Raw genomic sequence first — 72,089 nt, 5'->3', positions numbered from 1 at the left:
GAGACAGAATAACTTAATTGTTGGGGAGAAAATGTTAAGCTTTCAACTTTAAATCATTAGAGCAAAGGAAACATATATCAGAAGAAGGAATAATATTGAAAAATAAAAATTAGGTAGAAAAATGAGCAGAAATACATATACAACTATAGTTTTACATATATATGCACATAATAATATGTGTACATATTTGTATAACTAAAGGTACACATTTATGTATATAGGAACATATGATAGTTGACTATAATATAAAAATATGAAATTTGAAAGATTATGAACCCTAGTATTAACAGTAATTATCTTTGTAGAAGAGCACATTGGGCAAAGTGAATTTAAATTTTTCCTTTCTCTTTACATATAACTCCATGCTGTTTAAACTTTTTACTGTCATCTGGAAATTAGAGAAATAAATAAAACAAGCTACTACTATTTCACCAATTACATTAACAAAAATTAAACAAAAAAAAATGACAGCATAAAACATTGGCAAGGATTGCGGAAAATACCTTCAAGAAATCTGAGTCAACCTCATTTCTGAGTATGAAGTACAGGATGTAGGAATGGTAGGGTCAGAGATAGAGTGAGACTAGGAGATTGGGTAGAGATGTGTTTAACAAACCTTGAACATTCGTAATATTTTTAAAACTCAAAGGTTATGGTTTGTGTTGCAGGCCAAAAGTTGGTGGCTCGTTTCATAGGTCAAATCTAAATATCTTTGCATCACAACTTGAAACAAGTGTCCAATTTATAGCAGTAGGCATTTTAGATTGAAAATGTGTATTTGAAAATGGGCAGAAGGAGAGAATCAGTAAAGACGAATCAGTAAAAACAAGATTTGATAGAAGAAGATCTATTCATAAAAGCAAATTTTAGAATTCATCCCACTTTCTTATGTTTTCCATATTCAAATTTATGTTAAAGTATGAATAACTCATGCCTAGGGAAATATTTCAATAGAGTGTTTTATAAATATGTATGTTAGTGTTAGCTGGAAAATATGGCAATTCATTTTTAAACTCATTATATGTTTTCTTATAAAACTTAAAACAAGATCATTGAAATTATATATTAACCAGGGTTACCTCAATAAATTTTAAATAAATAAATAAAATAAAATAAAATAAAAACCAAATTAAACAGGAAGTGACCCAGAAAGCACTGCTCTTATACAAACTTTATGACTCATATAGTCACAGCATTTTTGCATGTGTTTAATATTTTTAAAAAATATATGAATACATGTTTATATACTTGTTATAACTTTTGTATATATATTGTTTAATTTCATAGTCTACATCAGTGATTTTCATCCAGTGTGTTGCAAGAATTTTTAAAACATGCAATACCAGGGGCACTGACCTCTTTTCCCTTAAGTTGTCAAATAAAGACAACAGCCAACACAACAATAGTCATCTGGTGTGATTGAATCAAAATTATACATATATTTTTGTCAGATAGGCAAAAATTATATTTTTTGTTGTACTGCAGAATTGTAGTAATTAGTTTATGTGTTCCATGAGGTGAAAAAGGTTGAAAATCACTCGTCTATATTATAACCATGTTCCATATGATTACATAATTATTTTTCCATTTAACAAATACTAGTATTAGTTGGCTCCTTCTATATGCTGGATGTATAATTGATAAACAAAATAAAATCTTTGAGGAACTCTCAATTTTATAAGAAAAAATAGCTTAAGAGATCATTACAATTCATTGTTGTCACTTGTATAGCGGAATAAGCACATATAGGAACTCACAGAAGAGACACTTCCCCACTTTGTGGGGTAAGGTAGAAACCTCAGAGAAGGATCTGGATTGAAACTAAGAGGAAAGGTCAGGAGAGAGGCAGTGTCCTGGAAGGTGAAGAATGTTACAGGAAGAAGGAATGCAATGTACAAAGAGACTAGGGCTACAGCAAAAGGCAGAGAATATGGTACATTCAGTAAACTGGACATGAGTCTTGTGATGCCACTAGAGTTAAGAAGGTTACGGAGAATGTTGAGTAATATCTGAAAATATAATTCCCACCAACTGGGGTAACTTTTAAATTTGTTCCTTCTCCTGTGTTCCTCATTTTGGAGCCTAGATGGGTAATCTAGTAATCTAATTAGTTATCCCACCAGGCTAGAAACCAAGAACATTTCTTAATCCTTCCCTCTCTTTCTCCTTTATTGCCCCTGTACTCCATCCTTGCACATCTGATCAGTCACTAAAACCTATCAGTAGTACTTCTTAAATATCTTTCAGATGTGTGATCCCACCCAGACAACCTCACCTTCCACATCCAACTATTTTGTTAGTTGCTATCTTAGTTCAGGTTCTTATTTTTCCTGGTCTGCCCTCATAACTGATGTCCCTTTACTCTTTCTTGTACATTTTCCAGATTAATTTTCCATTTCCCATATGCAATAGCACTCAAACCAGTAGGAACAATCAATTGTTACAATGCCACCACCTACACATCTTCACTGTTTCTTTTCTTGATCTGTTGCTTCTCTCTAGGAGTGATCTTTATCCTTCTCCTGTCTGATTTACCCTTTCATTTTATTTACCTTCAGTTCAAAAGACATTTTCTTTCATGAGTCCAGCAATTCTGGGTTATTTATCCTTTCTATGTACACTCAAAATCCCCACTCAGATCATCACATGGTAATTAATTCTCATTTAACTCAGCTATTCTTGGAAGTTAATAAAAATAGAGAACTTTTGTTAAGTGCTTCCTATATGCATAGCATTGAGCTAAAGCATTTACATTGATTTATCTCATTTAATGCAACACATTTGTGAGAAAAGCAATATTTTTATATCTATTTGAAGATGAGGAAACTGAGCTACAAGAACCCTGGTTAAACAGCTAACAAGTGGCAGAGCACTGATTCCAACTGCAGTGAGTTTGACAGTAGAGTCATAACACAGATGTGCAGAAACAGCAGTGTTTTTAATTTTTTAAAACTAAGTGGAATCTGCTGCTTTTGAATCAATTCTACTAAGCAACGGGGGCGGGGGGGCAGGGGAGGAGACAATGCACACTAATTAAAATAAATAAAAAGACCAATTAATCCTCCAAACTAAAAGAGCCCCAAACCAGCTTAATTCCTTTTTTTCCCCACCATAGACTTCAGAACCCAAAGTTTTTTCAAGGACATCCAGGGCCTCAATAATTATCTGGAGGACGATAGCTACATGGAACAAAACATCACAAGAGGAAACAATAGATATTGAGAACAGTATCACAAGCTGATATGGCATACTTGAAGCATTCCTCTGCTCGCCACTTGCTGACTTGTATTGTGCCCTGTGTGAATATAATCACAATGTGTCTTGAGAAAGGTGGGAGCCAGCATGCTTAGAATGAAGAAGGCTTTAGGCATGTGCAGTCTGGCTGATGTAGAAGATACCAATGGGAATGGAGCCATGAGGTGACAATAGCATTGCTCTGTTTGAATCTGATGATGAAGAAATGTGATGAAGCAGAGACAGAAGAATGCCTTACACACTATGAAGTCAAAGGAGGCCAAGAAATCTGGACTGGCAGCTAAATCTTCTGGATCTGAAATTCTGCATGGGTAAGTCCGAGCATTCAAGCAGTGGCTTGGTCAGGGCTCTTTCAAACTCGTTCTGATTGGATATACTACCAAGAACCTTCAGAAACAGGGTAGGGCTAGAGATAATACATTTGGGACAGTGTTCTGGAGGAGCAGATAACTCCTTTTGAGGACGTGTATTTAGACAAGGCTGCTTTCAACAGGATCAAAATCCATACTAGTTAATTGACTGAAATGAAAGTTTGAAACAGGGAAAAATCTTAATCTTGTCTACTAGAAGTAATGCTGTTATTAACAGTTTACACAGAGACGTGCAGGTTAATTAGGTCCCTTTTTATTAAATGCTCCAACTTTTAGAGTTCCACCTTGCTGTGCTTCCCCCTCCTCCTGCTCTCTCGGCTTCTTCTGGTTGACAAGAAGCTTCCGTAGTATCCCTGAGGTGGGAATGGGGCTCCTTCTGGGTTCCGCATTGTCTTACATTCCTCATCAAGCTGGGTCTCTGGGTGCTGGCGTCTTCCTCTCTGGGCTCTGTGTAATTCATAGTATCCTCTGCTGAGAGGTCACAATCTGAACTCTTTCTGCTCACTCAGCCTCTTAGTGGCTTTTATTATATCTGAAAATCTCTAAACTCCCTGGTTTATTTTCCTGGAGAAACTTCTCACCTCTTCCTCTGAGATTTCAACTCTGAGAAAAAATAGAGCGAGGTCCTCTTAGAGACCCCCATGAATGTCCTCATCTCTCTCTCTACTCCAGCACTGATGGGGTGTGGTAGAGAAGTAGGGTGGGGGATAGGAATGGAGTGGAAGGAAAGGCAGAAATAATAGTTACTAGTAGGTCCTGATCACTTCATTCAAGCTGCTGAAGGCAGCTCTGGACTTTATAGCCTCAAGAGCATATTAATTTTCTTTATTTTCTAGCTTCTTTGATACCAGGTTTTCTTATGGTTTCAGTATGAAAAGTCCAAACTGAATCAAAGAGGTAACTCAACATTTTCAATAAAATGTGTGCTTTAGAGCATATGACGGAGAAAGAACATGGTGGTAGTCACGAGCTTGGGGATTTGTTAAGGTCTCAGTTCATATCCATTCTGAACATCTACTGCATGTAGTAGATGATTCAAAGTCACCTTTGACATGTATCATCTTTGCCATCTTTGTTTGCACTTTCTCAAAGTTACAGATGATCGAGGATATCATGAGTGGTTTATGACTGAGGTTTAATACATTATGGGGGTACTAGTTTAGAATTTGAAATCTGAAAGCTCTCTTGACATTTTCCTGATGTCTTTATTGTCTTCTTGCTAAGTCTCAAGTTGAATTCTACCTTCATTTGCCCCCTTCCTTTCTCTCTTTTCTCACCACTGAGAAATTAGGGCCAATAATTCAATAAAAGAAACACTTAGCTAACAAGAGACCCTTTCAAGTAGATGTCATCTTCTAATGAAGAATTATTGCACTAAATATATTATCATAGGTAGAGCGGAACCAGTTTAAAGATAAAATGACTAGGAAGATTTCTTTTATACATTTTTTTTCCCTCCAAGAACAGAAAATATTAAGTCAGCCAGGCTCATACCCTGTAGTGAATAGAAAAAATAAGGGGGGTCATAGGTAAAATAGTTAGAAGAGAATTTCTATTGAGCTATTATTGCACATGTCATTACTAAAATATTAGTCTGATTAGGAATCCATAAAAGATATTTGACTAACATTTTAAAATATTTAAACAATTCCATCAAACATTTAAAAATAACTTTGCGAGGGGAGGGGGGTTAAATAGTAATATTTGATTCTTATTTGTGAGTTTTGAAAATTTAGGAAGAACTGTAATCAACACATTAGTCTTGAAGTTGGCACTCTAAGTGTTTAAATGAACAGAATAAAGGACAAATGACCAAATACAGCTAATTAGTAATTATTCTCAATTTTGTAGACAAATGTATTTCAGAACTCATAGATTTGTAGCTCCTTAGTGGCAAATATCCTCCAGCATGTCCAATTTTTTCACATAAACTTCAATGGCTGTACTTTGTAAATCTGTTGAAAGTTGGCCTAGCAGGGAAGCATAAGCTAAGATAGATTTTTCTCATTTTTCCTTCTGTTTCATGAACAATCTGCTTTATGAAGGTAAATTAAATGGTTCAATGTCTCAAAGGACTTGGGGAGCTGACAGAGTTGGGTGCGGAGTAGAAACAAGTGGAGAAAGCTTGGATAAACAGTCCCCTTCAAACTGCTATTCTGAAATACTACTTGGTCCAAGAGTGGGCCCTTGGCTTTCCCAGACTTCTATAAACTTGATTTCCACTGTATATGGTGAACAATATGTGTTCTGGCTGCAGCCTGCCAGCGTTGGATCCTGTTCCACTACTGATTCTGTGACCTTTGAGCAAGTTAGTTACTTATTCTCTCAATTCCTAGTTTCCTTATCTGCAACATGTAAAAAACATAACATCATTTACTCATAGCATGGCTTTGTATGAATTTAATGATAACATCTATGCCATGTGTTTAGTCCACTATGTTATATACAGTTAGTACACTCTAGATGTTAATTAATATTAAGTCTAAATATTTGCACTTTGTCAAATATTTATAAACCTAAGGACTATGCACACACCCTCTATATAACCTGGTGGTTTAAAAACTGATAGAGCCATAATAGATACACACTCAAAGTCAAACCATGGAATGTGAAACAGATTTCTTTCTAAGAACTTAAGTATTTAATTTGTGGGTATTTCCAGAATTTTATCAGGGATTTTGAAGAGCCATAAACACCGAATAAGTCCATCACTTACTCAATGGCATGAACATTCCTTTATCCTCCTTAAAGCTCTGATCTGCATTAGTAAATAAAAATATTCTCTTTTTTCTCTCTTTAATCTCCAGGCAAACTTCTATTTCTAGAGTTCTGCTATTTCAAATTTAACAAATGAAAAGAAGAACTTTCTAATTTTTTTTTTATTCAGTGGACCATAATTTTTCAGTACATTCTGATGTATATTTCATATCATCACATAAAACTCACATTAACTTCAAAGTGAACAACACACAAAGGTGCACAAAGTGGTAAGAAATAATTCCAGGGCATAATGAAGCATTATCTGAAGCAGCGCTGAAGCAGATGTCTTGGGAAAGGAAACAGTAGCAGCATAGCAAGTGATGGAGCTGCTGAAGTCAGGCCTGGGTCACTTAGCCTTAACGAGATCATGCTGAAGGCCAACCAGAAAGGCAGGGCTGGTGAGGCTAGGGTGGGAGAGGGGGGCATGCTACAAAAATCACTGAAGCCACTGTTGTTAACTAAAGGCCAGATTGTACATGTGACTTCTTGGCAGGAAGGCTGGTCATTCATAAATCTTCCCAGTTTTAGGGAGCTGGGAACATTGGGAAATGACCGAGGCCCACATTGTCATATGATGTAAGCAGAACCCATAAAGGAATGTGGAATGCTGGAAGAGAGGCTGGGGCCACCACTCCTGGCTTTCATGGGCTCCAGTTCCTGCTAGAGGTGTGCCTTCCCACACTCTTTTCACCTACATCTCAGCAAAGTAGACTTGTGCTTGGTGAAGAAAAAATTTTACCACTGGGTGGAGTGTCTGGGCAACACTGAAATTCTACTTTAATTCATCCCCATTGTCCGAGGCTCCATAACCTAAGGGTGGGGTGAAGGGAAGCAGAGGGTCTTCATACAGGCTTAGAGTTGATCTGAGGGTCCTGTATCCCAAATATAATTCTATGGAAATCTCTTCAGTTACAAGATTCCTTGGGGTTACTGCTCCTGTGCTTGACCCTTGGATAGGAAATGCAGAAGGCTGTCAGCTGAGTTGAGAAAAGAGCAGTGATTCTGCAGGGAAAGGGGCATGAGAGGATCAATGCCCATTATTTTTAAGTCTCCCTGGACCTCTTTTGTGACTGCAATATTTAACTTTGAGCAAAACAAGATGTAGAAGGAAAATACAGCTTTGGAGAGAAAGCACATTTTATTGCCCACTACACAGTGTTCTTTCGAGTGGTTAACAGAGAAGTAGCACCAGAGAATTACCCACTGCCCACTGCATTTGCTGACGAGTTGTTAAGGGAGCTGATTAATGGAGAAAATATGGTTTTGGCATAACAATCAAGATGGGCTCTTTAGACAAAGCAGGATTTGTCTACTTTACCCAATGCCCATTCAAGATGGACAAGTCGACATTTTAAAAATGGAAAACAGATGTTTCATACAAAGCTTTAAAAGTGTCACGTATAGATGAAGGACCCTGGCTACTCAGATGGATTGGATCCAAGAAGGGAATGTGGAGAAATCTGGCATTTCATCCAGCAGGCATAAGTACATTCTAAAATAATCATAGTTTACTTTTGAATAAAGAGAAATTGTGCAGAATCAGAAATCAGGACAGAATGGCTTCTGAATGACCCAATACTCATCACACTAATTTTCTCCCAATTTTATTGACAAATAATTGACAAATGGAATTGTATATATTTAAGGTGTAGAAAGTGATGATTTGATATACAAATATATTGTGAAATGATTATCACAACATGTTAATTAATACATACATCACTCTCATCATACTAATTAATTGCTTTTCTAAACAATTAGTTTGTCAGATCATTATCACCAAATCCCATTTAATAGAGACAAAACATTGAATAAGTTATAACTGTATATATTGGTACTGAGTATCATTTAAATTCAGTTCACTGCATCATGCTCCACAAACTACTTGTGGAATATTTAATAAATTTACTTTCATTCTCTTATAGCAAAACAAAAGGAGACCATCTGCAAAAACATGTGTATGTTGTTTTTTTAAAAATATATTTTATTGATTTTTTTACAGAGAGGAAGAGAGAGGGATATAGAGTTAGAAACATCGATGAGAGAGAGACATCGATCAGCTGCCTCCTGCACGCCCCCTACTGGGGATGTGCCCGCAACCCAGGTATATGCCCTTGACCGGAATCGAACCTGGGACCCTTCAGTCCACAGGCCAACGCTCTATCCCAGACGTGGACAAACTACGGCCCGCAGGCCGAATTCAGCCCTTTCGGCTGTTCTATCTGGCCCACGGAGCCGAAAGAGCGGAGGCTTCTCTTGCTCTCCCCTCCGCTCCTTCACCAGCAGCAGTGTTAACATGGCAACGTTGGGAAACACGGCCGCAGCTCCTTCTTCTGAGTGGGCGGATTTATATCCGCCCATTCAGTAGAAGGAACAACCTCTCAATCTTCCACAGGCTCCTTGTAATGCCCGCGGACACGTCCCCCAACATCACCCTGGGAATGCGTAGACACGTTATTGTGGTGATGTAGGGAGACACGCCCTGGAGAGCACAGTATCAGAGCATTAGCTAAAAGGGAGACCAACAACACTGTTCCCACTGAAGTTGATGTTTTAAAGACCAAAAACCTTTCAACCCAGTCTACATTGCCATCTACATCTACGTCCCGGGCATAATTTGGAAGTTGCACTAAAGAAAATGTTTAATTTACTGTTTACACATTTTGTTCTTTTCTATTTGTTTTAGTTTTAAATTATTTTATTATATTTAAGTTTAATTTGAAAGGCTTTTGTACCTTTCCTTTGTTAGGCAATTTTATTTTGCCTTTGCCATCTTCAATATAAGGTATGTTATTGTGCTATGATTCCTCCATTTTTTGAAGTTTCAAATTATAATAATTAGTGTTTACATTCTTCTTGTTAAAATGTTTGAAATGAATAAAACTATTGAAATTAAAAAAAAAGACCGTACCCTTTTATGTAATGATGTTTACTTTGAATTTATATTAGTTCACACAAACACTCCATCCATGCTTTTGTTCCGGCCCTCCGGTCCAGTTTAAGAACCCATTGTGGCCCTCGAGTCAAAAAGTTTGCCCACCCCTGCTCTATCCACTGAGCCAAACCGGTTAGGGCAACATGTGTATGTTTTTAAATTTTAAGTAAATACATATCTTTAACTCTCCAATGCAACAGTGTCTCATTACAATTACCTGAGGGACTTTTCAAAAACACTTATGTGGACTTCACTCTTAGATATGATTTCATCTTTCTGTGGTAGAGTTGGGACATTGAAATGTTTTAAAAGGTCCTCAGGTTATTTTAATGTGAAACCAGACTGGAAACTCCTTTTAGGTGTCTAAAATTGTGGCTATATTATAAATCTTGTGTCCTTCTGTTCCGTGGAATGTACTGTACACTATGCCAAGGCCCACTGCCAGTGTTTACAGCTAGTAGCTGCTTATGTGCTCAAGTAGTGTGATGCAGTGAGTGAGGACTTGGATTATAGAGTAGAAATGCTGAGTTTTCAATCCCAGCCCCCCCCCCATACTAGCTATGTGACCTTAGATAAATCACTTATATTCTCTGTTCCCCCATTCCTTTGTGTATTAATAATGGTATTTACTTTCAGAGTTGGTATAAAGATTAAATTAGGCATTACCTATAAATGAGTTAATACATATAAAACCCTTAGAACAATTTTTGGAAAAAAAACATTCATTACTGCTAAAAGATCTTGGCTCTAAATCTTGTCCCAGTGACAAAGCAGTCAATGAATATAAAATAAAAACAAGCATTAACTTTTGAGATTATATTTAAAATTTTGCAAGTTAAGTTCCTGGAGGTGGATGTTATTGCCAATTCACTTGGTTTAGCAACTAGAAGAGTGACTTTTCAGGGGAGCACCTAAAATGTGTTTGTATTTTAAAGACCAGCAGCATTAGACTCAAATTCAACTTTACCTAGGTCCAGATGACAGTTAATGAATGAGGTTCATGAAGAACTGTTAGAGTTCTTTGCAACTTCTGTCCCAAAAGTGTTAACTCAGCACATAGGGACTCACTAAGTATTTGAGTGACTGACTGGTGAAGATGCTGGTGACATTGAAGAAAGAGGGAGAATAGAGCATCTCTAGTAAATATACGGACAGGGAGTCCAGAAAACTATGGGTTATATTCACAGTGGCGATGCTTTCTATGACATTACTCCTCCCTAGAGTAGTTTGGGATGTGGGGATAACAATAGATATTTCAATAATCAAAAACTCAGTTTTATAGAAAGCATGTGCTGTCAAGAAAGATTGGAATCTTAACAAGCTATGCTTTTATTGGACCCATACATGCTCATCACAACAGTGGCACAGATGGCTTGCTGTGCATTTCCCAGTCTCTCTTGCAATTTGGTGTTCTCACTTGACTGAGTTTTAGCTAGTGTGCCAACGATGACTCTTGCAGCCTGGCTCATAAGAACCTACCATCAGTGGACCTGCCCATTCCTTTCCTTTTTAGCTGTTTGGAATGGACATAACTACCAGCATGACCTTGGGAGACATACGTTAAAAATAGCAGAGCTACGAATGAAAGACAGCTGAATATCTGAATTGCCATTTAGAGAAGAGGCTTCCACTGATCAGGAAGACCCTTTCTGGACTTCACATGAATGAGAAATACACTGCCATGGGTTAAACCATGGCAGTTCAGGCTTTATTTGTTTCAGCAGCTAGAATCACTGCAATTAATACAGTTGACAAAGCATTTATTGTCACACTTATATATTAAAGATAGGAGCATATTTAGGAAATATTTAGTTTCCAACTGGGGGCTATGAACAAAGGAGAAGTTGCTACTTTTCAAATAAAACATATTAGGTTTCTATTACATCAGGAATAGGTACCCAGGATTCTTCGTGTGCAGATATCTGATACACTTAATTGAAAACAATCTCACCAAACTTGGAAATACTCTATAATTTAAAGATACCTTTCTCATGGCACTTAACACCTTGTGCTGTACTATAGATATTTGGACACATATTTTATAATATTTCTCATCCTAGATATCACATTCTCTTTTTTTTTTCTTTTTCTTTTTAGAGGACGAGAGGGGGAGAGAGAGATAGAAACATCAATGATGAGAATCACTGGTCAGCTGCCTCCTGCAAGCCCCACACAGGGGGCCGAGCCCACAACTGGGGCATGACCTCCTGGGTCACAGGTCAATGCTCAACCACTGAGCCACACTGGCTGGGTATCACATTTTTAAAGCCTGGGATTATGTGTGATAACGTATTATATACTCTGAAATATCTTGTTCAGTGCTTTGCTAAACATTTTAGAAGCTCAATAATTGTTTATTAAATGAATATATGAAGGATCAGCTAATATGTCTTTACATTAAGTAGGTTAGGGATCATCTAGATGTGCATATACATTTTTTAAATTCTTCCCTGCCTATGGTTACCATGTAATTTCAGACTTAGAGTAAGCACAGAATAGAAATAGGAAACCCTTCAATTCTGCAAACATTTTGGCAATATTCCTTATCCAAGAGTTAAATAAGATGGTTTTTATTTGTCTTAAGCATGTGTTGTTTTTTTTTTTCTGAAGCTTAGTTGCAATTTGACATATTTTTGCAAAAAAACTTTACTGAACTTCTAAATTGTCTTTTTGTTTATTTGTTTGTTTGTTAATCCTTACCAGAGGATATTTTTCCTACTTATTTATTTATTTATTTATTTATTTATTTATTTATTTATTTAAAGGAAATGGAATGGAGGAGGAGCGGTAGAGACAGAAACATCTATGTGAGAGAGACACACAACTGGTTGCCTCCCACCCCCACCCCGACAGGGACCAGGGATCCAGACTGCAACCGAGGTACATGCCCTGGACTGGAATCAAAACCATGACCCTTTAGTCTGCAGGCCAACACTCTAATCATTGAGAAACCAGCTAGGGCTAAATTGTCACTTTTTGCAGAACCTATATATCGAGATTCCTTTTGTTTATTTTTGTGCTACAAGTCACACAGACAAGATTAAAAAATTTGTATGAACTGAGCTCATGCAGATGTAAATATTTATGACTAAGCAGTTAAATACAAATTTTTCATTTAATTCTAACAGTGAGTTACATCCTACTAAAATGCAACTCATAGTTTAATTTCTAGGCATTAGTTTGCATTTCTTTCTTTCATATTTTTTTTTTATAAATTTTATTGATTTTTTACAGAGAGGAAGGGAGAGGGATAGAGAGTTAGAAACATCGATGAGAGAGAAACATCGATCAGCTGCCTCCTGCACACCCGCCACTGGGGATGTGCCCGCAACCAAAGTACATGCCCTTGACCGGAATCGAACCCGGGACCTTTCAGTCCCCAGGCTGACGCTCTATCCACTGAGCCAAACCGGTTTCGGCTCTTTCTTTCATATTTTTGTTAGCAGTTCTGAAATGATGTATTCTTAGATCTTAAAAACATCCTTTTAATTTACTTTTATTTTTTAAAAAGTCCACATTGGCCCTGTCTGGGTGGCTCAGTTGGTTAGAGCATCGTCCCATGCACCAAACTGCCCTCCCTTGCCGGCCTGGTCGCCCAAACTTACACACTGTCATATGTTATATGTTATTTATCTATAATAATAGAAGGGTAATATGCTAATTAGACTGGACATCTTCCAGATGTCATTCCAGATGTTCTTCCTGACAAAGACAGGGCTGGAGGGAAGCCAGCCGGGGTCCTGGGTGCTGGAGGGAAGCTGGTGCCAGCAGCCAGGGGAAGGAAGGCCTACTCTTGCATGAATTTTCATGCATCGGGCCTCTAGTCTATATATATAAAAGCCCAGCTACTATTATGGCAGAACTACCAGAATGACCCGGAACATCCAGTAGCTATGACACACACTGAGGCAGCCAACCAGCTTGATCTGGCCCGATCAATGCCCTCCAACTCCCGCTTTCCCTCCCCCCAGCCGGCCCCACCCCTGATCGGCCCCCCACACACACACCTGCTGGTCTTGGACACAGGAAGCACGACTGAGCTGTCGGCACCCCTTCTGAGGGGAGAAGCCTGGCAGTGAGGAGTCCACTCAGATTGTGTTTGCACCTTCATGCTGTCCCCACCCCCCACCACAATGCCAAAGATAGCCTGATTCAGAACCCCACCCCCACCCCTGGTGCTGACCACCCACATGGAGAAACAGCATGTGATAAACATCATGTCCTGCAGATGCCTGAATCTGCCTCAAGAGGAAGATGCTACAGACCCAGGGTGGGAAGATTGGGACTGAGACATAAGGTCTGGAAAAAGCAGGGCCGGGGATGGCCGTGTTCTGCATTTGCTGCCTGATCCTGCTCCCCAGGCCCCTCTGTGTGCGATGCACCTGCATCGCCACCCTTGGACAGAGGCCTGTGAGTGAGTGAAGTACTGTGGCTGTGCCTGTGGCTGCCCTTGGCCTCCTGCCCTCATGGATAAGCAGGAAACATTTACGTGCCAGAATCTAAAACCCTCTTTATCAGTAATAGCACAAATAATGCAAGACCCACACGTGTTTCTAAACAGGACTCTGTCCGGCTGCACGTGAATCCAGATTGAAGGTGTGCTCTCCGCCGAGGAGGCTGAAAGGCTGCTCCTCTCTCGAATGCATGCAACCTGGAGAAGTTTAAAGGGAAAAGGAGATAAAAATAAAACAAAATAGCAACAAGCTCTGAAGCCACTGCCAATGCCGTCAAGTCCTCCGCATGGTGGTGATGTCAGAGCCTGTCTCCCAGTGCCCGGGGCTCAGACTGCCTGCCGAGCTGCTGACACCTGCTAGGTTGCCTGGCAGCGGCCTCATCTATGTGCTACTTTCAACCTCCTGCCAGCTCCTGGAGGTGGGTGGGCTTGCAGATGGAGGCTTCAGTGTTAAAGCAACCCTGTTGGTGTAGCACAGACACACATGGGCTTTTTGATGAGAGAGAATCGATAACATCCCTTCATGAATGTATTTTTAACTGTTCTGAGATCATGCTCCCAGCCTTGGCGACTCTCAAATAGTCCTCAGCGATTCCATTCGCCTGATGCAAAGACTGACCTGGGTTTCACAGAGACCAAACACTTGGCCCCTAGAGCAGTCGCATCTTTTCAAAAGGAAAGTCACCCTGGCTACAGGGCCTTGCTCTTCACTTCGAATATTTCTTGCCACACCTTTCTCTACCCAGCAAAGCTCATTTAGAATTGAAAGCCAGATAAAGAGCTTCACAGACAAGAAAAAACTAAAGGAGTTCATCACCCCGATTGGGGCCAGGGCCAGCCAACACCCACAGCCCCTCCCCCTGGCCAGCCAACTGCCTGTGGCCCCTCCCTCCATGGCCGGCCCTGCCCCCAATTGGTCCCCCCCACCCCAATCTGGGGTGGGGCCATCCGGCCAACCTCCACATCCCCTCCCCCCCCAGCTGGCCCCACCCGACCCCACAGGGGCCTCTAGTCCTATCTAATAAAAGAGTAATATGCAAAGTAACCATCAATCCATTACACCCACGAGCCACGCCCACCAGCCACACCCACCAGCCAATCAGGAGCGAGTATGCAAATTAACCCAACCAAGATGGCTGTGGCCACGGAGAGAGCAGGAGGGAGGCTAGGGTTGCCCCCCGTGATGGAGGAAGCCAAGCTTTCCACACACCCTGGCCGGCCCAGGCCTCCACTTTAGGCTACAAAGTTTCAATTATAGAAGATAAATAAATCCCAACAAAAATGGCAGCAGCCACGGAGCTGGAGAGAGCAGGAGGCTAGGGTTGCCCCTGGCGATGGAGGAAGCCAAGTTTCTGCAGCCCTGGCCGGCCCAGGCCTCCACCCAAGGCTACAAAGTTTCAATTATAGAAGATAAATAAATCCCAGATACCAGGGCCTCTGCTTGGGTCGCCAGGTGGAGTGGCCAGCCTTCAAACCACAATAGGCCCCTCACAAAGGCCACCCCATGCCTCAAGGGAACCCCCACCCTGATCCGGGACATACTTCAGGGCAAATCAGCTGGTCCCCAACCATGCACCAGGCCTCTGTCTTATCTAATAAAAGAGTAATATGCAGATTGACCATCACTCCAACACACAATATGGCTGCCCCCATGTGGTCAAAGATCCTGTCCCCATGTTGCCACAAGATGGCCACCGCAAGATGGCCAGCAGGGGAGGGTAGTTGGGAGGGACCAGGCCTGCAAGGGAGGGCAGTTGGGCGTGATCAAGCCTGCAGGGGAGGCAGTTAGGGGTGACCAGGCCAGCAGAGGAGGGAAGTTGGGGGTAACCGGGCCTGCAGGGAAGAGCAGTTGTGGGGGGGGGGACCCAGGCCTGCAGGAGAGAGCAGTTGGGGGGGACCAAGTCTGCAGGGGAGGGCAGTTAGGGGCAAACAGGCTGGCAGGGGAGCAGTTAGGCATTAATCAGGCTGTCAGGGGAGTGGTTAGGGGGTGATCAGGCTGGCAGGCAGAAGCAGTTAGGGGCAATCAGGAAGGCAGGCAGGCGAGCAGTTGTGAGCCAGCAGTCCTGGATTGTGAGAGGGATGTCCGATTGCCCACCGGGATTGGGCCTAAATGGACAGTTGGACATCCCTAGAGGGGTCCCAGATTGGAGAGGGTGCAGGCTGGGCTGAGGGACATACCCCCCCCCCCTGTGCACAAATTTCGTGCACCGGGCCTCTAGTATCTTAATAAAGCTGGAATGAAAATATCTGATAGGTAGAGATGAGAAGTGAAGATCTTTCAAGCAAAGAAAACTAGTTGTAGATAAAATAGAATAGAGGCATAGTCCTGCGCTGAGCCATACTCTAGACCAGGGGTGGGCAAACTTTTTGACTTGAGGGACACAATGGGTTCTTAAACTGGACCGGAGGACCGGAACAAAAGCATGGATGGAGTGTTTGTGTGAACTAATATAAATTCAAAGTAAAGGAGCGGAGAGGAGAGCAAGAGAACCCTCTGCTCTTTCAGCTCCGCGGGCCAGATAGAACAGCCGAACAGGCCGGATCCGGCCCGCGGGCTGTAGTTTGCCCACGGCTGCTCTAGACCTATTAAATAAGCCTAAAGCTCTTTGTGGATTAAATCAGGAATCAGGAATTTCTGAAAACTCCCAGATGGGAAGCAGTTTGAATAGAAATAAACATGCCAGGATCATTACAAAATCTTGTAAAGCTTAGTTATTGGGAATCGAGGGAAAGCAGAAAGAAGAACAGGTTACTTTGAAGTGTATTGATTTGAAGCTAACATTGAAACCTTCAGGTGAATATATCTATTGTATAGTTGTCAAACATTTCTTAGATGCTATTCTCTTGCAAAATGTATTACTATAAATAACATTTTATGTTGCCTATCAAAAAGCATCAATAATTTTTACATTTTTTTAAGATTCTTTATGGATTCTGGGCTTTAAAATATCATTTAAGACTCAAATATCACATCTGTGTGTGTATGTAACTAAATTTTTCCTACAAATATAAAATTCAGAATAGAACCTTAATTCACTAGGCATGTTCCACTTGCTCCAACCTATTCTTACTTCAAACAACCCCAAAATTAACTGTAACCTGGCAGTTATTAATGAACTCATTGAATGAAAATTAGTAGAAAAGAGGACATTAAAGTGAAGTTCCATGAAAAGCAGCTACACAGAAGCAGACATTGCAGACCCTCAGTTGGAAATTAAGTTGGATGCTAAAATCCTCCCATTAATGTAAAAGATGGTTTCTGTTTAGACCTAAGCCACTGAAATGTTCTAATATAATTCATAATAATAGTAAAGTATTTTAATTTAAATAATTTGTACTCTAATCTTCCCTTAAACAGTAAATATAAGCTATTTAAAATAAAAATGTAGTGCACATTAAAAACATAATTGTTTTTGCCTATCGATTCTTATCAATGGCATGCCAAATCCCTAACTGATCTATCCCTTGAACGTCTTCCCCCTATACATACACTGGATGTATAATTACTTAGATGAATTATGATAAGACCAACTTGAACTTATATGCATTTTCTAAAGTTTAGTTTTTCCCACTCTATTTTCAAGCCTGTAAGGAATATTGGTGGGGATATATTAGTGTTTCAATTATAAATGGCACTCTTCTTAATTTGAACTATATACTTCTCAAAAATAAACACTAGGCATTTTATCACTTGGATAAACTGCTGGCAGCAGTTAGGAAATGCCAGCTTACTCAAAGTAAATAGAACAGATAAAGACACCATCTATTGGGTTTTATGTAATCCTATATAATAAAAGCTTAATATACTGAGTGTTCAGTCATCCAGTCATCCATTCAACCAATCCTATATAGTAAAGAGGTAATATGCAAATTGACCATCACTCCAACACATGAGATGGCCGCCCCCATGGGGACACAAGAGGGCCACCACAAGATGGCCAGCAGGGGAGGGCAGTCGGGGGGATCAGGCCTGCAGGGGAGGGCAGTTGGGGTGGGGGGCACCAGGCCTGCAGGAGAGGGCAGGGCAGTTGCGGGGGACCAGGCCTGCAAGGGAGGGAAGATGGGGGAACCAGGCCTGCAGGGGAGGGAAGTTGGGGGCAATCAGGCCTGCAGGGAAGGGCAGTTAGGGGTGACCAGGTTGGCAGAGGAGGGCAGTTGGGGGTGACCAGGCCTGCAGGGGAGGGCAGTTTGGGGTGACCAGGCTGGCAGAGGAGGGCAGTTAGGGGCAATTGGGCTGGCAAGGGAGCAGTTAGGCATCAATCAGGCTGGCAGGAGAGTGGTTAGGGGGTGATCTGGTTGGCAGGCAGAAGCACTTAGGGGCAATCAGGCAGGCAGGCAGGAGAGCGGTTGGGAGCCAGCAGTCCTGGATTGTGAGAGGGATCCCAGATTGGAGAGGGTACAGACTTGGCTGAGAGACACCCCCCAATTTCGTGCACCGCACCTCTAGTCAAAGCATAATATGCTAATGATATGTTAAGGCTGCTCAACTACTAGCTATGACATGCACTGACCATCAGGAGGCAGACAGTTGACTGGTCGACCAGTTACTATGACATACACTGACCACCAGACGCTCCAACTGGTAGGTTAGCTTCCTGCTGGGGTATGTCCTATTGGGACTGAGCAAGACTGGCTGGACATGCCCTGGAGCCCTCCCACAGTCCTTCCCCAGCTGGCCAACCTCCCATGTCCCTCCTCGGCCCCAATCGTGCATCAGAGGGATCCCTCGGCCCAGCCTGCACCCTCCTGCTATCTGGGACCCCTCAGGGGATGTCAGGGAGCCGGTTTCAGCCCTGTGGGACCCCACTAGTGCACAAATTCGTGTACCGGGCCTATAGTATAAAACATAAGGGTTGCTGATAAATGATGCAATTTAACTTATTTTTTTTTAATATATTTTATTGATTTTTTACAAAGAGGAAGGGAGAGGGATAGAGAGTTAGAAACATCGATGAGAGAGAAACATCGATCAGCTGCCTCCTGCACACCCCCTACTGGGGATGTGCCCGCAACCAAGGTACATGCCCTTGACTGGAATCGAACCCGGGACCCTTCAGTCCGCAGGCTGACGCTCTATCCACTGAGCCAAACTGGTTTCGGCGCAATTTAACTTATTGAGAAGATTTCCAATTTCTGGTCTAGCATGTAAGGAGCTTGGAAATTGTCTCTCCATACTATCAACAAGTTAAAAGCTGAACAAACGGTTGAACATTTTATTTTTAAATATATTTTATTGATATTTCACAGAGAGGAAGGGAGAGGGATAGAGAGCTAGAAACATCGATGAGAGAGAGACATCGATCAGCTGCCTCCTGCACACCTCCCACTGGGGATGTGCCCGCAACCAAGGTACATGCCCTTGACCGGAATCGAACCCGGGACCCTTCAGTCCACAGGCCGACGCTCTATCCACTGAGCCAAACCGGTTTCGGCCGGTTGAACATTTTAAATATTGAGAATTAAACATCTCTTCTTAGATATATCAGGGAAGTAAGGCCATAGGGAAACTACTCGCCACAAAATTAGGAAGACAAACAGGCTGGATACAGAGAATCATAACTTTCCCACCAGCAGAACTGAAGAGGAAACCTTTGCAGGAACCAGTCCCCAAGTTGGGAAATCTGAACTGTAACTGATGAATTGAAGGCTCAGTGTGGATAATAAGTCTGCAGGTGAAATACTTCAGGGCAGTCGTAAGGGAGTCCTCACACCAAAGGGTTGCAGGTTCATCATTCCTGGTCAAGGGCACATACCAGGGTTTCTGGTTTCATCCCAGTTGGGACCGGTGAAGGTCCCAGTGCAGGAGGTAACTGATCAATGTATCTCTTTCACATCTCTCTCTCTCACTCTCTCTCCCTGTTCTCTCTCTCCCCCATTTCCTCCCTCCCTTCCACTCTCCCTAAAAAATCAATGAAAAAAATATTCTCTGGTGAGGATTAACAAAAATCAAAACAAAAACCAACAACACACATTTTGAAAAGAAGACTAGAATCAAAGTTAGATATAGCATGAATGTTGATATTACCAAACTCCAGGATTTAAAAAAAACACTATGATTAATATGACAAGGGCTTTAACAGAAAAAGTGGATAGCATGTAAAAACAGATGGGTAGTGTAAGAAGAGAAATGGAAATTCTAGGAAAAAATTTAAAGCAGAAATGTTAGAGATTTCATTTTATTTAAAGGTATATCTGTCAAAGGGGGAAGATACAGGTGGTTACCATGCCATAACTTTAATGTTAAGACATAGAGGACATACCATTCATACTCTTCCTCCAGGATCCTCAAACTTTAGGGCTATATCTATATCACCACACGTGGACAGGGGAGCGTCACAGTATTTTTCCCACATGGCACATGTGGGAAATGAGAATTATAGAGGAGGTTAGGTAGGGTATTTGTGAAGAGTTTGTTTAAAAAAATGGCAACTTTTCTTCCTAATATATAACTTAAAATAAATAAAAATATAAAGTATCACCAGATATAATAGATATTGAACTTGTATTATACATTCAAGTAAAATATATTCAAATTTAAAAACGAGAAACAAGAATTCTCATCAAGATGAAATTTTATATCAGGCTTTATGTTTGAGATGACTGTAATTTTGAATCTAGATGTTTTATATAAGCCCTTCAAAATATTAGTACAGATAAGTTTTTTCAATAAGAATATAATTTTAAAAAATTAAAGATTTATACAATTCAAAATGTATAACAATATGTAATATATATTAGCATTATTTAATTTACAAATATAAGGTTGACATTTTTGTAGTAGTGTGATTTTTTTCTAATCAATGACATTGAAAAATAACATAAATTCATTGCATAAATTTTAACTATAAAATTTTACAAGTTTTGACAATTATATGGCCCCATGCTTCTCTATGATGATCAGGATACAGCACATTTCAATTGTCCTTAAAGATTCCTTGTGCCCCTTTGTGGTCCATTCCTTCCTTTACTCCAGGTCAGAGGCAACCTCTGGTCTGCATTTTGTCACTATAAACTAGTGTGCATTTTATATCCATGGAATCATATTAAATGTATCATTTCAGTGTAGAACTTTCATTCAGCATAATGTTTTTGAAATTCATCTATATTGTTTCATGTTTCAATAGCTCATTATTCCCTTTTATCACTGAGGGAATCTATTGTAGGGATATACATGTTTTTTGTTTATCTATTCTCCTGTTTATGGCATTTAGATTCTTTCCACTCTGGGGCTGTTGTGAATAAAGCTGCTATGAACATTTTGTGTAAGTCTTTGTGTAGACGTATGTTTTCATTTTCCTTGAGTAGATAAATATCTAACGGTGGAATGGCTGGATATATGGTAGGTATTAATTTATTTTAAGAAAACTGTTAGGTAAAATAGTTTTCTATAGTGACTGTAACCATTTTGCATTCCCATCAGCAGTGTATGAGACATCAAGTTTCTCCACATTCTTGTCAACACTTGATATTATCAGTCTTTTAAAATTCTAACCATTTTGGTGAATGTCTAGTAGTATCTCACTATGACTATAATTTGCATTTTCCTGATGAATTATAATGTTGAACATTTTAAAACTTGAATTAATTTTGAGTGCAGTCTACACAATCATGCCAAATGCTAAAATTCTAATTTGCAGAATGCCTCTTTTTAGAATAGTTATCTGGTTTGACAACCATAGAAATATTTGATAACTTTTCATGGAGCATCTCTTCTCGAGAGTCTTGTCCAGCCTCTGCATCAGTCGCCACTCCCCACTCCACCCAGCTGTTCCTTAGGCTTTGGGCTTCTCCCATGAAAGGTCAGGAATACAAACTCCTCTAGCAGCACCACAGGAGCACAGCTTGCCCTGGCTGCTGAAGTAGATGTCATCTTGGCAGATCACTTTGGTGGATGTTCGGTGTGCATTGCAGTACATCAGCAAGTGTGACTGTGACTCCCCATGCCCTGCCTACTGGGGAAAGATAGTGTGGCACCATTGGAGTCCTTGGCAAGGAAACCTAAATGAAGGAGGAGGTTAGGTAGGGTATTTGTGAAGGGCTGTTCCTGGGTGGAGGCTGCTGGTCCAGGGTCTAGCTACTCCAAGAACTGCAGGCCTACCGCTTCTTAGGCAGAACTATTATTACCTATCCATGTCACACCTGTGCACTTTGGCACTTCTGTTGAGATGCTTTTGACCAGACTCTTCACCTGAGGCTTATTACATAGATTTTTGAAAGTTTTAAGACAGAATTGTCTGCTTAAGGTTTATGAGACCCAACAAATATTTAGTAGGGTTGGTTAAAGTGTATTTTTTAAATGAAGTTTTCTTTAAGGATAGATTTAGTGCTATGGGCACATTGTGAATAATGAACATGGAAGAAAATTGCACCTTTCAGTCTTTCAAAACTGTCTCCAGGATTCCCAAGTGACAAAATGAGAATGGTTGGTATGCAGAAAATGAGGCACCATAACAGATAGGCTTTAAAGCATTCTGGGCTTACCTGGTGATGTGTGATTGAAAAATGGAGCAGCTTTCCTTTTGATTTTCTTTTCCATCTGTTTTTTACATTTAACTGACCAAAAGCTGTATCATTTATCCCTCAAAATGGCCTCCTTTTTATTTGACCCAAGCTTTTTTCTGAAGGCTGGAGCCCATCCTGTGTTCTGTAGGCTCTACCTCTCACATCCAACATTCCAGCAGCTGATATTAGCAAGGTAAAAACTTTCTACTTTTGTTATTTATGAGTTAAAATAAGATGAAATTTCATTTACCATAAAGTCTTTTTTTGCAATAATATGATGGTTAAGACAATGACTGGTGAATTAGAATTTGTGCTTTTTCAGTTTTGTGAAACTTATATTTTATTAACAAAAGTTAAGTTTCATTCACTGAACAAAATAAGGGAATCAGTACACATTAATCACAGTTGCTTTGGAAAAGGCTACGCCATATATTTTAAACAAATAAACAATAGAGCCACTGTTCCAAGAAACATTTCATATAAGAAAAATTGATTTTGTAATTCAAACCAGAAATTTCCCTAAATATTCAGCCTATATTGATTCATTTTGTTTGCCATTTTGTCTGGGCAGTTTCTGTTGACATTTTTCGTGTTTGTAACTTCATAGGCTGTGGTCATTTGTTACCTTGGCATCACCTATCTGCACCAACATTCGTCATTCTTCTGCTGACTTTGGCCCAGGTTGGGCAATGGAAAGTTAGGGCTAGTGGAATAATGCTGTTATGTGAAGGATATCATTAGAGAACAAAATTGTACTTCAAAGACCAAGCACATATGGTTTTGACTATAAAGATGGCAGGTGGATGGGAAGAAAGGTTGATTTCAAATTTATTTCCATGATAGGAGAACCTTCTTGAAAGTCTGAGGAAGATTAATTTCCAATTTGAAATTCCTAATAACTGAAACCTGATAAGGTTTTACAACTTCCTGAGGTAAATTTTCTGGATGACCAAACTATCTTCATGTAAACCAATGAAACATTTTAATGTAAGTCTCAGAATGATAGAATATTTGGTAAGAGACGCGTTAGAAAACCAACATATATAGAGTGAAATTCATTTGAAAAAAATTTAACTTGACAAATATTTGGTAAGAGACGCGTTAGAAAACCAACATATATAGAGTGAAATTCATTTGAAAAAAATTTAACTTGAGGATGTATAACATTAGAGAACTGGAAATAAATAATCAACTTTTAAATGTGATCCAAATAAAACCAAGCATAGTTTCAAAAATCACTTCATTTTAAAAGATGAATTTATTATGTATACAATTTAATTTTTAATGTTGTTCAACATAGGAGGGCTTTCTTGTGTCCCGGAATAATAAAACTTCCTTAATAAAGATAATAGTTGGGTTTTTCTACAAGCAATTTTTTCCTTCTGTACTTATGATGCCTCCTGTCAAGGAAGGGTGCAAAACTGGACAATCATAAATTAGCAAATAAACACATTTGCACATGCAGTATTTTCACATTATCCAGTAATATTTACAGCAGCAAAAATGCAAAACACACACACACACACCACACCTAAAAGTCTATTTGTAGGGGACAAATGAAATGTCATGTTACAAACGAACACTACAGTGCTCTACTCTATTTCATGCAATGACAGAGTTCTATATAAATTGCCGTGGAGTAATTTCCAGGTTATAGTGATAAAACTGCTGACTCAAACTTTAAATAAGATATCTTTCCCCATTGATATTCTACACACATGAAGAAAAGAGAGACTGCGCAATCTCTAGGGTCACTGCTTCACTCCCTTAGCCCCAAGTGTCCTCATATTGCAAAGGTTTTTTCTCACATCTTTGCATTGAAGTAGTTGAGTAACTTGAGTGAGCAGGCAGGGGTCTTTTTATGAGAATGTCTTCATTTGGAGTAAGGGTTTCTCTGTCTGAGACCTGTTTTCCCTTTTTTTTCCTGTTTCATTAGTAAGGGTTTTTATTAAACAGGGGAGCTATTGGGCAGGTGTACCTTGGTGGAGGTAAACTTGAGCAGTGTAGGCTTGTGGGCACCTCTTGCATGGGAGGAGGAACAGGGATCTTTATTATTTCTATTTTTTGTGACAGGCAAGAGTCTTATATTCTATAGATATTTTATAGTTTTCATTGTATTCTGTAGTGTAGAAAATTCTCTAATGTAATGAGATAAAAGAAAGAATATTTTTTGGAGTGTTAGATGAAGATTGATGCTGAGAGCAGAGGACAATAGGTGTCTTCTCTACGTGAGAAGGGAGGTCACTTTTTGGGGGTGGGCTGTGAGGAAGAAGTATCTTCTCAGTCAGCATTATTAACATAGTAAGAATCTCAGACAGAATATTACTTGCGTTCTTGAGCCCTAGACCCAGACCAGGTGTCTCCTGACAACTACTCCTACCTCCCAGCAGCAGTGGTGAGGCCAGCTCTACTTCCCTGGTTATACCACCAGGGGTTCAGTGAGAGCCTATCTGGGATGCAGGGACAGCAGAGATGGAGCCTGGAAAACCCTCACCGCCTCTTCCCCAAGTCTAGTGTCTTCCACCCTCACCCTCAGCCTCACTGCAGGAATTTGAAGCCCATGAAAGGTTTATTTGTCTAGTTTCCATCACCAAGTACAATATCTGGTATTTATAAACAAACAAATAAACAAACAAACAAAACAAAGCAAAGTAAAAATTAACAGCGTATGCCAAGAGCATGAAAAACACACTCTGAAAAGACAGAGTACACATCAGAACCAGATTCAAGGGTCTGAAAAAAAGTAGCCTACACAGTCAGTGAAAGGCAAATACCATATGATCTCATTTATATGTGGAATATAATGAACAAAATAGAAATGGAGGCATGGCTCCTGGAACAGACTGACAGTTATCAGAGTGGAAGGGTGTTGGGGAACAGGATGAAAGAAAGAGAAGGGCTTAGCCAAAGAACATACATGCATAACTCATAGACATAGAGAACAGTGTGGTGATGGCCAGAGGGAAGGGGGAATGAGGACAAGGGAAGGTGGGTAAAAGTGGGGGAAATGGGAACATCATAATAGTGAAAACAATAAGAATAAAGTTTAAGAAATAGACTAGAAATCAATAAAATTGAAAACAAGAAATTGTTAGAGAAAATCAGTGAAACAAAAATTAGTCCTTTGAAATGGTTGGTAAAGTTGATAAACCTGTGTAAGCAGGCTAACCAAGAAAGAAAAAGAAAAGACACAAATTATCAATATAGAAATGAAGGAGAGATCATCACTACTGACCCACTGGGAATTGAAATAATAATAAGGGAATACTATGAAACAACTCTTTGCCTACAATCTTGATAATTTAGATAAAATTGACAATTTACTTGAATGACAAAACCACAAATATTCACTTAAGGAAATATAGATAATCAAAATAGCCCTATACCTATTTTAAAGAAATTTAATTTAAATTTTAAATATTTTCACAAAAGAAATCAATAGTTTTGATTTTTGGGGTGTTAGATGAAAATCAATTCTGAGAGCAGAGGATAGTTTCACTGGTAAATTCTACCAAAGTAAAATAAAAAGCTTTTGTGCAGCAAAAGAAACCATTGACAAAATGAAAAAGGAACCTACTAAATGGGAGAACATATTTGCCAATAATACATCTGATAGGGGGTTAATTTTCAAAATATATAAAGAATTTATACTACTCAACAACAAGACAAATAACTCAATTTAAAAAAAACAGGCAAAGGATCTGAGTAGACTCTTCTCCAAAGAGGACACACAAATGGCCAATAGACATATGAAAAAATGCTCAATGTCACTAATCATCAGAAAGATGCAAATTAAAACCACCATGAGATATCACTTCATACCTGTCAGAATGGCTACCATCAATAAATCAACAAACAACAAGTGCTGTCAAGGATGTGGAGAAAAGGGAACCTTCATGCACTGTTGGTGGGAATGCAGACTGGTGCAGCCACTGTGAAAAAAAATATGTAGTTGCTTCAAAAAAATTAAAAATAGAACTGTTTTTTTACCTAGCCATTCCACTTTGGGGAACCTACACTAATAAAAGAGAAAGATGCAAATTGACTGTACCTCTGCAACGTCCACCAGCACATTAGGAGTGAGTATGCAAATTAACCCAACAAAGATGGTTGGTTAATTTGCATACGCAGGCGTGGAACAAAGACTGAAGACTGAAGACAACTCAAGACTGAAGAGGCTTGGCTTCTCTGCTGTGGCCGCAGTGAAGGCCTGGGTCCTGGGTGCCAGAGGAAAACCAGTGCTGGCAGCCAGAGGAAGGAAGGCTTATTGCACGAATCTTCATGCAATGGGCCTCTAGTATATCATAAGAATCCTGAAACACTAATCAGAAAGAATATGTGCACCTCTATGTTCATTGCAAGCCTAAATAATAAAAGTGTAATATGCAAATTGACCGAACAGCTGAACAGCAGAACGACCATCCGGATGATCATCTGGGACCATGCTATGACACCCACTGACACCAGACCAGCCAAGGCAGGTGTGATGCAATTGGTCGGGGGCCCGGGCATCATCCCATGATGACCCCGCAGAGGGAGGCCCAGGCCACAGACCCATGGGCTTCAGTGGGTAGGTGGGGCCTCCCTCTGCAAGGGAAGCCCAGGTTCCAGGTGCCGGCAGCCAGAGGGAAGCCTGGGTCCCGGGTGCTGGAGGCAAGCCAGTGCCGGCAGCTGGGGGAAGGAAGGCCTACCCTTGCACGAATTTCATGCATCAGGCCTCTAGTGTTATTTATCATAGCCCAGATCTGGAAACAGCCCAAGTGCCTGTCAGTAGATGACTGGATAAAAAAGTTGGGTACTGGAGATATCAAGGGAATACTTTATAAAGTATATGATTGTCTAACAACTCTGCTGCATACCTGACACTAATAAAAATAATATTGAATATAAATTATAATTAAAAATTAAAAAACAAAATAAACCACTTTAAAAAGTAAAATACAATAAAAAACTGTTAAAGATTTTTAAACCAGGAAAAGAAAAAGCTGTGGTACATTGACACAATGGAATACTACTCAACTGTAAAAAAAAAAAAAAAATGAAAATCTTACCTTTTGCAGTAAATTGGATGGATCTGGAGATTATAATGCTAAGTAAAATTAGTCTATCAAAGAAAGATAATACCATATGATCTCACCTATATGTGGAATCTAATGAATAAGATAAATTGATGAACAAAATAAAAACAGAGGCAAGGATATATGAAACAGACTGACAGATGTCAGAGGGGCAGGGTGTTGGGGCCTGAATGAAAGTAGGTGATGGGGTTAAGCAAAGAACATATATGCACAACCCAATGGACACAGACAAAAATGTGGTGATAGCCAGAGGGACGATGGTCACACCATGCAGTGTGCCGATGATGTTTTGTTGAGTTGTAGACCTCGAACTTGTATGGCTTTGTGAACCAATGTCAACCCAATACATTCAATAAAAATAAATAAGTGAAATATATATATATATAGCCAATTCTCTACAATCTCTCCCAGAAAATATAAGCAGAGTGAATACTTCCCAACTGATTTTATGAGGTCAACAATACAGTAATATCAAAACTAGATAAGGACATTACTAATAATATAACTCCAAAGACTAATAACTCTCAAGGAAATAGATATAAAAATTCTTTAAAAATATTAGAAAATTTAATTAAGCAATATGTCAAAAGGATAATCGATTTTGATCAAGTGAGGTTTATTCTAAGAATGAAAAGCTGGTTCAACATTCATAAATTAATTAATTGTGATAGGAATAGAATGAATAAGAGAAACCATATGATAATATGAATAAATGCACAAAAACATTTAACAAAATACAATGTCACAGTCTACTTAAGAAAACTCTTACTCTTAAAACAAATAACAAGGCATGGATGTCCTTTCTCATCATTCTTATTCAATATCATAATAAATGACCTTGCTAGTGCAATACAGCAAGAAAGAGAAATAGAATTTATATGGAGTTGAAAGGTATAAATTGTTATTATTCACAGATGACCAGATTATCTATTTAGAAAACACCAAAGAGCCTGCAAAATCCCTCCTGGAACTAATAGATGAGTATAGCAATATAAAAGGTCAATATATAAAACTCCATTGTTTTCCTATTTACCAGCAATGAACAACTAGAATTTGAAAACAATGCTAACATAATTAAATGCTTTGTATAATATTATCTATCTATTCTGTCTTTCTCTCTATCATTTATCTACCTGCATATATATTAGGATATGTACAAATGGAAAGATAAACTTCTTTTATTGATTGAAAGATCCAATATTAAGATGTTGATTCTTCCCAACTGGAGTTATAGATTTAATGCAATTCCAATAAAAAGTTCTGCAAGTTATTTTGTAGATGTTGACAAAGCAATTCTAAAATTTATATGGAAAAAAGAGGATTGAAAATTACAGACTAAAGTAGAACAAAGTTGGAAAACTCATAATACCCCAATTTAAGAGATATAATAAAGCTATAGCAGTGAAGACAGGTTGATAGTGAAGAAAGAGTAGACACATAGATAAATACTAAATAGCGATTTTAAGAATAAACAAATATAGTCAACTGATTTTTGACAAAGGCACAAAGGAAATTAAATGGCAAATGAATAGCCTTTCTAACAAAAGGTACTAGAAAAGTTAGATTTCCATATGCAAAAAAATAAAATAAAATAAAATAAAATAACCTAGACACAGAACTTACCACCCTCAACAAAAAAATAATTCAAAAAGACAATAGAACTCTACATAAAATGCAAAACTATAAAACTTCTAGTAGAAAATATAGGTAAAATCTACATAATCTTTAGTTTGGTGAAGAGTTTTAATACCAAAAACATTAATCCATATATGAAAAAAAATGAGAAGTTGGGCTATTTTAATAAAAAAGATTTTCTCTCAAAAGACACCTAAGAAAATGAAAAGACAAGTTATGGACTTGGAGAAAATATTTGCAAATTGCATAACAAATAAAGAACTTATATCCAAAATGTAAAAAAGAGCACTTAAAATGTAATAATAAACAAACAACATAATTAAAAAATGTGCAAAGGATTGGAACACACACATATCACCAAAGAAGATATAAAGATGGCAAATAAGCATACAATAATATTTTCAACACTTGTCATTAGAAATATAACAAATAAAACAATAAGATTCCATTGCACTCCTATTAGAATAGCTAAAAAATTAAAAAAAAAAACTGGTAATAATTTCTGGTGAGGATGCAGAGCAACAGCAATTCTTGTTCATTGCTTTTGAGAATGCAAAATGGTATAGCCACTTTAGAAGATATTTTGGCAATTACTTACAAAGCTAAACATAGTCTTACCATATGATCAAACAGTCATACTCCTGCATATTTACTTAACTGTTTTGAAAACTTATCACCACACAAATACCTGAATTCTAATGTTAATAGCAGTTTCATTTATAATTGCCAATGCTGGAAGCAACTAAGATGACCTTCAGTAGGTAAACATATATAAACTACAATACATTTATATAATGGAATATATTCAATAATATAAAAGCATAATATGCTAATTAGACCAGACAGCCGAACAACCTCCCAGACATCATTCTGGACATTCTTCTGGACAAAGCCGCGGTGGCAAGGGTCAAGGCAGAGAGGCAGTTAGGGGCGATCAGGCAGGCAGGCAAGCAGTTACAGGTGATCAGGCAGGCAGGCAGAGGGGTTAGGGATGATCAGGCTGGCAGGCAGAGTGGTTAGGGGTGATCAGGTAGGCAGGCAAGTGGTTAGGGGCAATGAGGCAGGCAGGCAGGCCAGTGAGCGGTTAGGATCCAGGGGTCCCAGACTGTGAGAGGGTGCAGGCTGGGCTGAGGGACGCCACCCTCCCCCCATGCATGAATTTTGTGCACTGGGCCTCTAGTTCAATAATAAAAAGGAATGAATTATCCAGTCACACAAGCACATGGATGATTCTTAAAAATGTATCCTATATAATAAGAGAGGAATATGTTAATTATCTGTTATGCCATGAGGTGTAACGACCGGATCACAGATCTGCAGGAGGGTGGGACAGCGAACTGCAAGTGGGCGGTGGAGAGCTACAGGAAGGGCAGGGCAGCAAGCTATGAGAAGGGTAGGGGGGAAAGGGCGGGGGGAGCTACAGGAGGGCAGGGCAGTGGGCGGAGAGCTACAGAAGGGGGCAGGGCAGCAAGCAAGCGGGAGGTGGAGAGCTACAGGAGGGAGCAGGGCAACAAGCTATAAGGGGGGCAGGGGGAGCTACAGGAGGGCGGGGTAGCAGGCAGAGAGCTACAGGAGGGCGGCAGCAACCTACTGATTTGTGCACAGGGATACTAGTTGCTAAATGAAATTGTATAAATGAAAGAAGTCTGATACATATTGTATAATTTCATTTATATGACATTCTGGAAAAGATGAAACTATAGAGATGGTAAACAGGTCAATGATTGCTAGGGGTTTGGGAAGGGAATACAGTTGAATAGGTAAAGCAAAGGGGATTTTTAGGGAGGTGAATCTATATTGTGATGGATACATGGCACCATGCATTTGTTAAAACTCATAGAACTTTACATCATAGAGAGTGAATCGTGATGTATGCAAATTAAATAAGTATATTTAGGCACTTAGGTCCAAGGATTTAATTCATACCAAAACAAAAATATCTAAGTACCTTAAAAATTAATTAAATAACTTCACTGAAGTTTGGGCAGAAAATGTTCTAGCCTAATTTTGAAAATGAGTGGAGACTAAGACTAAAAGCAAAAGGAACTGTACATAAACACCAAACTCTGATTGGTAATGTTTCATGAGTGGGTATAGATTAATAATTCTGAACCCACCACACTTATATACTGGAACTAACAACGAAGTTAATAAAATGACAGATGGTAGGAGTCAGGTTTCTCACTTTTGATATAGGAGATTACAGACTAACAAGGGGGAAGCTTGGATCATTCGATGTGGTACTGGATTAGAATTAATTTCATGTTTAGCTTAATCAAGATAAAGACAGGTACATGGGGAAACTTTTACAGACATGTTTATATATGTGCATTGATATACACACATATATTTTCTGGTTCTGTCAACAGAGAGATTCCAGAAACAACACCTTAGTGATGATGATTAACCTCAACACACTGATTTTGATTCCTAATACCATTCTTCAATAAAAGGAACCAGAGCTCATTGGAAAAGTGGCTATTTTTAGGGATGAGCAGGAAATATACAAATTAAGACTGGAGCATCTCATACTGCCAGAGAATAAAACCTAATACAAACAATAGCACTGTACAAGAATGACGACAATGGGGGTATATAAAATCCACACTGTTGCCAACTGAAAGAACTCCTAATGGTCAAATCAGGATGTTTTATCCAAATGATAAAACAAGTCATGTAGTATTGCATTTAATATAAATAAACAATTAAATAGATTAATAAAAGGGAGAGAATAGAAAAGGGTTGCATGCAGAAGAATTTAAAATAATTGATAGGGACACCATACTCTCAAGGAGGTGGAGCATCACTCCCCTGCCCTTCAGTAGGGGTTGCACATTGTGACTTTTTTCCGAAGCATGCATTATGAAAAGAAGAAAAAAAGTGTGATTTTGCTCTGAAGAAACCTGACAAATGCCATCTTACCCAGGTGGTGAAAGTTAACATCAAAATGGTAATTCAGTTAAATAGTACCATTAAGAAAGTGAAAAGGTAAGGCAAAGAGTAAGAAAAAAAAATATATATATATATACATATATATTTATCTCTCTCTCTATATATATATATATATGTGTGTGTGTGTGTGTGTATATATATAGATATAGATATATCATACTTAATAGTAAATTATTAAAAGATTTCTACTCAAAATTGAACTTGATCTTATATTCAGTGTTGAACCAGATATTGTATTTGATGCAATAAGGTAATGTAAAGGAAGTAAAAGATATATAATAAAGAAGAAATAGTAAAAAATTCAAACATGTCTGTATTTCCATATGTTGGTGTCCCTCGTTAGGGCGTTATAATGCCGGGGTTCTTTTCCCAGCCTTACAAAGGGTTCAGCATTCTGGAGAAAGGGGATGCGTGTAGATGATTAAGAAGGAGTCCAAGGATGAAAGATAGTTTTGAAAGGCATTGGGGGTCAGAGGAGCTTCAGCTAAAAGGAACTGAAGACTCTCCTTCACTCAGGACCCTGTTTTTATTAACACAATTTATCCTAAGGCAAGGTGGAGATAATACACTTCAAAGGGTAAGGTATCAAAGGGTAGAATACAGAAGCATTATCAGTTTGGGGAATAGCCTACAGCTGTTCAGGTATTTGGCCAACAGGATGCAATAAAATGCCCTGAGCTGTCTGGCAGTTTACAATCCTATTCAGGTTTGGGGGAAGTGCCGTGTAGCCATTTCCAACAGGTAAACTATATATGTGGCTCAGCCTTGTTGAACCGCCCAAGCTTCACCAACCTTTTGGTAAAACTCTTGTAATCATTACATGCTGGAATTGGTTTTCAGCACCATAAACCAGCAGTAAGTGTAAAATTAAATTAAAATAAAAGGTACTTTTAATAACAGCATCAAACACATCAAGTACTTAGCCTTAGGGATAAAAACATATTCTATATAATAAGAGAGGAATATGTTAATTATCTGTTATGCCGTGAGGCATAATGACCAAACACGTAATGACCAGATCACGGATCTGCAGGAGGGTGGGCAGTGAACTACAAGATTTTTACAAGACCTATGCAAACATTTCTACTAAATATTTCTGAGAGAAATTAAAAGAGAACATAATATATGGAGAAATATCCCATATCTTTAATTTTTGACTCAGTATTGCACTGATGTGAATTCTACCCTCGTAGATCTGTAGATTTAGTGCAAACCCAGTTAAAATTTTAGCAGATATTTTATTGTAGAAATTGACAAGATGGCTCCAAAATACATTTAACTAAGGCCTGGGAACAGCCGAGACAATCTCAGTGAAGACCAGAGTTGGAGGATCAACTTTACCACATATAAAGATTTACTACAAAGGCATAATAATTAACAACTAGGACATAAATAGAACAGTTGAACTGAATAAAGAGTCTATAAACAGACCCCAATATATACACTCACTTCACTTATGATGAATATGACAATACATTATAGAGGGGAAATAATGATAATTTCAATAAGTGGGGCTGGATGAATTAGATAGTCATATAAAAATTTCTTAATTCCTAGATTTCATCATATACAGAAATTAAATCTAGGTGGGTCATAAACCTAAAGGTGAAAAGCTAAACAATAAAGTTTTAAGAAAGTAAGCAGAAGAGAACATTTTCATAAAATTGGAGAAAGCAAAGTTTTGCTAAGGAGGAATACAGACAAAATTAACCATAAAGAAAACAATTGTACTGCATTAAAATTAAGATGTTCAGTTTATTAAATAGTACCATTAAGAAGGTGAAAAGGGCCTGGCTGAATGGCTCAGTGGTTGAGCTTCAACCTGAGAACCAGGAGTTCATGGTTTGATTCCTGGTCAGGGCACATACCAGGATTGCAGGCTCCATCCCAAGTCGGGGGCGGAGGGGGGGGGGGGGGCAGGAAGCAACTGATCAATGATTTTCTCTCATCATTGATGTTTCTATCTCTCTCTCTCCCTCTTTCTTTCTCTCTGAAATTAATAAAAACATATTTTTTTAAAAAGTAAAAGGTAAGGCAAAGGGCGACTAATTGTTCCACCCAGCACAGGGCCCCTTTCCCAGCTTCAACAGCTTGCCTCTCCCAAACCAATGACAGTAACAAAACAAAACCAAGCTAAGCCAAATCCAGTAAAATTAAATCAAGTGATGTATAAAGGAAATTGAACTAAACTCAGCCATAACCAGTCTCATAGCCCCGAGTTCCTATGTTTACATTTATGAACTCTGTATGCATATTATTTCTATTCCCATATCTCTTAACCTATAGAGGTTGGCAGAAGTAGATTTATAGTCATGAGTACACAAAACAGTTTATTCTTGTATAATTGTTTATTAATTACTTTATTTTCTATACGAACAACTAGAAACCTACTTTTGCCCACCCCTGCATGAACTCAAATATAAATTTGAAAACTTTACTTGGGAATGATTATCTGTATTTCTATCATCAACCGTGTTCACGCAGAGCAACTCAAAGAAAGTTAGTTACTTAGGGAGGTTAACTCGGGAGCTGGTGAATATCTTGGCAGAGCCTTTTAGAGACTAACTCTAAACATCTTTGTCAAATAGCAACTTAACAGTTAAGTTCTGAAGGATCTATTTCTCTAGATAACTTCTGAGACATTTTAGTACACTACACAAAGAACCTCAATTCCTGATGGGGTTGCTTTAACAAAAAAGTAGAAATTAAAAAAAAAAAGGTGGAAACGATGAATTAGGTAAAAGCTGAAACTGAACATTTAGGGCATCTCAACAAGCACCAAATCAATTATATCACTTTTTCTATCCTTCACCTAAAAACCATATGGGACTGTTATGTAGCCTCAGCCCCTCAGCACTGTCAAGAAGGAATTGTCTAGATTGTCAGGAACACATGCCTTATACCCCTTGTACAACACTTGTGTGAGGAAGGCAACTTATACAACAATGGGTAAAATTATATAGTGTTCAGGAAGTTCACAGTATGAATAGCTCCAGGATAATGTAAATGTTTATAAAGCACAGTCAGCAGTTCGCGATTTCACACCTTCTTCCACCCAACACCTAATTTATTTTTTTTTCCTTAAAAAAAAGTTATATTACATTTTCAATGTGAGAGTATTTTAAGGCACTAGAATATTTTTTGGTCTTTTCAGATTTTAATAATCTTACCTATGTCTCTGGTTGCTTCTCTTTCACCCATCACAGATCTGTAGAAATGCAAAAGCATTACAGTCTTTTTCATTTTCCTTTATTTAAAGGGTATAGAGGATTATGGAGGGGACCCACAATAATTTTAGATAATAGAAATGGTATTTTGGGTATTAGTAATTAGACTTACAGCAGCTTAATTTAATCCATGTATCTGAGTACTCTCAGAGTTTCATTCAGTTGACTAATCACTATAAATGAGCTAACTAAGCATAAAGAATATAGCTCCTGGCCTCATAGAGCTTACCAGCTAGCTAGCCTGACAGCATAGATGAATAAATTTCTATGCATTCTAGTTTTAAGGAGTATCCTCTAAAATGGAAATAAGTTATCATTGTAGAATTTAACATCATCTAAGAACAGGACTTTATTTTTAGGGTTTTTTTTCCCCTGCCTTTCATTGTTCAAATATGAAATCAAATGTTTGTTCTCATTCATAAGATGTCTGTAATCACCTAAAGATGTTCATTTCATCTTTATGATGTTAATTCTGTCCTCCTTTGTTCTCTAGTATATTGCTCCTGTACCCAAATGTTTTTCAAAATTCTCAGTTCTTGCTGACACTGCATTTTTATGGTCTAATTCTTTATCTGATCCATTACAGACCCTTTGAGGTAGCAAACAGAGTGACATTCTATGCATTTAGGCAACGTTTCAAAGAAATTGACTATGAAATTATCTATTGCTGAAGATGCCCTGAGTTATGTACTAAAACAATTTTATTGTTCACATCTTGGATGCAACCTTACAAAACAATAATATTTCATTTGAGAGAAAGGCAATGCAAAAGAGTACCTTTGACTTAGCTGCTCACACACACTTGACATTATAACGCAGGATAGTATAGACAGTCATTTGAATGGACGTTTAGCAGTCATCAATACACACTACAGAGGATAAGGTTTGGCAAGTTAGTGCAATTGCACTTATGACATATATGACCCCATGATTGCTATTACATAGATGAGCAAGCTTAAGGGCACATTGACTAGACAACTAAAGTCATAACAAATGCAAAGCTGAAGAAAAATCAGCAATGATTTTGATTTTTTCACATTTAAAATTAGATAATTTATTTACCTCTTTATTTATTTTTAAATGTTACTTATTGACATAGAAAATATAAACAGCTGGTGCATATTTTCCTTTTGGGTGGTTTCCTTCAGAAACTGCGGAGAAGAGTTCTGACAAAATTGGAGTCCTTCTTTGTTCTATAGAAAGTCATGTAGTCAATGATTATGATGCTCCAAACTTGGATGGACAAACAAGTAATTGCAGACTTCTGAGAGATGCTACTGAAAGAGCCAGCTCACTTCTTTTACTCTTCTCATTGCAAATGCTTGTTTGATATTCTTTTGGAATATTTTTTATTTATCTGTAGTGTTTTTACAATTCAATTAAAATAGTGAGCTCTCTTTTTATCTTTTTTTTTCAAGCTGAATAATGCTACTGTCTAGGAATCATTAAACCATTAAAATAAAAGCCAGTGCACTTTATATAAATTGCTCCATTTAAAATATTAGTAAATATTAGTTTCTGATAGAACAGTATACAAGATATATTATAGAGCAAGAATAAAACGTTAGTAATGTTAACCTTAATCTTCAACTGGTGATAGAGGGGACACTTGGCACCCTTCAAAAGTCCTGCAGGCCTTTTTGACCACTGGAAGCGTGGGTTTCTCAGATGGGCTAAGAAACATACAGCACTGATGCTGGAGATTGGAAAAAGAGCTGAGGTCAAAGGTCGACACAGTGAGAGAGTTTGCTCTTTAAGAGGTTATCTGTGGATCTGCAAAGCCAAAGTGTAATTGGGTTTTGTGATGTGATTTTAGTGTGTAATTGTATATGATCTCAGATAGTTTCAAAGACAAGCTTGGAAGATTTTTCTAGCCTGTATGTGATAGCAATTTTAGAGATTGTGTGCAATCTTGGGTGAACAAAACAGAATGATCAAAAATAGACATCAGAGGTAATACAGCAAGTACTTGATTCACTCTAATGATCATTTCAGCACACTGATTCTAATGTAACATGTTTTTTAGTTTTAGGATATTACATTTACTATAAAAATAAAGATATTTCACTTTCATGACTAGTATCAGTACAGCCAATTTTATATCATCATCAGAGATTGAATTTTACTTGAACATAACTGAATCATTATAATGAAAGAAAAAAACACAGAGCATTAAAATTTAATGTCCAGGATTTTTTTGCCACTAATTTTGTCAAGTTTCTCACTCCTGAATACTCCAAACAATGGGAAATAAACATCTCCTTATTGTTTTAGATGTTTAGGGTTGCCTTGATTAAGCTGTCACTGCTGTCAGTTATGTTCTTATAAGCCTGGTTGGATCTATTTCATGTTAGGAAAAAGCTCAGATAAATCCAGGAAAGCTTAATGTTTATCCAATGTGAAAATAATTACTCAAAAGTGTTATTCTTAATCCAGATAATTAGAGTGAGGAAGGAAAGATCAGTGTCATTGTGAATTATGCCCCGGCAATTGACTCTTGGTCCTTGTAAGTTTCAGGTGAAGATGTGAATGGATAAAGGTTAGATTAAACATAATCCAAAGTAGCTGCAACCTTAATCTGTTATGATACAAGGATGATCACTTAAAAAGAGCTGGATTGTGGGATTGTTTCTGGTTGGATAAGATGCCGCTCGACTGGGACTAGTCTTAAAACACGCTTAGCACCATGTCACTGCAGCTGTAAGCACTTGTGCACGACTGCAGCCTGCCACAACTATCAGGTACTCCTGGGCTCAAGCTGCACGCTGAAGTATCATGCTTTCATAGTATCTGGGCTTCACATCAACATGCCTACCAATGGTTTGCATGGAAAAATATTTCCTGTGATGTTTGTGGCATATCTTCTTGGTTGTAATAAGCATGGATTTAGAATCTGCTAACACTCTGGTATAAAATATGCAGCCATTTGTTATCTTAAACAGTTTGGGGGCATATTTGTAATTGAGCTTATTTTTGCTCTTATATCAGCATAGGAGCTCTATTGTCAATGGGATTCTTTAAGGTAATTCACAATGTTTGGAGAACTATTTATTTATCAAGTATTTTTTAAATGAACTTAGGCTTTTCTAAATATTTCTGTGAAGTTAAAACAATTTGTTTTGAAGTATGGGTAATGAGATCCAAAAAGTCTTTCAAAAGGCATGATGCAAAATCCAGCCATTTTTTAATTGGAAAAAATATTTGGAATTTTATCTATTTCTCCCAATAAATCTCAGATATACTTAATTTCTGAATGGCTCAGTTGGTTTGCTCTGATTATACAAAATGGAATAAAATAATTTAGTCATTATTATGTGAAACCAATTAGGAACTGAAATTTATTGCTATTTTATAACAAATCAATTTTAATAAGTTTAAACATGTAATAATTTATAATGGTTGTTTATTTTTCTTCTCAGTAAAATTAAATTGTACCTCACTTATTGTTGCTAAGTAGTTAATAAAATAACTAATGCAATGTAAAAAGCTAATAATGTGAATGTATTTACACATTTAGTTTTACTTAAATCAAATTTCTAAAAGACTAGTTTGAATATTTAATAAAGTATGCTTTAATAAATACCACTCTAATATATCAATAAAATTTTAGCCTGCATTAAATGCCAAATTTACTACATATGATACTTGTGATCCTTGGATAAATATGTAACATAATATGCTATAAATGTATCAGACATATTTTCTAATTACAGTAATCACTTCCATATGTATTTGTGCAAAATTTGTTCTTCAATGACCATAAACATTTGTTGAAATTCACCACACACATTTATGCAATTTCTTCATATTCTCACAAATTATTTAATGTTATTAATTTATGCAACTGTTGTTTTATCAAATCTGCTCTGTGCCATGCAATGGTCCAGGGGCTGTGACTATAGCAGCAAAAAAAAAAAAATAGTCCCTGCCTTCATGAAACTTATATTATTTGAGCAGAGACAAAATAGAAGGTAACAGTAAATTTACAATATGCAAAAGAGAGTGACAAATGCAATGAATAAAAATGGCGCTTGGGGGCTTAGGAATGGGGCATGGTGGATCACTATTTAAAATGGAAAGGTAAGGGATGGCTTCACAGAAAAGGTGACATTTATGCAAAAAACCTCAACGATATTAGAAAATAAGTCATGTGGTGCTCTTGGCTAAGGGTATACTAGCTTCTAAATAATTATCCTTTCCTGATAAACAGGAATATTTGCCAGGTGGATTTATCATCAGGTAATCAAAAATAGTTATCATTTCAGAATTTACTGATGAGTTTGGCCAGAGTACCAGATTCTTCTCTATATTTTAAAAATATTTAAATTAAACAATCTTCAATAAGGTTTGGTTCTGAATTATTTGTAACCACTGTGTGTTTAATTTTGAAAGAACACAAATGTGCCCTCATCTTCCAGATAATGACAGAAAACACATAGCCCTTAGTCTTCAAGAAGATGCACTTGTATTTTATGAAAGAATAAGAACAAGAAGGATGAATATCTCTTAATGCTTATTCATTTGTGTGTGAACAATACAGGCCTGAGGAATTCTGTTGTTATTGCGTGTTCTATCACCTACATAGATATGTCTCAAACCTGGCCTTGCCTTGTGAGTTAGTTGATATAACAGACAAGATGGCCAGTGTACATAGACATCTTGCCCACCTGACTTGTTGCTGTAACTTATTTTCTTCTTTAATTTGCAAACACTATTTCATTGCAAATGTACCCGTAAGAAATTTACACTTTTCAGTTTCTGTCATTCATTTATATTTCTTTTTTCTTTTACTTTTTTTTTAGAGAGAGAGGATGAGAGAAAGAGAGAGGGATAAAATAATTATTACCAGTGTATACATTTGGTTAAGAAGATTATTACCCATGTGTACATTTGGTTAGAGCAGTGGTCGGCAAACTCATTAATCAACAGAGCCAAATATCAACAGTACAACGATTGAAATTTCTTTTGAGAGCCAAATTTTTTAAACTTAAACTATATAGGTAGGTACATTGTTATTAACTTAATTAGGGTACTGTTAAGCTGGCCTTTGCTAAAAACTCAAGGGGCCAAAAGCTGCATGTGGCTCACGAGCTGCAGTTTGCCGACCACTGGGTTAGAGGAATTATAAGTGAATCTTATAAACACATAGTTTTCATTTGTAAAAATGTCTATGTGTACAAAGAACATTCCCAATATCTTCTTTTGCTTCTTTACCAATTAAAAATAGATAGCTATGATTTAATGTAAAGGCATGATTAGCTATGTTGGTGCAATAGTATGTCCAGTCATTTTAATTGGTGGTATGCCACATGATGGACAGGACCCAAACTATAGCACACCACAGAACTGAGAGCAGTTTCCATTCATCAAGGCCCAGCATTAGTCTTGGCTAATAAACCACATGATAATAACAAATACTGTACTTTAAAAGTAACTTCATGTTGGCGTACACTTGACATCATTTGACGATTTTAGCTATATTACTGTGTTTGAATTATGCTTCTAACATGAATCTACTATAAATCTGCTTTGGAAAAGTCAGATATCTCACCACCATCCTCAACATTTCTAACATCCATAATGTGTTTGAATAGATAAGAATTTGAAACAAAGAGCTCAATCAGGAAAATGCTTATTCTTTATGTTTATGGCTTTAGGTATATTCATGTAGAGATTTCTCTTACAATTCAGTCCTGCCCTTCATCCTGTGGAAACTATTTAACATGGGTCTCTTCTGCTAGACTGTGAGAAACATGAGGGTGAGGACATTATCTGCCTTACCCATCTATTTCCAATACCTCAGCACAGTGCCTGAGGCATCTCAGGGACACAGTACTTATTTATTCAGCAAATGAATGAATGAAGCTCTGAGTATTTGAGTTTGTTTAAGCTAATGTGACTATTCTAATGTGACTGAGGTAATGTGTCTGTTCTTAGACTCAAATACTCAGAGTTTTTATCTTCCGTTCTGTTTCTATCCTTCTCAAGACAGAAAAATTCAGAATCCATATTGACAATCTTTTAGTTTTCATAACCTTCGTTCTCAGCTTCCCTACCATTCCACCCTTTACACAAAGTACTGAGAAAGAAAGGTAGATGTCTAAATAACAAACTAAAAAGTAGTCAATTATGATATTTGCATGTTTCATTTAATTAGGCAACGACAACAACAATAACAACAACAAAACAAAACTGGTATATCTGCCCTTTTCGGTAATTTGGTTAAATGAGTTGATTTTTCAGTCATAAAGTTTCCATGTTCACCAGTCTTCCATGGAGTTCAATTTTAAGCATGTGTGTGTGTGTGTGTGTGTGTGTGTGTGTGTGTGTGTGTGTGTGTTTGAATTTGGCATGTAGAATAAAAGCTCCTATTGATGTCTATGCCCTAATCCTGGAATTTGTGAGTATGTTACATTATATGGCAAAAAGAACTTTATAGATATAAATAAGGGTACAGACTTTGAGATGGGGAGATTATCCTGGATATATGGTAGGCCCAGTCCAATCTCATGAGTCCTTTAAAGGTGGAGAACCTTTTCACCTATGGTTTGAGAGAGATGTGACAATGGAAGAAGGGTTAGAGAGATGCGAGATTGCTGCTTTTGGAGATGAAGGAAGGGGGCCATGCGCCAAGTATAGGAGGCCTCTGGAAGCTGGATTCTCCCCTAGCAGCTCCAAAAGGAACACAGCCCTGCCAACACCTTGATTTTAACTCTGTGAGATCCCTGTTGTACTTCTGACCTACTGAAATGTAAGATAACGACATTGTTTCAAGTCACTAAGTTTGTAGTGATTTGTTATAAAAGCAATAGGCAATACAGTGATATTTTTGTTAAATCCATGTTAATCTATTAGATTAGTTCTAAAACAGTTGTTTTTTAAACAGTTATTTTAATGAAAGCATTTATTCAAAAATTATATCTTACTGTCAACTTACTGTTTGGCCAACTAAACACATATGTATTTAACAAATTGGCCCTACTGGTTTAAAAATACATATATAATCAGGTTGGCCAGATGGAAATTTAATACCTCCCTACTACTTTGGGGGTTTTATGGGAATTATTATATGTAGTTAAATTAGGAGTATATGTTGCTATAGACATGTGTTCCTTCCCTGAGGAGATGGGGGATAGCAGAGGAGTGTGAGGTTGGAAGGTGCTTGGTATTTGTGGTCAGCTTGGTGAAATATTTTGCAGGCTGTTGATTTTGTACACGACTCTTCTAGTCATAGTCTCTTGGCAATGTGAACAACAGTACTCTTTATCTGGAGTTTTCTAATACTAGACTTGTTAATATCAACATGGTAATAAAGAGTTGAAAACAAATAAAAACCTTCAAAGGTTAAAATATTATACAAGATCATGATTAAAATTGAGTTAGAGGTTAAGCTTTGGTTCCTTTTATTTCTAGTTCTGTTATTTAACTCTGAGGTAAAAAATAAGCAAAAGCTCAAGAACTTTTACACAAATTCTTTTTTTTTTTTTTTTGGTTGTTGTTAATTCTCACTAGAGGACATTTTTCATTGATTTTTAGAGAGAGTGGAAGGGAGAGGGAAAGACAGAGAGAGAGAAACTTCAATGTGAGAGAGACACATCAATTGGTTGCCTCCTACATGTGCCCCAACCGGGGCCGAAGATTGAGCTTGCAACCAAGGTACGTGCCCTCAACTGGAATTAAACCTGTGATCCTTCAGTCTGAGGGCCAATGCTCTAACCACTGAGCAAACCTGGCTAGGGCTACACAAATTCTTTATTCTTATAAAGTGTCTCTATAAAATTTTATATGATTTCAGCATTTCAGCATTTGAAGCAATGAAAATATCTTTAAGGTCAGAAATAAGTTTTCTTCAATTTGGCTTTGTATAGTTTTCTATTACTTTTATAACAAATTGCTAGTAAGTTAGTGGCTAAAAACAACACTAATGTATGCTCTTCTAGTTCTGGAGGTCAGAATCCCAAATGAGTTGGAGGTGTTAAAATCAAGGTGTCCACAGGGATGAAGGTTCCAGGAGAGAATCTGTTTCATTGACTCTTCCAATTAATCATTTATGGCCATAGAAATGTTCCTTATTAATGCATTTGAAACTTTTGTACTCAGCAGTAGTGAGTAATATTGCCGTATTTTATAATATTTTTAATTAGAGGCCCAGTGCACGAAATATGTGCACTGGCAGGGGCAGGGATGTTCCCTCAGCCCAGCCTGTGCCCTCTCACAGTCTGAGACCCCTCAGGGGATTTCCACCTGCTGGGAATAGGCCTAAGCTGGCAGCCGGACATCCCTCTCACAGTCCAGGACCCCTTGCTCTTTACCGCCCACATGCTTACTGCTCCTTATCGCCTGGCTTGCTGCTCCTTAGTGCTGCCATGGAGGTGGGAGAGGCTCCCACTACTGCTGCAGCACTATCCAGCCATGAGCCTGGGTTCTGGCTGAGTGGTGCTCCCCCTGTGGGAGCGCACTGACTACCAGGGGGGCAGCTCCTGTGTTGAGCATCTGCCCCCGGGTGGTCACTGCGCATCATAGTGACAGGTCATTCTGGTCGTTCTGCCATAATGGTTGCTTAGGCTTTTATTATCTAGACTAGAGGCCCAGTGCATGACATTCGTGCACTCGGGGGGGGGGGGTATCCCTCAGCCCGACCTACGCCCTCTCACAGTCCGGGAGCCCTCTTCGGGAGCCCTCGGGGGTTGTCCAACTGACGGCTTAGGCCTGTTCCCCACAGGTGGAAATCCCCCGAGGGGGTCCAGTCAGAGTGTCTGTCCCCTGGTGGTCAGTGCACCTCATAGAGACTGGTCAACTCGTCGACTGTCTTCCCCCTGGTGGTCAGTGCACATCATAGCGAGCAGTTGAGCAGCCTTAGCATATCAGTAGCAAATTACACTTTGATTGGTTGAATGGATGACTGGATGACCAGACACTTAGCACATTAGGCTTTTATTATATAGGATAGGATATCAAGTTCACTTAGTATATTTCTGGCACTATAAACTTTCTACCATCAGGAATTAGAATGTATAGTTTTATTAAATTTCTATTTGTTGGTTTTTGAAACCCACAGAATGAGTTTCAACAACTTAATAATTACATTTTTACTAATAATCAGATTTATAGAAATGTATGTTCCAATCTAGTCCTCTAAGAAGAAATTGTGTTCTTTTAGTTAAAATCTTTTGAAACACACAGAGATGTTATCTGATATTCATTTTGGCTTACAAATAAAATGCTCTGATTTTATCACTAAAAACTATTTGCACAGTAAGAGTGGTTATGTATCCTATGAAAAAAAGCATATCATGCAATTCCTCTTAATATTGTTTAGAATAAAATGGTGAACGTTCACATTTTTTTAAAGATTGCATTGTTTTGTAATTCATGTGTCCTTTTAAAATTAATTTTCAAAATTAAAGACAGGATTAACAAAATCTTTTGAGAGTACTACCCATTTCATTCATTCATGATATATTTGGACAACAGTATTATTTATGTGTGTGAGCACAAAGACACGCATATGTGTATATACACACACAAAAAAACACATATGTATACACACATACATATGTACCAATGGCCATTCAAATACATGTCTGTGATGCTTAATTTTATGTGTCAATTTCACTGAGTGATGGAATGCCCAGACTAAACATGATTTCTGAGTGTGTCTGTGAGGTTGTTTCCAGATGAGATTTATACCTGATTTGATAGACTGAGTAAAGCAGATTTCTCTCCTTAATGCAAGTAAGAATCATTCAATCCAGTGAATGGAACAAAAAAGGCAGAAGAAGAGAAAATTTTCTCTCTGTGCCCAACCACTGAGCTGAGACATCAGTCTTCTCCTGACTAGGACTGGGGCTTACACCACTGACCCTGTTTTCAGGACTACATCATCAGTCATGGGACTTCTCATAAAAATGTATATATAATGGTTTGTTTATTTGTTTCCCTGGAGAAACCAATTCAATATATTTTATGGAATATGCTGATATATAAATAATCTGAATCGAGATATATACTCAGTACTTGGAAGTCATGGCCATAGGAATCAGACAAGTAGAAGAAATAAAGGGCATCCAAAGTGAAAAGGAGGATGTAAGTTTTTTATTATTCACACATGAAATTATATCGTACATATAAATTATTGCCCTTTGAGACAACATGGAGGGACCTGGAGATTATTGTGCTAAATGAAATAAGCCAGTCAGAAAAGACAAATATCATATGATCTCACTTATATATGGAATCTAAAGAAAAAAATGAAAAGGAGAAGATATTTGCCAATGATACATCTGATAAGAGGTTAATCTCCAAAATATATAAAGACTTAAACAACTCAACACCAGGAAGACAAACAATCCAATTAAAAAAACAGGCAGAGGACCTGAATAGACACTTCTCCAAAGAGGACATACAGATAGCCAAATAGACATGAAAAATGCTCAATGTCACTAATTACCAGAAATATGCAAATTAAAACCACAATGAGATATCATCTCACACTCGCCAGAATGCTACCATCAACAAATCAATAAATGGCAAGTGCTGGTGAGGATGTGGAAATAGGGAACCTTAGTGCACTGTTGGTGAGAATGAAGACTGGTGCAGCCACTAGGGAAAGCAGTATTGAGTTTCCTCAAAAAAAAAAATTAAAAACGAACTACCTTTTGACCCAGCCATCCCACTTCTGGGAATATATCCTGAGAATTGCAAAACACCAGTCAGAAAGAATATATGCATCCCTATGTTCATAGCAGCACAATTTACAATAGCTAAGATTTGGAAACAGCCCAAGTGCCCATCAACAGATGAGTTGATAAAAAAGCTGTGGTACATTTACATAATGCAATATTATGCAGCTGTAAAAAGAAAGAACTCTTACCATTTGCAACAGCATGGATGGATCTGGAGAATATTATACTAAGCAAAATAGCTTGTCAGAGAAAGAGAAGTATCACATGATCTTACTCATATGTGAAATCTAATAAACAAAATAAACTGATGAACAACATAAAACCAGAGATATTGAAGCATAAAACAGACTAATGAATCTCAGAGGGAGGTGGGGGTAGGGGTAGGTGGGGATTGATTAACCAGGGAACTTATGTGCATTATATGCATAGCCATGGACACAGACAATAAAGTGGTGAAGGCCTGGGAGGGGTGGATGCTAGGTGGAGGGGGTCAATGGAAAAACACACACACACACACAGGAAGGGGACATCTATAATATTTTCAACAATAAAAAATAGATAAATATCACATGATCTCACTCATTTGTGGAATATAATAAACAACATAAACTGATGAACATAAATAGATCCAGAGACAGAGAAGCAGCAAACAGATCATCAAACTTCAGAAGGAAGGCAGGGGTGGGGTGGGGTGGGGGAATAAGAGATCAACCAAAGGACTTGTATGCATGCATATAAGCATAACCAATGGACACAGACACCAGAGAGGTGAGGGCATGTGCAGGGATGCGGGGTGGCCAGAGAGAGGTCAATGAGGGAAAAAGGAGACATACGTAATACTATATATAACTAGAGGCCCAGTGCATGAATTTGTGCATGGGTATGGTCCCTCTGGGTCGCCTGCAGGGATCGGGCCGAAACCTGCAGTCCAATGCCTCCTGCAGCTCCAACCTGCCGCTCCCACTCATTCCGACCCCACTGTACCTGCTGTGGGCTCGTGCCCAATCAGTCCGATCAGGAGAGGCTCAAGCTGCCGCAGCAGCACTTGCCAGCCATGAGCCTTGCCTCTGGCGCCCTCACAAGGGGAGTGGCCTGTGGGATCAGGCTGAAACCGGCTCTCTGACATCCTCCGAGGGGTCCCAGATTGCCAGAGGGTGCAGGCCAGGCTGAGGGACCCCACTAGTGCACGATCAGTCTGGGGAGGGACCAAGGGAGGGCTCCAGGGCATGTCTGGCCCCATCTCGCCCAGTCCTGATCAGGGCTGATCAGGGTCAGCTGGCTGGGGAGGAACGCAGGAGGTTGGCCAGCCGGAGAGGGACCGTGAAAGGGCTTCAGGGCGTATCCAGCCCATCTTGCTCAGTCCTGATTGGCCAGACCTCAGCAGCAAGCTAACCTACTGGTCAGAGCATCTGCCCCCTGGTGGTCAGTGCACTTCATAGCAAGCGGTTGAGCAGCCTTAGCATATCATTAGCATATTTTGCTTTGATTGGTTGTTCGGTTGTACTGCCTTTCAGGCTATTTGCATATTACCCTTTTATTATATAGGATACTTTAAACAATAAAGAATTTTAAAAAGTAAAATAAAAAGCCACCAAAAGCCCTAACCGGTTTGGTTCAGTGGATAGAGCGTAGGCCTGCGGACTGAAAGGTCCCAGGTTCAATTCTGGTCAAGAGCACATGCCTGGGTTTCGGGCTTGGTCCCCAGTAGGGAGCATGCAGGAGGCAGCCAATCAATGATTCCCTGTCATCATTGATGTTTCTATCTCTCACTTCCTCTCCCATCCTCTCTGAAATCAATAAAAATATATATATTTTTAAAAAAGCCACCCCCCCCCCAAAAAAAAAAGAAAAGAAAAGAAAAGAAAACTACCCATTTTCTTAAGTATCTTTCTCTAAATCTCTTTTCTGGGTTAATCAATGCTTTCCCTCCCCTTTGTAAAGAACAATGACTAAAAGGATTTGCACATATGTTACTCCTAAGAAGTGAATTGTATATCTCCAAATGTCTTCTGTTGTTGTTCACCAAAATATTTTTATGCTTATTGTATTTGTTAGTCTACCTCCATAATTTAATTAACCATGAAATAAACCAATAAAGTTTGAGTGAATAGACATTTCCTTCTATGGGAATTACGTTGAATTCTACCTGTAAGATAGAAATAACTGAATGTATGCATTTATCAACACTTTTTCTCAAAACCCCATGAGTGCAAGGACTAAAAGTTATAAGCCCACAAGTGTAAAGAAAATGAGAAAGGAGTCAATGGTCAATAATAAATAACATAGATGGACATGTGGTAACTAATTTTCAAGGTCAGAGCAAGTGAAAATCCAAGCCATCATAAAAGTCAGCCAATAAGAAAGCAATTTAATTTGTACCACAGAATTGTGCAAAGGTTCAAAATTTTATATACTAGACTAGAGGCCCAGTGCAAGAAATTCATGCACGGTGGGGGGTGGGGGGGCTTTAGCCTGGCCTGCACCCTCAGGGGATGTCCGATTGCCAGTGTAGGGATCCCGGAGATCGGGCCTAAAACGGCACTTGGACATTCCTCTCGCAATCCGGGATGCTGCATGCACCAGTGACCATACTTTTCATACAGGTACAAGGCATCTTGCTGTTGTATGCGCACCTACTTTTTTGCTCTGATTATAAAAAGTAGTACATAACATGATCCTTCTGAGGCAGTAGTACCATTTTCCTCATCTTATGGGTGGAAAAACTGAAGCAGAGAGAAGTTAAGTAATTGGCTTTGTCATAGTTATAAGTGTCAGAATCAGGGTTGACCACAAAATGTGCAAGCCAGAGTCAATGCATGTCATCGCTGCATCATCCTGTTTTTTCGGTGTTAGAGTAGCCTTGCCAGTTTTTAATTTTTAAATCTAAGAGATTGTTCCCAATATATAGGGTAGGGTAATAAGGGCCATCTGTGGGGCTACTGGCAGATGGGGTGATCGGGGGCGGGGGCCTCTGCTGGCACCCATCTTGGCTGGCAGTCTGGCGCTTCCCACTGGCCGGCCCCACCCCACAATCGCCACTGCTGGTCACCTCCTTCTCAGGGGGCAGATACTCAATGCAAGAGCTGCCCAGACCGGGAGCGGCTCCTGCGTTGAGTGTCTGCCCCCTGGTGGTCAGTGCGCATCATAGGGACCAGTGGTTCCACCAGGTGTTCCTCCGCTCAATTGATTTGCATATTAGGGTTTTATTATATAGGATAATTCTGGGAGTAAGGGTGAGAAGGTGGGACTGAAAACAGAAGGACTAGTTGAAAGTATGTATAAGGAAGGTTAAAAATGTAGATGCTTTCCTTCATCCTTGCATCCAGGCAACTAGCTTCTTCTCAAAATAGGCAGAAGACTGGATGTTTGCACTGTGGAGATATTGAATCAGACCTGTTATACACTCAAAGATCAAGGATAGAGATTGGGAATGGATTACTGATAGATATATAGAAACCTAAGATATATAGACACTGCTGTGGGCAAGCTGAGGGGAATGTTTACGTGTACCCACATTATGGTGATGCCCCAGGCCCCTTCCCACTGCTGGGCTTACAGAATGTTTATATGCCCTGGAAAAAAGGCTGAAACCGAATATAACTTTTTATAGGAACTGGCAGCCTGAAAAGAAATGACATACAGAAACAGACATTCGGGATGTTGCTAGTAAATGTCAAGAAGCTCACTTGATACTCCTACAATGATGAGCCTTATTTCACAAGCCATGTTTATTTCATAAGGCTGCCACATTTGTGTAGGCATGTCTTATGCTTAAATGGGATCTGGTAGGCGAAATATTAGCCAAACATGAGGTCTTCTGGATTAACTCTAATTTTCTACACCGTTTTCTACAAATTTCCAACTTATTCTTGGTCTTTCTCTTTTTTCCTATGAGATTTCCTCAAATCCATTTCTCTACCAGTAGTCCTTTTTACTATTTTAATTCAATAATTTTTATTGTTCTCTAAAATTAATTTTTTATATAGTGTCCTATTCTAATTTAATGGATTCTATATCTTCTCATATCTCTCTGAATTTACTGATGGAAAAGGCCAATTGAAGACTATACACAATCTATATATATATAAAAGCCTAAGTGACCAAATTAACGAACAACTGGTTGACCAGTCGCTATGATGCACACTGACCACCAGGAGGCAGACGCTCAATGCAGGAGCTGCCCCCTAGTGGTCAGTGTGCTCCCACAGCCAACCTCCTGCGGCTGGTGGGTGGGGGGGGGAGGGGGGCAGGGAAGACCGCAGGAGGTTGGCCAGCTGTGGGAAGTTGGCTGTGAGAGCATACTGACCACCCAGCTGGCCGGCTGGGGGACCCCACCCATGCACAAATTTGTGCACCAGGCCTCTAGTAAATAATAAAAGGCCATAATCAAAATACACCTTAACATATTTTATCTACTCAGCATTGAATGAAAAGAACAAGTCAGATCTGAAGGTTAATAGTGGTGTTTACTATGAGTGATGGAATTAAGACTAATACTTGGATGTTCAGATGTTACGATAATTCATTGCTGTTTTTTTTCCCCACAAGTAGAAATGCTAATTGTGTATTTTTTCTACAAGGGATTTTCTTTGGTTTTCTTTCTTTTATCCCCTGACACTAATAATTAGTTGGAAACTTATGTAAAATGAGTTTTCCTAGGTTAAAATATTTTTAATATAAGTTATTACTATTAAAAAATTTAGAACTCAGGTAAAAAGAAGGTACTAGAAGTTTCTAGAGAGGGAAGATAAAGGCTATGCACAAAGGATTGAAAATAGGAATGTCATTAGATTTCATAACTGCAATTCTGGAAGCTGAAAGATGGTACCTTCAAAGATTTAAGGGAAGATGATTTGAACCTTCTATTCCTTATCCAACCCTATTTTAAACATCAGTATGAAGATACAAAAAAGAGAAATCTTTATGAACATGCAGAATTTCAAAATAATTTACCTCACTTGCTTCTTTTTAAAAATTTAATGGAAGATATATTCCATTAAACAAGGAGATAGATGAAAAATGGGAAAGAAATGGAATACAAGAGAGAAGAGGTCTAGCATAAGGATAATTTGAAGGGGTTTCAAGCCTATGGCTGTTTGTGGACCCGCAGCATCAGGAGGACACAGAGTTGCAGGAGGGCTAAAACTAAGAAGATCTTGAGTTCACAGAGCAGCAGATGTGTTTAATTTCTGTAAGGAGGAGTACCACAGCTCAGGGAGAGAGATTAGGAGTTGATTATTGATAGGTACACAGAAAACTAAGCAAAACCAACCAACCAACCAAACAAACAAACTAGAACAAAAGGTAGCCAAGAAAGGAAAAGTAATTATTACATATTCTTTTTTAAAAATATATTTCTTTATTGATTTCAGAGAGGAAGGAAGAGGGAGAGAGAGATAGAAACATCAATGATGGGAGAGAATCATTGACTGGCTGCCCCCTGCACGCCCCCTACTGGGGATCGAGCCCACAACCCAGGCATGTGCCCTTGGCCAGAATTATTACGTATTCTAAAATGCACCGATAAGTGTATAAAGTTATGAATGCAGAAAATTCACCTAACCAAAAAGTGTCAATATTGGGAAGACTGAGAATGCGATGTATGTATATGTGTAGAATCAAGAGGATGGGGGTAGAAGAAAGTGAAAGTGTAGCTTAATCTCCCATGCTAAGAAGTTCAATCAATGATATACAGGCGTGGGCAAAAGCAGGTTTGCAGTTGAGAGTACATGAAACACAGAGTTTAGTCTTGTACAATAATTATTGTATTCTTTCCCAAACAAAACCTACTTTTGCCCACCCTGTAATTTAAAAGAATAGTGACAGTAATTGCCTTTGTGAAATGACATCAGGGACTGGAAGGGATGAAACAGGTTTGTTGATACTATTCACAAACAGGATAGGTTAACTTCTTAAGCTTCTAAACTGTACTCATGTATTTCTTTGATAAAAATTTAAAGTGATATTCAAGTTTTCTGTCTCATTTATGTAGTCATAGTTTAATTGCGAATTCTTCCAGGATGCAGAGCTGCTTCTCTTTACTTTGTAAAATGCCTGCTGTGTACACCAATAATAAGTAGCAACACAAAACGTGTGCATGGGCACACATACACATGCACACACATGCACCCAAAACAAGTTGAAAGTTTTGGACAGCCTTAATATTAAAACGAATCACATTTAAAATATCACCACAGAATTAGATATTAGCAAAGCTACTAAAAGATACAGAGAGGATGAAAAGTTTCAACTGGATTTTACTTTTGGGCTGCTTTGTAATTGTATTTAAGTTTATGCTTTACTTTGGAGAATCCATAGTGGAAATGGCTGTATGTGCGTTATGGATATGGTTTGTGCTGCAAAAACTATGCAAAACTCCAATCAAGGGATCTACTTAGAAAAAAAGACAGAGATGAACATTAGGGGAACATAATGCCTTACATTAAAAGAACACATTCAAGGTTTGTATATTTCTTTTTTATATGATTATTTTTCTCTGTCACATCCTTTTTTGTGATTAACTGACCAACAACTGGCTGGGACTGAGTTGGAGAAGAGGATGCCTGCAGTAATCATAAAGAGCTAGGAGAGCTCTCGAGAAAGAAGCAAAATGATAACAGCCCTTCTCTTGTGAGTATTGGACAGCAGTTTTCCCATCTTTCATCTCACTTTTCACTGTAGATTAAAAACAATAAGAAAAAGCTTTTGCGCAGCAAAATGAAAAAAAACACACCAACAAAACAAAAAGGCAACCAACCTAATGAAGGATGATATTTGCAAACAATATCCCCAACCATGGGTTAACGTTAAAAATATATAAAGAACTCATACAACTCAACACCAAACAAACAATCCAACTTAAAAATGGGTAGAGGATCTGAACAAACACCTTTCCCAAGAAGACATACAAATGGCCAACAGATATATGGAAGGATGTTCAACATCACTAGCTATTAGGGAAATGCAAATCAAATTGAGAAAAAGGAACACTTATTCACTGCTGGTGGGAATGTAAACTGGTATAGCCGCAATAGAAAAGAGTACGGGGGCTTTTCAAAAATTACGAATAGAGTTACAATATGACTCAAAAATCCCTCTTCTGGGCATCTACCCCCAAAAAACTTGAAAACATTTATTTGCAAAGATATATGCACCCCTATATTCATTGCAGCATTATTCATGGTGGCCAAGACATATTAAGTTGGATTGTTTGTTTGGTGTTGAGCCATATGAGTTCTTTATATATTTTTAACATTAACTGCTGATTGGGGACATTGTTTGCAAATATTATCCCCAGAAAAATATCATATATCAATCAACTAATCACTTCACATTCCCCCTTGCCCTCATCCCTTGATAGCCACTAATCTGCTTTCCTTCTGTATGGATTTGCCTATTCTGGATATCTATGCTAATAAGAGGGTAATATGCTAATTAGACTGGGAGACTTTCCAGGAGACTTTCCGGATGTCCTTCCAGACAAAGCTATGGTGGTAGGGCTGAGACAGAGGCTGTTAGGGGCAATCAGGTCAGGAGGGCAGGGCAGTTGGGGGTGATCAGGCCGGCGGGGGGAGAGGGAAGTTGGGGGTGACCAGACCGGCGGGAGGAGGGCAGTTGGAGGCGACCAGGCCAGCAGGGGGGGGCAGTTGGGGGCGGTCAGGGTGGCGGGGGGGGGGGGCAATTGAGGGTGAGCAGGCCGGCGGGAGGGCAGTTGGGGGTGAGCAGGCTGGCAGGCAGTGTGGTTAGGATCGATCAGGCCAGGCAGACAGGCAGGTGAGCGGTTAGGAGCCAGCAGTCCCGGATTGCGAGAGGGATGTCCGACTGCCAGTTTAGGCCTGATCCCACAGGGATTAGCACAGGAATCAGGCTTAAACCAGCAGTCAGACATCCCCCGAGGAGTCCCAGATTGGAGAGGATGCAGGCCGGGCTGAGGGACACCCCCCATGCACGAATTTCATGCACCAGGCCACTAGTATCATATAAAAGGCATAATAAAATGTATCATTTTTGTGCATGGTTTTTTTTACTTAGCATAATTTTTCTGAGGTTCATCTAAGTTGTAGTATGTATCAGTACTTTATTTCCCTTTATTATTGCTGAATAATATGGCATTACATATAAATAACACAATTTGTTCATCTGTTGATGGATAGCTGGGCTGTTTCAGCTTTTCAGCTATTATGAACCATGCTATTATAACCGTTCATGTACTAGTACAAGTTTCTGTGTGGACATGTGTTTTAAGTTCTCTTGGATATATACCTAAAAGTGGAATTGCTGTGTCATATGTTAATTCTATGTTTAACTTTTTGAGAAATTGCTAAACTGTTTCCAGAGTCTGCATCACTTATATTCTCACAGCAATATATGAGAGTTCCTATTTCTTCATATTATTGCCAACATTTATTATGTTCCTTTTTTTATTAAAAAAGTGGTATCTCATTGTGGTTTTGATTTGCATTTTCTCATATTTCCTCATTAAATGCTCTTGTTAGGTATTTGCATATTTTCTTGGGAAAAGTCTATTCAAGTCCTTTGCCCATTTTTAAATAGGGTTGTTGGTCTTTTTGGTGTTAAATCTTCTTTATGTATTCTGGATATAAACACTTAACAGTTTTATTTTTTTCTTTATTGATTAAGGTATTACATATGTGTCCTTATCCCCGCATTGCCCCCACCACCACCCTCCACTCATTCCCTCACCCCCCTGGTGTCTGTGTCCATAGTTAGGCTTATATGCATGCATACAAGTCTTTTGGTTGATCTCTTCCCCTTACCCCTTCCCTCCTCTACCCCCCCCCCCCCCCCCCCGCTGAGGTTTGATGGTCTGATCGATGCTTCTCTGTCTCTGGATCTGTTTTTGTTCATCAATTTATGTTGTTCATTATATTCCACAAATGAGTGAGATCATGTGATATTAATCTTTCTCTGAATGGTTTATTTCGCTTAGCATCATGCTCTCTAGCTCCATCCATGCTGTTGCAAATGGTAAGAATTCCCTCTTTTTTTTACTGCAGTGTATTATTCCATTGTATAGATGTACCAGTTTTTTAATCCACTCATTTGCTGATGGGTACTTAGGCTGTTTCCAAATCTTAGCTATTATAAATTGTGCTGCTATGAACATAGGAGTGCGTATCCTTTTTGATTAGTGTTTCTAGTTTCTTGGGATATATTTCTAGATTTCAAGCTGTATTACAAAGCCACTGTTCTCAAACAGCCTGGTACTGGCACAAGAACAGACATATAGACCAATGGAATAGGATAGAGAACCCATAAATCTACCCAAACCACTATGCTCAATTAATATTTGACAAAGGAGGCAAGAACATACAATGGAGTTAAGATAGTCCCTTCAATAAATGGTATTAGGAAAATTGGACAGATACATGCAAAAAAATGAAAATAAATCACCAACTTACACCACACACAAAAATAAACTCAAAATGGGTAAAGGATTTAAACATAAGACCGGAAACCATAAAAATATTAGAGGAATCCATAGGCAGCAAATATCTGACATATGCTGAAGCAATATCTTCACCAATACAGCTCCTAGGGCACTGGAAACTAAAGAGAAAATAAACAAATGAGACTACATCAAAATAAAAAGCTTCTGTACAGCAAAGGAAACTATCAACAAAACAACAAGAAAGCCCACTGTAAGGGAGAGCATATTTGCCAATGTTATCACCAATAAGGGTTTAATCTCCAACATTTACAGGGAACTCATACAACTTAACAAAAGAAAGATACACAACCCAATAAAAAAATGGGCAATGGACCTAAATAGATACTTTATGAAAGAGGACATAAGGAAGGCCAAGAGACATATGAAAGAAAACCTGCTCAAAGTCACTATTAATCTGAGAGATGCAAATCAAAACAACAATGAGGTACAATCTCACACCTGTCAGAACAGCTATTCAACAAATCCACAAATGACAAGTGCTGGGGAGGATGTGGAGAAAAGGGAAACCTCATGCACTGCTGTTGGTAATGCAGACTGGTGCAGCCACTGTGGAGAACAGTATGGCGTTTCCTCAAAAAACTAAAAATGAAACTCCCATTTGACCCAGTGATCCCACTTCTTCTTTTTTAAAAAATATATTTTATTGATTTTTTTTTTACAGAGAGGAAAGGAGAGGGATAGAGAATTAGACACATCGATGAGAGAGAAACATCGATCAGCTGCCTCCTGCACACCCCCTACTGGGGATGTGCCCGCAACCAAGGTACATGCCCTTGACCAGAATTGAACCTGGGACCCTTCAGTCTGCAGGCCGATGCTCTATCCACTGAGCCAAACCGGTTAGGGACCCACTTCTTAACAGTTTTATGAGTTGAAAATATTTTCCCTCACTGTCTCTTTTACATTGTTGATAAATTTATTTGATGATGCTTCTATGTCTCTGGTTCTACTTTTGTTCATCAGTTTATGTTGTTCATTATATTTCACAAATGAGCGAGATCATATGATACTTATCCTTCTCTGACTGGCTTATTTTGCTTAACGTAATGCTCTCCAGATCCATCCATGGTGTTGTAAGTGGTAAGAGTTCTCAAACAGACCATCAGACCTCAGAGGGAAGGCAGGGGAGTGTGGGTGGAGGTGGGGAAGTTGAGGAGGAAAGAGATCAACTAAAGAATTTGTATGCATATAAGTATAACCAAAGGACACTGACAGTGGTGGGGGGTGAGGGTCGGGGCAGGCTGGAAGAGGACAATGGGAGGAAAAGGGGACATATGTAATACTTTCAACAATAAAGAATTAAAAAATAAATTAAAATAAATAAATAAATTTCTTTGATGAACAATATTTTTTATTTTTTGCTTATATATTTTTTGGTTATTCTCAACTCTAAGAATTCATTGACAAATCCTAACTCTTTCTTATAGCTTCTATGTTTTGCTTAAATTACCACCTGTTCTTGCATATTTTCTACTTTTAATTAGAGTCCTTAACTTATCAATTACAGTAATTTTAAATTCCCTGTCTGATAAATCCATATTACTTGAATCTGGCTCTGATGCTTGCTTGATCTTTTCAGCTATATTTTTTAATTACTTTTTGACATGGCTTGTAGCTTTTGTTGAATGTTGGGAGATGTACTGGGCAGTAAGAACTGAGGTCATTGGACTTTAGTGTAAGGATTTATGTTAATTTGACTAGGAGTTAGTTAGACTGTTTAATGTTTGCTCTTTTTAATGTTTATGTGCCAGAGGTTTCAAGTCCCTCTGGTGTTCTTGTTCTTGTCTTCCCCAATGTCTCTGAGCTTCCCTGAGAACTCCTCCTTAGTAAAAATCTAAGTCTTGCAACTCTTTCAGCTATAAAGCTCTGAGACTATACTGGAGTTCTGTCAGTAGTGGTAAGGTGTGGTGGAGGGAAGCATTCTATAATCTTATGATTTTATTTTAGTCTTCTAGTAGGTCTGTGTCCCTAGGTTGTGACATGCACAAATGTTTTTTCATTACTTCCCATTCTCCTAATTCCCCATCACTGAGTGAGACCAGAAGGTTAGAGGGGGGCTGGAGTGAAGACAAATGTCCTTCCCCAGATGTGATAACACTTTGATAACCCCAGAGAGTAGGCTTCTGTTAAGTAGAACAGTCCTAATGGTTACTCTTCCCTTCCCACTGGGGAATTCTCTGAGCTCTTCACCCTGAGAAACTGGTGGGATTTCAATAGACAAAACTTGTGAAAGTGTGAGGACCCTGTAAAGATTGCAGCCCTCAGAAGTTTCTTCAGAAGTCTCCACTCAGCTTCCATCAATTCATCAAACTTACTATGTAAATGTTTCTACCTATGTATGGTTCTGCAGGCTTTGGCTACAGGAAAGTAGATTTCAGACGTAACTCTGGATTAGCTTGTGTCTCCAGATTTCAAAATGGAGTTTTCCCTGTTACCTCATTTCTCTGAAGGGACCATGAACGCTAATTGATATTCAGTTTGTTTTTCATTTTCTTGAGTGTCCAGGAGTGATGTCTTTTAAGCTCTTTACATGTCTGAATTGAAACAGGAAGCTTCTTTGGCAGTATTTTTACTTGTAAGATTGCCTAGGTTGTCTAGTCCTGCTGAATTTTTTCTCTCTCTAGGTTTTTCCAATAGTTCTTTATAACACCCTGCTTATCAACTCTTATGTTCATAACCTGACTGTCACCAACTCTCATTTAATATATGTACTCCTGGAATAGTAGCTCTGTTCTTAACACTCTACCACTGGCATTTGGCCTCAAATTAACTGCATGGTTTGTGGCTTCACATAAGCTCTAGCTTTATTATCTCACTTTACTTTTGTAAGGATCTCCTACCCAAGCTTCCTAGCTTTACATCTTTGAGCACTACATAATTTATAATTGTGGATAAATTTCCTTTTCTGATCATCATGCTTCTCTTCTTATCTCCAGGTTAATTATTGCTTCACAATTGTTAGGTTTAGACTTTCTAAGGACTAATAAATGGATTTTAATAGTTTACACCTATTGGAAGCATAGTGGATACAAATCTCACACCACAAGCTTAGGTACACAGAAAGGTAATTTTTCAGGAGTTGAACTTAAATTTGTATCTCAAGCCTCCAGAAAATTAGTCTTAATCACTTTAAGGTAATCTAAGCCTATCATGGATTTTATCATATACTATACTGAATTTACTGGCAATTTATACAAGTCAAGGCATCAAAATTTCCCTATCCTGTAGGAAAAATTGAGGGTAGGGAAAAGCTACATGGTTCCCACTATCTTCTTCCTTCTCATTTGGCATCAGCCACCATAGTCCATAATTATTTTTTCCTACTTGCAATACTACTCTACATATGCTGATTCATAATGACAAATTCTAAATTTAACATTATTTGCCCATATCTATGTAATGATGCTATAGACAGTGAACAAATGTCTTCACATTTCCTGTATCCGAGTATCCTCTAATGCTCTCATGTTGTCTATTGTTTCAGGAAGCCCTATGTGAGACCTTGAGAGGCTTTTATTTTCTTTAGCGCAAAAGAGAGAGAAAATAATTCTTCACTTAGTATTTGAAACATCTATTGTTTATGGAAAAAAATAATACTTCAAGTCTCATATTGATTCTGACATGAGTTTCAAACACTATTTTAAACTCAGGGGGAAAATTCTCCCCTTTATGGTCTAGCTTTAATGGGGTGAAGCCAATAGGATAAAAATAAGGATGAGAAGTTAAAAACACAGAGATTGAAAATGTAAAATAGTTATCCCATACCCCCAAGTTATCTTTAATAGATTTATTTTTAGAGTAGTTTTTGGTCCATAGCAAAATTGAGCAGAGTACAGACAGTTTAATTTAACCCCTGCCCCCACATATGCACATCTCTCATCAAGAGCAGCATCCTGCACCACAGTAGTACATTTGTTCCAATTGATAACTCATATTGACACTTCATTATCACACAAAATCCATAATATACATGAGTTCACTCTTGGTGTACATTCTGTAGGTTTTGCCAATGTATAATGACATGTATCCAATGCTATAGTATCATATAGAGTGGTTTCACTGCCCTAAATATTCTCCCTGCTTTACCTATTTATCCCTCCTTGCCCTCAACGCTTGGCAACTACTTTTTACTGTCTCCATATAAATTTGGTTTCTAGACCTAATTCCAACATAGTGAAGTGGATCTCTCATATTAACAAAAAATTCCCTGAAAGCAGCAGTATGTCTGAGAATAAATTCATTACTGATATTATCTTCCTAGAGATAACATTAGATTCCACATAGTTAAGGGTCCAATCCCATAAGACCATCCTCCCCTTGACCCGTACATACACTTCACTTGCCACAGTCCAGCCTCTTACCTATAACTCTGGCTAACTGGCCTTAAATCAGAGGTTCCCACAATGCCCTCCTTGGGTTTGATGAATTTGCTAGAATGGCTCATAGAACTCAGATACACATGTACTTACTAGATAACTGGTTTATTGTAAAAGGATATCACTCAAGAACAGCCAGATGCAAGAGATGCATAGGGCAAGGGGTGTGGGAAGGGGTTCAGAGCTTCCCTGCTTTCTCCCGGCTCACCGCTTTCCCCACATCTCCATGTGTTCACCAACACAAAACTTCTCTCAACTTCCATCCTCTGGGTTTTTATGGAGACTTCATTACATAGGATTAAATGACTGCTTGCAATTAATTCTATACCCAACCCTTCTCCCAGAAGTCAGGGGTGGGACTGAAGTTCCAACCCTTTCTAATCAGTGGTTGGCTCCATGACAACCAGCCCACATCCTCTGGTGCTTTCCAAAAGTCACCTCATAAACATAACAAAGGACACCTTTTTCAAGCTCAACACTTGAAAAATGTCAAGAGTTTCAGAAGCTGTGAGCCAGGAATTGGGAACAAAGACCAAATATATATGATAAATGTATTTTGATCATCTGAATGAGCAAATATATATATATTTCTTATAAATCACAATTATCTCACCATAGTTATGTCTTCTCCAGAATGTATGTAGCTAAAACCATAAAATACGTGTTTTTTTTTTTTTTTTAGATTGGCTTCCTCTACTTAGTAATATGTGTGTGTACATTAACATATATTTTCAATGTATTTGGATAAACGCCAAAAAGTGGGTCGCTGAATTGTATAATTAGAGTATATTTATTTTTGTAAGAACTGACAAACTCTGTTTCAAAATGGTTGCATTACACCAGAAACAAATGAAAGTTTCTGTTGGTCTACATCAGCCGTGGGCAAACTACGGCCCGCGGGCTGGATCCGGCCTGTTCAGCTGTTCTATCCGGCCAGCGGAGCCCAAAGAGCAGAGGGTTCTTTTGCTCTCCCTCCGCTCCTTCACCAGCAGCAGTGTTAACATGGCAACATCGGGAAACACGGCCGCAGCTCCTTCTTCTGAGTGGGCGGATTTATATCCGCCCATTCAGTAGAAGGAACAACCTCTCAATCTTCCACAGGCTCCTTGTAATGCCCGCAGACGGGCGTCCCCCGACATCACCCTGGGAATGAGTAGACACGTTATCGTGGTGATGTAGGGAGACACGCCCTGGAGAGCCCAGTATCAGAGCATTAGCTAAAAGGGAGACCAACAACACTGTTCCCACTGAAGTTGATGTTTTAAAGACCAAAAACCTTTCAACCCAGTCTACATTGCCATCTACATCTACGTCCTGGGCATAATTTGGAAGTTGCACTAAAGAAAATGTTTAATTTACTGTTTACACATTTTGTTCTTTTCTATTTGTTTTAGTTTTAAATTATTTTATTATATTTAAGTTTAATTTGAAAGGCTTTTGTACCTTTCCTTTGTTAGGCAATTTTATTTTGCCTTTGCCATCTTCAATATAAGGTATGTTATTGTGCTATGAATCCTCCATTTTTTGAAGTTTCAAATTATAATAATTAGTGTTTACATTCTTCTTGTTAAAATGTTTGAAATGAATAAAACTATTGAAATAAAAAAAAAGACCGTACCCTTTTATGTAATGATGTTTACTTTGAATTTATATTAGTTCACACAAACACTCCATCCATGCTTTTGTTCCAGCCCTCCTGTCCAGTTTAAGAACCCATTGTGGCCCTCGAGTCAAAAAGTTGGCCCACCCCTGGTCTACATCCTTGCCAGCATTTGTTGTTGTCAGTGTTTTGGATTTGGGCCACCCTAATGATACGGGTATTTTGGACTGGAACATGTGGTGTTTCCCTGGGCAGGATGGCTTCCCTGGATTCTTTGTCCATCAGAGTCGGAGTCAAAGAATGAAACCACGGATGGAAGATGGGATAGCAAAGGTGGAAATTTATTGAAGAACAAGTACAGACTCCCACATGGGGAGGAAAAAAGAGTCCCATTGAGTTCCTTTCCCCCAGGTTTATAAAGCCTGCAGTTTTTGTGCCTTGATATCCCCTCTGATTGGCCTCTATTCCCCTTTGATTTGGTCACTATAGCAACTCCTGAGCTCAGAGGTCAAACTTCACATGGGACAGGTGAGGCCCTCTTTCTTTCTTTCTTTCTTTATTTTTATTTTAAAATTTCTTTATTGATTAAGGTATTACATATGTGTCCTCATCCCTCCATTAACCCCCCAACCCCCCTCCCCACTCATGCCCTCACACCCCTGGTGTTCATGTCCATTGGTTAGGCTTATATTCATGCATACAAGTCCTTTGGTTGATCTCTCCTCCTTTCCCCCACCCTCCCCTATGTTCTCTCTGAGGTTTGGCAGTCTGATCGCTGCTTCTCTGTCTCTGGATCTGTCCCTGTTCATCAGTTTATGTTGTTCATTATATTCCACAAATGAGTGAGATCATGTGCTATTTATCTTTCTCTGACTGGCTTATTTCACTTAGCATAATGCTCTCTAGTTCCATCCATGCTGTTGCAAATGGTAAGAACTCCTTTTTTACTGCAGCATAGTATTCCATTGTGTAGATGTACCATAGTTTTCTAATCCACTCATCTGCTGATGGGCATTTGGGCTGTTTCCAAATCTTAGCTATGGTGAATTATGCTGCTATGAACATAAGGGTGCATATATCCTTTCTGATTCATGTTTCTAGTTTCTTGGGATATATTCCTACAAGTGGGATTACTGGGTCAAATGGGAGTTCCATTTTTAGTTTTTTGAGGAAACTCCATACTGTTCTCCACAGTGGCTACACCAGTCTGCATTTCCACCAGCAGTGCATGAGGGCTCCTTTTTCTCCGCATCCTCGCCAGCACTTGTCCTTTGTTGATTTGTTGATGATTGCCATTCTGACGGGTGTGAGATGATACCACATTGTCGTTTTGATTTGCATCTCTTGGATAATTAGTGACTTTGAGCATGTTTTCATATGTCTCTTGGCCGTCCTTCTGTCCTCCTTCAAAAAGTGTCTACTTAGGTCCTTTGCCCATTTTTCGTTTGGATCATTTGTCTTCCTTTTGTTAAGTTGTATGAGTTCCCTATAAATGTTGGAGATTAAACCCTTATCGGTGATGACATTGGCAAATATGTTCTCCCATGCAGTGGGCTTTCTTGTTGTTCTGTTGATGGTTTCTTTTGCTGTGCAAAAACTTTTTATTTTGATGTAGTCCCATTTGTTTATTTTCTCTTTAGCTTCCATTGCCCTAGGAGTGGTATCGGTGAAGAAATTGCTTCAGCATATGTCTGAGATTTCTCTGCCTGTGGATTCCTCTAGTATTTTTATGGTTTCCCATCTTATGTTTAAGTCCTGTATCCATTTTGAGTTAATTTTTGTGTATGGTGTAAGTTGATGTTCTAGTTTCATTTTTTTGCATGTATCTGTCCAATTTTCCCAACACCATTTGTTGAAGAGACTTTCTTGACTCCATTGTATGTTCATGCCTCCTTTGTCAAATATTAATTGAGCATAGTGGTTTAGGTCAATATCTGGATTCTCTATTCTATTCCATTGGTCTATATGTCTGTTCTTGTGCCAGTACCAGGCTGTTTTGAGAACAGTGGCTTTGTAGCACAGCTTGAAATCTGGTATTGAGATCCCACCTACTTTGTTCTTCCTTCTCGGGATTGCTGTGGCTATTCGGGGTCTTTTTTTATTCCAGATGAATTTTTGGAGAGTTCTTTCTAGGCCTGTGAAATATGCCGTTGGTATCTTAATGGGGAGTGCATTGATTCTATAGATTGTTTTGGGTAGTATGGACATTTTGATGATGTTGATTCTACCAATCCATGAACATGGTATGTTCTTCCATCTGTTTACGTCTTCCTCTAGCTCTTTTTTCAGTGTCCTGTAGTTTTCCACGTACAGTTCTTTTACCTCCTTGGTTAAGTTTATTCCTAGGTATCATAATTTTTTTGGTGTGATGGTAAATGAGATTGTTTTTTAGTGTATTTTTGTAAGTTCACTATTGGTATATAGAAATGCCATAGATTTCTTGGCATTAATTTTGTATACTGCTACATTGCCAAATTCATTTATTAAGTCTATTGAGTTGTAGGGTTAGGTAATTTATTACCATTTTCCTTGTTTTTTGCAGTAGGCTTGTAAAGCTTTGAACTTCCCTCTCAAGACTGCTTTCTCTGTGTCCCATAGATTTTGGATTGTTGTGTTTTCATTGTCATTTGTAGCCATGATATTTTTTATTTCTTCTTTGATCTCTCTGGTAACACAATCATTGTTTAATAGCATGCTATTCAGTCTCCATGTGTTTGATTTTTTTGGATTGTTTTTATTGTAGTTGATTTCCAGTTTTATGCCACTGTGATCTGAGAAGTGCTTGATATGATTTCTATCTTCTTGAATTTGAAGAGACTTTGCCTATGACCCAACATAAGGTCTATCTTTGAAAATGACCCATGTGCACTTGAGAAGAATGTATATTCTGTGGCTTTCGGGTGAAATGTTCTGAAGATGTCAATTAATTCCATCTGGTCTAGTGAGTCATTTAGGATTGATGTTTCTTTGCTGATTATTTATTTAGAGGATTTGTCCAATGGTGATAGTGGGGTATTAAAGTTTCCTACTATGATTGTATTGCTGTCAATCTCTCCCTTGATATCCTCCAGGAGTTTTTTTTTTTAATGTATTTGGGTGCTCCTGTATTGGGTGCATATGTTTACCAGAGTTATTTCTTCTTGTTGGATTGCTCCCTTTAGTATTATGAAGTGGCCTTCCTTATCTCTTGTTATGTCCTTCACTTTGAGATCTAATTTGTCAGATATAAGTATTGCTACCCCAGCTTTTTTTTCATTTCCATTCTCCTGAAAAACCTTTTCCATCCTTTCACCCTCAGTCTGTGTGTGTCTTTTTTTCTGAGGTGGGTTTCTTGTAGACAGCAGATATATGGGTCGTGTTTTCTATTCCAATCTCTTACCCTATGTCTTTTGATTGGGGCATTTAATCCATTTACATTTAAAGTTATTATTGATAGGTGCTTATTTGTCGCTGTTTTTATTCTTTACCCCTGTGTTCCTTCTTCAATTCCTATTTCTTTTTTTTTCTTTTTTTTTTTTTTTTTTTACAGCAGATCCTTTAGCATTTCTTGCATTGCTGGTTTGGTGGTAATAAATTCCGTTAGTCCTTTTTTGTCTGTGAAGCTCCTGATTTCACCTTCAATTTTGATGGATAGCCTTGCTGGGTACAGTATTCTTGGATTCAGACCCTTCCTTTGCATGACTTTGTATATTTCATTCCATTCCCTTCTGGCCTGATGAGTTTCTGTTGAGAAACCAGTCGCTAGTCTGATGGGGGTTCCTTTGTAAGTAACTTTCTGTCTCTCTCTGGCCACTTTTAAGATTCTTACTTTGTTGTTGGTATTTAGCAATTTAATTATAATGTGCCTTGGTGTCGGTCTTTTGGGGTTCATTTTGCTTGGGACTTTGTGAGCTTCTTGGATTTGTGTGAGTTTTTTCTTCCCTATATCAGGGAAGTTTTCTGTCATTATTTCTTCAAACAGGTTTTTTATTCCTTGCTCAGTTTCCTCTCCTTCTGGGTCACCTATTATGCAGATGTTGTTTTGTTTTGGGTTGTCCCAAACTTCCCTTAGGCTCTCCTGCTTTTTAATTTTTTTTTCTAGAAGCTGCTCTACTTGGGTATTTTTTCCTACCTTGTCTTCTAGCTCACTGATGCAGTCCTCTACTTCTTCTAGTCTACTCTTGATGCTTTCTATTGAGTTCTTTACAGCAGCGATGTCATTTTTCATTTCTTCTTGGTTCTTCTTCATTTCCTCTTGGTTCTTACTCATATTGTTGAATTTTTCTTCCATTCTTTTCAGCCACCTTATGACCATTTCTCTGAATTCTTTCTCTGGCAGGTTGCTTGCCTTTATTTCGTTTACTTCCTTTATTGGTGATGCATGCTTTTTTTTTCATATGCGTGCTGTTTCTTTTTCTCCCCATGGTCTCTCTTCTCTGGGGGTCTGGTTATGTAGTTCTCTCTCTCACGTTGGTTGGTTCTCAGCTAGGCCCACTCAGTGTTGTCCTCTTTCCTCCCACAGCCACTCAGACCCCTCCACTAGGGCCTCTTCAGATCTCAACATTCTCCCTAATGGTACTGCCATCCTCCACCGTCAAATCAGGCGCTTCATGCCTCCAGGAGTAGAGCGGGAAGTCTGGGGAAAAGTAGTTGAGGTCTTCTAGAATCTGGGCAGGACTACTGGGACTGTAACAAGCAGGAGGTGGACCTCAAGCCCCAAACCCGATAACTGCTGCTCAGTACCAAGCTGTTTTGAGAACAGTGGCTTTGTAATACAGCTTGATATCTGGTATTGAGATCCTACCTACTTTGTTCTTCTTTCTCAGGATTGCTGCAGCTATTCGGCACCATTTTTTATTCCAGATGAATTTTTGGAAAGTTTGTTGTAGGTCTATGAAATATGCCGTTGGTATTTTAATGGGGATTGCATTGAATCTGTAGATTGCTTTGGATAGTATGGATATTTTGATGATGTTGATTCTACCAATTCATGAACATGGTATGTTCTTCCATTGTTTATGTCTTCCTCTATCTCTTTTTTCAGTGTCCTGTAGTTTTTCGCATATAGGTCTTTTACCTCCTTAGTTAAGTTTATTCCTAGGTATCTTAATTTTTTTTGGTGCGATGGTAAATGGGATTGCTTTTTTATTCTATCTTTCTCTAAGTTCATTATTGGTGTATAGAAATGCCATAGATTTCTTGGTGTTAATTTTGTATCCTGCTACATTGCCAAATTCATTTATTACGTCTATTAGTTTTTTGATGGAGTCTTTAGGGTTTTCTATGTACAATATCATGTCATCTGAAAATAAGGACAGTTTTACTTCTTCTTTTCAAATTTGGATGCCTTTTATTTCTTCTTCTTGTCTATTTGCAATGGCTGGTACTTCCACTACTATGCTGAACAGGAGTGGTAAGAGTGGGCATCTCTGTCTTGTTCCTGTTCTTAGGGGAAATGGTTTTAGTTTTTGCTTATAGAGTTAGATGTTGGCTGTAAGTTTGTCATATATGGCTTTTATTATGTTAAGGTATGATCCTTCTATTCCCACCTTGCTCAGAGTTTTTATCAAGAAGAGGTGTTGGATTTTGTCAAATGCTTTTTCTGCATCAATTGAAATGATTATGTGATTTTTATCTCTCAATTTGTTTATGTGATGTATCACATTTATTGATTTGCAGATATTGTACCATCCTTGGATCCCTGGGATAAATCCTACTTGGTCATGGTGTAAGATCTTTCTGATGTATTGCTGGATCTGATTTGCTAGAATTTTGTTGAGGATTTTGGCATCTATGTTCATGAGGGATATTGGCTTATAATTCTCTTTCATTGTGTTGTTTTTATCTGGTTTTGGTATTAGGATGATGCTGGCTTCATAGAATGAGCTTGGAAGTGTTCCTTCCTCTTGAATTTTTTGGAATAGTCTGAGGAGGATAGGTTTTAGTTCTTCCTTGAATGTTTGGTAAAACTCCCCTGTGAAGCCATCTGGCCCAGGGCTTTTATTTGCTGGGAGCTTTTTGATGACTGCTTCAATTTCATCCATAGTTATCGGCCTATTGAGATTTTTAGAATCTTCCTGATTGAGTTTTGGAAGGTTGTATTTTTCTAGGAATATGTCCATTTCCTCCAGGTCGTCCAGTTTGTTGGAATAGAGTTGTTCATGGTATTTTTTAACGATCCTTTGTATTTCGTTGGGGTCTGTTGTTATTTCTCCTCTTTCATTTCTGATTTTGTTTATTTGGGTCCTCTTTCTTTGCTTCTTGGTGAGCCTGGCTAGAAGTTCATCAATCTTGTTTGTCCTTTAGAAGAACCAGCTCTTGGTTTCATTGATCTTTTGTATTGTTTTTTTTGGTCTCTATTTCATTTATTTCTGCTCTGATCTTTATTATCTCCTTCCTTCTGCTCACTCTGGGCTTCTCTTGTTGCTCTCTTTCTAATTCTTTGAGTTGTAGAGTAAGATGATTTACTACCATTTTTTCTTGCTTTTTGAGGTAGGCCTGTAGAGCTATAAACTTCCCTCTCAGCACTGCTTTCATTGTGTCCCATAGATTTTGGATTGTTGTGTTTTGTTGTCATTAGTTTCCAGGATGCTTTTAATTTCTTCTTTGATCTCATTGGTAACCCAGTCATTATTTAATAGCATGCTATTCAGCTTCCAAGTTTTTGAGATTTTTGGATTGTTTTTATTGTAGTTTATTTCTAATTTTATGGCATTGTGGTCTGAGAAGATGCTTGGTATGATTTCTATCTTCTTGAATTTGTGGAGACTTTGCTTGTGACCCAATATGTGGTCTATTTTTGAAAATGTCCCATGTGCACTTGAGAAGAACATATATTCTGTGGCTTTGGAATGCAATGTTCTGAAGATGTCAGTTAAGTTTATCTGATATAATGAGTCATTTAGGATTGTTGTGTCATTGCTGATTTTTTGTCTAGAGGATTTTTCCAGTGATATCAGTGGTGTATTAAAGTCCCTTACTATGATTGTATTGTTGTTGATCTCTCCCGTGATATCTTCCAGGAGATTTGTTATGTATTTGGGTGCTCCTTTGTTGGGTGCATATATGTTTATCAGGGTTATATCCAGTTGTTCTATCAATCCCCTTAGTATTATCAAGTGGCCTTCCTTATCTCTTGTGGCCTTCACTTTGAGGTCTATTTTGTCAGATATAAGTATTGCTACCCCAGCTTTTTTTTTTTTTTTTTCATTTCCATTTGCCTGAAAGATATTTTTCCATCCCTTCACTTTCAATCTGTGTGAGTCCCTTGTTCTAAGGTGGGTCTCTTGTAGACAGCATATATATGGGTCATGTTTTTTTATCCATTCAGCCACTCAATGTCTTTTGATTGGAGCATTTAGTCCTTTTACGTTTAAAGTTATTACTGAAAGGTACTTGTTTGTAGTCGTATCTATTTTTGTGTCTGTTTTCCTTCTTACCTCTTTATTTCTTCTTTTTACAGTATTCCCTTTAGCATTTCTTGCATTGCTGGTTTGGTGGTGATAAACTCCCTTAGCTTTTTTTTGTCTGCGAAGCTCCTGATTTTCCCTTCAATTTTGATTGATAGTCTTGCTGGATAGAGTATTCTTGGATTCAGTCCTTTGCTTTGCAACACTTTGTATACCTCCTTCCATTCCTTTCTAGCTTGATGTGTTTCTGTTGAGAAATCATTTGATAATCTGATGGGGGATCCTTTGTAGGTAACCCTCTGTCTCTCTCTTGCCGGCTTAAAGATTCTCTCTTTGTCGTTAATATTTGCCTTTGAAATAATGACGTGTCTTGGTGTGGGTCTTTTGGGATTGATCCTGCTTGGGACTCTCTGTACTTGTGTAACTTTTTTCTTCCCCATTTCTGGGAAGTTTTCTGTCATTATTTCTTCAAATAGATTTTCTAATCCTTGCTGCTCTTCTTGTCCTTCTGGCAGCCCTATTATACATATGTTACTTCGTTTCATGTTTTCCCAAAGCTCCCTTAGGCTTTCCTCCTGCTTTTTAATTTTTTTCTCCAGTTGCTGTTCAGATTTTGCTTTTTTCAGTACCTTATCTTCTAACTCACTAATTCGGTCCTCTGCTTCATCTAGTCTACTGTTGAAACTTTCCATGGTGTTTTTTATTGTAGCTATATCACTTTTCATTTCTTCCTGATTCTTGCATAGGTTGTTGATTTTCTCATCCATCTGATGTATGAATTCCATGACCATTACTCTGAATTCTTTTTTGGTCATGTTGCATGCTTCAATTTCACAAATTTCCTTTCTTGGCAAGTCTTCATTTTCTTTCCTCTGGGGATTGTATCATCTCCCCATCTGACTGACTAGAAGGTTCAAACTTCGAGTTGCGTGGACCTGGGGCATGTGCCATGGGAGCTTCGCACCACCTGAGTGTCACTGAAGTGCTCCGACACTAGGACGTGTGGCTGCCATGGGTTGGTGGAAACCAGTCTCGCCCAGGGTCAGTGTTACCAGCATTCAGTGTAGTCTCATTTGCGCACCTAGAATCATGGGCCCCGCCTGCACTGCGCTGTTGGCGTGTGCCAAAAATGAGTCCCCTAGCATGTGCCAGGAGTCAGAGTTTCCCTGTGTCTGCAAGAAGAATCGAGTATCAGAGTCTCTGTTGCCTCGTGTGGCTTCTTGCTGAGAATCAGGGTCCACGTGGGCTCATGCACCAATAATTGGAGTCACTGGCTCTTAGTGTGAATGCACTGTGAGGCAGGGATCCCAGGTGCACACAGAAAAAAACAGAGTCAAGTCAGTGATGCTCAGTGCTGCCTCTTGCTGGTAGAATCTGGGTCCCGGTCACCATGGGGGACTGGGTTACACAGTAGCACTGTGGTGTGCCTGCGCTGCGGAAAACAGACTTCCTTGTGTGCTTGCCAAGAATCGAAGTCAGGTGGCACTGCAGCCCTGTGTGGGCTTCGGATTTGGTCTTCCGATTGCGTTTCGGAGAATAGATTCCAGTCTCTGTGCTCAAATTCCCATAGCAGCACTGCGGTCCATTTGTGCGCTCCCAAACTCAAATTCCCGTAGGGGCATTGCAGCCCAAGCGAGGGGAGGGTCTATCAGTTATTATGGTGCTATACACAATCCTGCGGGGAGGGGGATAGCTCTTTGACTCACAGAAATCTGCAGCCGGGATGTCTGGATTCTTGTTGTCTGTTGGTCTGAAGCTGTGGTCACAGTTCTCTGTCCCCAGTGGCTGCAGGGTCCTGGTTTGCATCTGAGACATGACTGCGTGGTGCTGAGGCCAGGTTCCTAGTCTCAAGCAGCTCTGTTTCTCAATATGGCATGGTCTCTGTGCCCACACTGGCATCCCAGAAGTGTTTGCTTTGTGCATGGGGCTCCGCCGTCTAAGACTGCCTGGTTTGGCAGCCCCTGGAGGACCTGCAGAATCTAACTGTCCCTATCTCATACACACACACACCACACACGTCTACACTCTCCTCTATGGTTCCCTCACTCTCCCACACTGTCTCCCTCCCTACCTTCCTACCAGTCACCATCTTCTCCTCCTTCTTTATTTTGTAAATATAGAACTTTGACTAGTCCCAGTTCCCTTATCGTATGGAAATGTAACTTCTGCTTCCTCCAATTCCCTTGTCTTATGGAAATGTAACTTTTTGCAGCTCAGGAGCCTGTGCTTTTGCCATGGACCCCTTTAATTTAAAATAATTCCCTAAACCTGTCTATTTCACCCCTAAAATTCCTATTTCACTAATGTGTGAATGAAATAGAGGCCAAAGCCCTAGCTGGTTTGGCTCAGTGGGCGGAGCGTTGGCCTGCGGACTTAAGGGTCCCAGGTTCAATTCCTGTCAAGGGCACATGCCTTTGTTTCGGGCTCAGTGCCCAGTAGTGGTGCATGCAGAAGGCAGCCAATCAATGATTCCTTTTCATCATTGATGTTTCTATGTCTCTCTTCCTCGCCCTTTCTCTCTGAAATCAATAAAAATATTTAAAAAAAGGGGGTGCACATATAAATTGGCCTATGGGGTGGGGGAGGGCTGAGAATGGCAGGCCTTTCTAACTTGGTGACTAAAAGTAACCACACAGAATGGTCTGAACATTAAAATTCCTAACTAAAGCAGGTCGTGGCAGGTAGACCTGTCCAAAGCCAGTAGCTTCTTGTCAATCTTTTCCTTAAGTGAGCCTGTTTATTGTCTTTGCGCATCTAGGATCACATACCTTTGAAATAACAGTCATTTTCTTTTTCTCTCTCTTATGGGTACAACCGCTGGCACCAGACCGCAGAGGAGGATACCACAGAACCGCTCATTGTTACCTTGTTGCACACATGCCATCTCTATGTACTGTAAATGTCAACTATTAACTCTCCTGTACCTATAAATGTAACAGAGATCTATGTCTCTCCATTCTGCTTTTTATCCAGTCTTAGAGATTTTCCCACTTTTCTTTCTCTCGCCTCCTTAATCCACCACCAATGAATGTGTTGTACCTTCCTATGTCTTCCCCTTTGATCCTAATGTGTAAAATAAGCTGCAAAACAGCAATTCTCTAAAGCATTTTCTCAATCCATTGAGATTTTTCTTCCAGAAATGGTCGCAAAATTTGGCTCAAATAGACTTTTATAAGACTTTCTACAGACTGGACATTTTTTGGTCAACAAATAGGTGAGTAGTGGTATCTCGTTGTAATTTGCAATTTCCCGAAAATTTATGATGTTAAGCATCTTTTATATGTTTATTTGAAATCTTAATATATTTTTTCGTGAGATTGTTTTTTTTTTTACTTTTGTGCATTTTTTTTGTGTTGTAAGTTTTCTTATTGTTTAGTTTTACCAGTTTTCTGTATATTTG

This window comes from Plecotus auritus (genome assembly GCF_963455305.1).
Source record: "Plecotus auritus genome assembly, chromosome: 1".
NCBI classification, from domain to species: domain Eukaryota; kingdom Metazoa; phylum Chordata; class Mammalia; order Chiroptera; family Vespertilionidae; genus Plecotus; species Plecotus auritus.
Note: the sequence above shows the minus strand (reverse complement) of the source record.